This window comes from Lycium barbarum, chromosome 11 (assembly GCF_019175385.1).
Source record: "Lycium barbarum isolate Lr01 chromosome 11, ASM1917538v2, whole genome shotgun sequence".
Taxonomy (NCBI): Eukaryota; Viridiplantae; Streptophyta; class Magnoliopsida; order Solanales; family Solanaceae; genus Lycium; species Lycium barbarum.
The window spans coordinates 109,223,356-109,292,418 of record NC_083347.1 but is presented as its reverse complement, the minus strand read 5'-3'; the positions used below and the strand labels follow the sequence as shown (position 1 = coordinate 109,292,418).

Below are 69,063 nucleotides of genomic sequence, written 5' to 3'. Positions count from 1 at the left end.
CAAAGGAAAGAAAGATAGTGTGCCTATGGATAGAAAGACAGCAGTACTGACTAAGATTAGGGAGTACCTCGTAAGACGTAAAATTCCAAGCCGCCGGTTATATCAATTGTGAGAGTGTATGAGATAGAACCATATAAACATTCTCCATGATGAAATGGCTAACAGCATGGTGCAAGGACGACGATAAGGAGCCGAAGAAGAATGGAGGTTAGTTTAAGTCTCAATTAGACACCGGTATAAGAGAGCCAAGGACTTAAGGAGGGAAGCATACTCGTATTGGAAGGAAATTATGATTAAGTAGGATTTTATCTTAGTTCCCTGTTCATGAAATTATTTTGTAGTTATGTTAAAACTGAGGAGAGGAAATTGGAGGGAAAATTCAAATATGAATATGATGATATTGTAAGGAATTAAGAGGGGTCCGACCAAGGAATTAAAAGGATACGATATAGTATGTATATAAGGTCGGCCGGTACGAAAAGGGATAATCTAAAATAGCACCAGAGAAGTAAGCAAGGAAAGGTGCTATATCTAAACTAGAGAGCTTGTCTACTAGTAGAGAAATAAGGACCAAGGCAAAACAGTACGACAATCAAGAGCTCATAGGTCGGCAGGGAGCCGTAGCAATCATGAGTTAAGACCATTTTAATGGCAACAGGTCACAGGACGGTAGCTAGATAGCAGTTGATCACTGGTTACATACATAAGGACATGAGGATATGGAACTAATGAACGAGTTCGACAAAGAGTTAGGGGAATATGAAAGAAGACTGATGAGCCCATAGTATAAGAGTATGGAGATCAGGAACTAAAGGAGGACAGCCACTTCAAAAAATAAACGATAGCGTCGTAAGCTAGCAAGTTACAACATTCGAGGACGAATGTTTCTAAAGGGGGGAAGGATGTTACACTCCGTACTTTCGGAGAACCACTTGTTAAATTTTAATGTAAGTATGTCGAGCTATGGCTAGGTAAAACAACTTCGGATTGTGAGGAATGAAGCATTATTAAGTATATTGTTGAAGTAAAGGATGAATTATGATCTTGTAAGTCGTAATCGGGAAGGACAACCTTGGAATCAAAGGATATGACCATTATCAAGTATGATTAATGATAAATATCAACGTATGGAGAGTTTCGGAAGATTCTGGGATCAAGCAAATCGAACAAAAATAAGTTTGACGAAAATTTGGAAAAAGTTGGCAGGATTTTGGACAGAATTTTGTGTCAATTTTGGAGGGGTATATCTCCTAGTATAGTAGGAGTTTTAAGGTGTTTCAAAAGCCTAAATTGAATTTCGTTGAGTCTAGTTTCCAAAGCAACAAATCGCTCGTCGATACGACATCGGAATAGAGAATTATAGACGTTACAAGTCAGGCTGACAGAGCAGAAACGCATGCTACAGTAACCGACGTGCTACAGTATCCGCGCTGCTACAAAGGTTGCTACAGTAACTGCTACAATACCCACCAACTTTAGCCCACTATTTAAGGGCTAAAACCCCTCTTTTTTCAGCCCAAAAATACTCCAAATATTTCCCAAATTCTCCCAACTTCCGTCCACTAGATTTTAACGCAAATTAAGTATCATCCCTGAATTTAAGTTCGGACAACGCGTAGTTGTGATTATAATATCGTTTTGCGAGGAATCTTGGCATGGATTAAGGGTGATAATTGGAGATATTGCGGCTCTAGCGGGTGAAAGGTATGAATCTTCCCTTGTTTATCTTGGTTTAGGTTTATTTACGGAGGAAAAGTTATTAAATGATCGTATAATGAATTTGTTGGTTTCAAAATTGGAGAAACATCGTGTGGGATGTTTTATGGAATATATTGGTATTGATAGTGTTGTCGTTGATGTTGGTATTGTTGTTATTGTTTTTGGTTGCTGGATTATGATTTCGGGTTAGGCATATAAACAGGGGAGATGCTGCCCGATTTTCGGCAGGATATAGCATAGTTTAATTGGAACAATGAACACAAGTATCCGACGATGAGTCTAACGATAGTGTGAATCCTCTTGAATGTAGACTTACAAGCTCGAGCGGATAAGCGTAGGTAGTAGGAGACCGAACAGGTATGTTAAGGTTGTTCCTTCTTTTCTTGGCATGTTTCCATATATGGTAAAAGCGTGATAAACCTTATGACTCGAGATTTGTCAAAGTAGAGCTTTCATAGTGTTGTCTAGTCCCGGGTGTTATGTTATTCTTTCCGAGGGGCCACATCCCCTCCCTATGCCCTTGAGTTATAGAGAGACAGAAGAGACATGTTACAGTATCAGTGTTTTCAGCATATGCATGATATACATATATATTTATCTTTAGCCTGGCCACTTGGTCAGTGAGACATTTTTATTTTGCCTGGCCTACGGGTCAGTGAGACATATATGTCTGGCCTATGGGTCAGTGAGACAGAATGCCTGGCCTAGAGGTCAGTGAGACAGAATCCCTGGCCTACGGGTCAGTAAGACAGAATGCTTGGCCGACGGATCAGTGAGACAGATTGCCTGGCCGACCGGTCAGTGAGAATTTTCAGTTGCCTGGACACTTGGTCAGTGAGATATATAATAGTATTAAATTGCATTTCATATGAGACAGGTCAGGTGAGATTTTCAGGGCATTCTTTGGCCTCCAGATTATATTATTTTCAATTCCGTTTCAGTTTTTCTACTGCCGTACATACTCAGTACATTGTTTCGTACTGACGTCCCTTTTGCTTGGGGGCGCTGCGTTCATGCCCATAGGTTCAGGTAGCCAGACAGACGATCCAACTCAGTAGGTTTTCCACTCAGCTGCAGTCAGAGCACTCCACTTGGTTCGGAGCTGCAGTCCCTCTTGGTATGCTATTTTGACACATATATATGGGTATGACGGGGCCTTGTCCTATCCTTTCTACAACTCGTGTTCCCTAGAGGTCTGTAGATAGTTGTATGTAGTTGGGATGTTATGTAGCCTTGTCGGCTCCCATTTTTGTTGTACAACATGCATAGCAGCCTCGTTGTCTTGCTCAGTTGTGTATATATATTTTGGGTGTGTGTGTACCCAGTTCAGACGAGATAGTTAGCATATATATATATATATATATATATATATATATATATATATATATATACACACATACCCAAATTACGGCCTTGCCGGCTTTTTAGTATTGTCTATGTGCATTTAGGCCTTATCAGAGTTTCAGACTTAGAGTGGTTCGCTCGGGCCTAGTTTGGCACCGAGTGCCGGTCACGCCGCTCCACATTTGGGGCATGACATTTATGGTTGTTGTGATTGGTCGTGTGAGTCCATGGTGTTGTATACTTTAGTATGTGGCCCTGTGAGGCATTATTTTGGGTTGCTGTGTACAGGATGGATTGGTATATCTACAGGGGAAACTCTGGCGAAATTTTTACAGAATCCTTGAAAGATTAACATTCGGGGACGAATGTTCTTAAGGGGGGGAGAATGTTACACCTTGGAATTCCGTGTCGCTCGTATTGTGAACATGCCAATGTAAACCTAAAGTGGGAATGAAGCCCTTGTAAGTTGAAGAAGGATGTTTAATGGTTCTAATTAAGATTCCAAAGGCATTTGAGGCTAAAGAAGTAAGTTCGTCGGAGAAAGTTAAGGTTGAGCCATGTTTTGGGAAATTTCGTATCATTTGAGCTATGCATTTCCTAGGATCACCTTGAGGAAGAGATATGAGGTCCCTTAGATGGTTAATGAGGTATTATATAAGTTTCAATAAGGTTCCATAAGGATTGGAGGTTGAACGAATCGACGAGAGAAAGTTTCGGGAAAATTTGGGTTATACGGCCACTTATACGAACCGTATAAGTTATACAACCCGTATCCATTCCAGAGAAGGGTAATTCCATGTTGGGATTATACGGACCGTATAATGGTCCGTATAATTGGGTCGGGCCAATTTTCATATTTTTTTATATATGAACGACCCTTGTTCATTTATTTCATTTCCAACATTTCCCAAAGTCCTAAAAGCTCTAGAACCTTCTCTCAATCATATCCACACAACCCAAGAGAGATCATAGATTAAATAGCAAGAATCAAAGGATCCAATTCTTGGAAGGATCACTAGGGTTTGTAGAACTCAAGGTTTTCTTTGGTGTTGAAGTTGGGGTTTCACTCAAGATAATGATTTGATTCAAAGCTTTCTCTTGTATGATTAAGGTGAGTTTTTATACTTGTTTCCATGTTATTAAGAATGTCTAGTTTTTGAATAACTTGATTGAGGGGAAGAAAGCAAAAGAGGAAGTTCAAATGTGGATTTAATGATATTTTTGAGTAGTAAATTAACTTGAGTCATGATTCTTAGTATGCTATGAGTATAATCTTGATGAGGGGGTTACTAATGATGTTGAGGAAGTATTGTATGTAAGTGAATATGGTGTTGTGTTGTAGCTATTGTTATGAATGACCTTAAAAAAGGAGTCTTGAGGATTGGACAATGCTTAACTTGAAAGAAGCCTCTTGATTATGCTATTATGGATGTTGCTGTTGATGTTTGGAGAGTTGTTTATTATATGGAGAAAGTCAATGAAACAAAGGAAATGCTGGCCAAATTACGTTAGCCCTTAGTTTCTTTAGTTTAAACTTAATCATGCTTTCAATTCATTCGTAATTTTGTCATGATCCTATGTTATGAGCCAACAAGCGATTAAATGAGCTTCTATATTACTCTACTCTTAGAAGCACTAGGAGTATTTCAGTCTTTGATGTCCCTATACCTCGTATGATTGTTTCTTCTATTCATGGGTCTTGAGATTACTTATGTCGATGATGTTAGCTCAAAAGCTGTCCATCGGAGGTAGTATGACCTTATGTTACTCCGAGAGTTCTATGTATACATTTCAGTTATGCATCGCATTCATATATATATGCATATTGACCCATGACCAGAAGGCGTTATATACGCGTATATTATATATACACGGGGTTTGGGAAAATGGGTAGGCGTTATATACGCATTACCACCTGATCAGCTGGTGCACCTTGATGATGATATATGGATCGGGCCGTACGTTCCTCGGCATTATTATTATATGATGTATGGATCAGGCCGTACGTTCCTCGGCATTATTATATGATATATGGATCGGGCTGTACATTCTTCGGCACTATTATATGGGATATGGATCGGGCTGAACGTTCCTCAGCACTATGACCTATATTTATATACATGAGCATGATTATCTTTGAGAGCATGCAGATTATGCGCCCACAGAGGCATTGTCAGTTATACAGATACTTGTTCATGCAAATCTATACAGACAGTCAGTTTAGCTTTGAGCTCCAGATTTCGTTCATGATTCTTATGCTTATACTTATGTTACTCTTATGCCTTACATACTCATTACATTATCCGTACTGACTCCCCTATTACTTGGGGGACTGCGTTCATGCCCGCAAGTATAGGTAGACAGACAGGCGGTCCCGCTCAGTAGGACCTTTATTCAGCAGTAGTTGGTGCGCTCCATTTGATCCGGAGCTGCAGTCTATTTTGGTATGCCATTCTTTTGGTGATGTATGTGCATATCGGTATGACTGGGCCCTGTCCCATCTTTTCTACAGTTTTCTATTCCACTAGAGGTCTGTAGACAGGTGTATGTATATGTTAGATGATGTAGCCTTGTTGGCTCATATTCTTTTGTGTACAGTATATGTAGCAGCCTAGTTGGCTTGCACTGTTCTTTCGGCTTGTATGTATGTAAATGTACAGAGTTCATGATGTCAACCCCCTTCATGAGGTAGTATGAGATCGGTTTAAGTCACTTATGGGCCCTTGATGTTCAGTATGGTTCAGATAAGAGTGTAGGGGTGTTTGGTCACTAGAGGTCAGACACTCGTCACGATTCATTGGTTTGGGTCGTGACATATTAAAAGCAATAAAAATATCAATAAATAAAGTAGCTATATCGTACAATGATTGATTGGAGTAAAATATAAGTTGTCTTGAATTCTTCACCTAAAAGATTCTTCTTTAATGCTAAAATCCAAGAGAAAAGTCTGAGTAAGGAATATTCAGTATGTGCACGAAAATCTAGACATGGAATTTATAGAGGGAGGACAAAAGGTACAGAAAATAGCCTAAATGACACTATGCGACGATTAGGATGCAGTTGCAACAGGGACATGCGACCACAATCTGGCCACATTCTCACGTCTTAACTATTTCGACTTTCAATCCCCGTCGATTATGCGGCCAATTTGCGGTCGCATTCCTTCACTTGGCCTTTTTCACTTGATTTGATTGTACCTCACATATGCGGCCACATATAGAGTATGCGGTGCCGCATCTTCGTCGCATTTCACCTCAATTTATCAAGCTCACTGGTTGCAAAGGGCGAGAGTATGCAGTCGCATTTGGCTTTTACGGTGCCGCATACTCTTCGCATACAAGTGATTTTTGGCAACCTCTCTATTCAACACATGAGCTCAACTTGCAGCTGCATCCTAACCTTGCGGTGTTGCATTCTTCTTCACAACTGGTATTTTTTATCTTTTTCTGCTACTTTGCTCCCTTTTTGTCCTTGAACTCCCAGCACTATAAAAACAGATAATAATACTTAAAAGACTCCTAAAAAGTATAAGGAGTGGATATAACTAGTCCACAAATCCACGACTTACCAATACCCATTGAGGATCTCATTCTAAGACGGTACGTAATTTCATTTCCTTGTTCTCATCAATTGTTCATGCTCTTGGAGTTCTTGCAAATGAGGGTGCAAATTATAATGAGAAATCAATGACAATAGTCAAGTGGAAGACATTAGATCTTATGAGTTTATCTATATGATGCATTTGATGTTGAAAATTTTGGTGATTACATATGATTTGAATATGACTTTGCAACGAAAAGATCAAGATATTGTTAGTGCTATGAAGCTTGTTGATTTCACAAAAAGACAATTGCAATTGATGAGGGAATCTAAATGGAATACTTTGGTAGAAGACGTCTCCTTATTTTTGAAAAAATGGTACTGTGATCGTTGAAATGGACGACAAGTATGGTCTTGGAAAGTCTAACGTAAGAGCTCAAGTGTTATTCTCATCATTTGCATGTGAAAGTTTTATGCTGTTATTGATTTGCAACTTTCAGAGCTTAAAAGTCATTTTAATGAAGTGAATACTGATCTACTTCTTGGTATGGCTAGTTTGAGTCCCGAGAATTCTTTTGCAAATTATGATAAAAACAAGATCAGGAAGTTTGCTACTTATTATCTAAATGAGTTAAGTGCTTCTAAACTTGAAGATCTTAGTTACGATCTTGACAATTATATTTACTATGTGAGAGAAGTGGACAATGCTTTCTCAAAGTTGAAAGGACTTGGAGATCTTTCGATAGCATTGGTTAAAACAAATATGCCCAAGACATGATGGCTTGTTTATTTTCTTGTGAAGTTAAGCTTGATATTACCCGTGGCTTATTACAACAATGGAAAGAGCTTTTTCCTCAATGAAGTATATTAATAATGACTTACGAAGCAGAATTGGTGATGACTTTTTGAATGATTGTTTAGTTTGTTAAATAGAGGATGAAGTATTTGAAAGTGTACCTAATGATGCGATCATTGATCGTTTTGAAAAGATGAGAACTCGTCGAGTGCAATTGTAATGATATTGCTTATGTTTATATAGTGTTTAAGTAGTTCGTCGCTTTTTTAATATTTAAAATACTGATTTCTTATGTTGATTTCTTGGCTGCTGCTAGTTGATTTCTCCCATCCTCCTATTAAAAGGTAAAGTATATCTATTCAAAGGAAGAGGTAAAAGAACAATAGGGTTTACCATTTTATTTTTAAGTTAAAGAACAACAGGTTAAAGTGTTAACTTAAAGAAAATTACGTACCAATGATGAAAGGGACAGAGGAACTGGAGAGCCTACTCATTAATGAACAAGCTGGAACAAGCTATTATCAATCCCCAAAAAGAGGGACATAATAAGATGGCAAGTGACAGTAGAAAACCATCCTTGGTCAATTAAGGGTATGGTTTGTTGGTGAGAAGGTAATTTATCAAAAAATGGACATGGAAATTGCTTTGGAGAATGCAGATCCCAATAAAAGTTCTGCCGTTGGTTATAAATTGTGTAGTTCTTTGGTTATACATAATCAACAAGTAGCTCATTTTACAAGTAGAAAAATAGCTCGTTAATTAGGCTCATGCCGAAAAAAATCGAACTTGAAAAATCGAATCTAACTAAAAAAATTCGAACACATTCGAATAGCTGAAAATCGAAGAACCGAACTGAAGTTTGAATAAATTGAACCGAAGAACCGAATGGCCATCCGTACCTGTTCGTTAATTTAGTGGTTCTTAAACATTAGCTTGAGGTTGTTGTCCTGTCTTAGAATTTCGAACCCACAAACGTCAAATCATGGCTCCGCCTCTGAAGGGCATATTAAGAAAATTGACCGTGGGCCTAACTGAGCCTCAAAAGCTAGCTGAAAATGATGAGCATTGTCTAAGCCATATAAAAAGACCACACATCCCCTTCACACCTCCCTCCCTCCCCCTACTCCACCGTCCAACGCCCAGGGCTGAATATGTAGAGCGTGGACAATTTAATATGGGGCCTAACATCGGAAAATGAGTATTGGGATGGGTCCTGCTATAATATCATGTTGAAATATTTTGTCATCCTATCTAAATGTTTAAGTTGTTAGATAGAACACACTTTTATTTACTTAGTTATTTTCTCAACACTCTCCCTCATGTCAGTCATGACTCTTTTTTTTTTTTTCTTTCTTTGGCCAAGGACGTACAATTCTTATTGATAGTAGTGGTGGTGACATTTAATAACCTCTACCTGCTCTGATACTGTGTTAAAGAAATGAATCATGAGCGCCTAACTCAATCCCAGGAGCTAGCTCAAAATGTGAGGTTTGCTCAAGCCATATAGAAAAATCGTCCATCCCCATATCACCACATATGTGGAACTTCTTCACAGGGGCACTACGGGTGAGGCAAGGCAAGATATGTGAGTGTGCAGTGGCGGATTCTGGATTTTAAGCTCGTGGGTGATCACTTTTTTAATAAATATAAAATTGCTACAAATCACATTGTATAAGTGCACAACTATTTAAATGTAGTAATAATAAACAAGTAATGAGAAAATTACGATTAATAGTATTGATATAGGCAAAAAAAACTTTTCAACTTAAAAAAAAAATGAATTAGCTCGAAGAATTTCTTAGCCAAATCGCCAAGATTTCTCAGGAAAAACAAAAAATGTGCTTGGTAGTTTATTCTTTTTCTCTTTTTGTCACAAAAAAAAAAATACATAAACGCAAAAGCAAATTTAAAACGAGACATAAAAGTAAACAAAGTAAGAAGAAGAAGAAGAAGAAGGAGGAGGAGGAGGAGGAAGACTCTGTAGTCTGTATTGGAAAAAAAGGACTTGTCAACGAAAATAAGTTTAAAAAAAATAAGAATCACTAAGTTGAAACCAAGCAAAAAGAAAGGCCATTAAATAAAATATAAAAATAAGGAAAAAGAATCTGCAAATGAGAAAAAAGAGTAAAACATTTACTTCAAGCAGTAAAAGTTAATGAGTTTATTAAAAAGGTTAATAATGAGTTTATTAAAAAGCATTTGCTTACCTTGGGTATCGAACCCTGCACCTGACATAAAAATCAGATTTTTAATCTAACCTCCCAACCAAAGCACCCACCAAGCTTTTAGTTCAGCTGGTGCTGCTGATTTAATATAAACATATTTTCAAAGTTTCTATAGAGATATCAATAGTTTACGTCGGGGTTAATGGGTGCTCGAGCACCGATAAATTATATGTGGATCCGCCCCTGAGTATGAGTATAAATGACAAAATGACTTAACCTGAAATAGGGCACAACAGTACGAGGCAATACAAAACAACATGTTGACAAATGCGGGGCGTATACGACAATTTTATCCAAATCCAATATTTTTAACGTGAAACACACACACACACATTATATATATATATATATATATATATATATATATATATATATATATATATATATATATATCAACTAATCTTAAATATGAATTCATAATTTTAAAAGCATAACAAAATTTAATATTAAATATAAATTTTAAATTTTTTGTACCTGATTATAAGGAAAAGAGTTTCAAATTTGAATTTTAAACTTTAGGGAGCGCTTCCCTCAATATGAATTCATATTTTTAAAAGCATAATAAATTCAATATTAAAAGTAAAATCTATTAAATTTAAATTTTGAATTTTTCGTACATGATAATAAAGAAAGAGTTTCAAAATTAAATTTTAACTTTAGGTAGCGCTTTCTTCTTAAATGAGTCTTACGCTGCGCGAATCATGATAAGTTAGGACCCCAATATTAATACCGGACATCAAATGAGAAATAATAGAAAAAGAAAAGAGTTTATTCACCGAGCCGTGACTCATTGGCTATTTAATATTAATATTAATAGGCTACTTAAAAGAAATGAGAATCCCACTCATCAATCAGCTTGGTCAAAAAGGGGCAAAACAAGACGAGACACAACTTTAGACTATATTATTGATCAACTTTTTATCTCTTTCGAGCTGGTGTTTGCCCTCATGGATCTAAATCATCTATGCCACTTTTTCATGTTTCTCTGTCTCCATCACCACTATCCTTAGGTTTCAATTTTCATAATTACCAACTCATATATGCTTGCCACTACGTAGTGTACTAGTAGAATACAATATTAATTTAAAGGGTTTTTAACACATTTCATTGCTCGGCTCAAAACAATTATAATGGTTCGTCAATATACAAAAATTAAACACTAAATATGTATATTATCATTAATACACAAAATTATATATATATTTGTCAGCTAGTATTTTGGTGGATGACTATACTAAAATATAAGTAGTTGGTCCTTTTAGGTAACTATATATCCTCAATAATAGACAAGATTACAAATTTAACTTAATACATGGGTAGGGTCGGAGTTATCTTATAAGTTCTGGGTTTACATGAATGTAGTAATTTTTAGTTAGCCTTTGTATATATATATATATGGCTAAATACCTAGATAGCCCCTTAAACTTGGCAAGTTTTGTAAGATGGACACTCAAACTTAGCAAGTGACCAGATAGACACTCGAACTTGGCAAAAGAGTGTCTTTTGGACATCCGTGTACATATGCCCAAGTGCGTGAAATACAATTGCTTCAAATGTGTTAAGTGGACCAATTGTTAAATGACACATGTAATTTAAAAAAAAAAAAAAAAAAAAGATAAATGTAACTAAAAATATTAGAAAAAAACTAAAAAAAAATGTAAAGAAAATGCGATAAAGGCAAAATGAAATACCCATTTCTTGAGGGATGTTTGATTTTTACAATATGCAACTTGAATAAATTCTAAGATTTATCTGTATTAATTATGTTTTATTGAGTTTTCTTCCCTAACATTCGATAGTCTACTTGAATTTTATGCTTTTTGGGTGATATAGTATTAACCTAATGATGAAAAAGAAGTTGGTATGAAAAAGAAGTTGATCTTTGTAAAAATAAAAAACATGAAGCTAATGATCGAAGGAGAAGAATGACAATATAATACACTCTGTCTCAATTTATGTGATATATTTTTCTTTTTAGTATGTCAAAAAAATACATTTTCTTATTTGACAATAATTTAACTTTTAAACTCTACCTTTTATGCTTAATGATTCAAAAGTTTTTCTTTATTTCTTAAATTTCATGCCTAGTTAAATTATATCACATAAATTGAGACGGAAGGAGTTGCAAAGAAGAAGTAACCGAAAATTGTAGGATCCACATTAAGTAATATATTGAAATGTAAAAGATCAACTACATTAATACACTTAAGAAATTATGTGGAAAAGAAGAAAGAAGAAATCACAACTAAAGTTGCTCAATCGCTCATATGCGCGTGCAGAAGATACCATTTGCCACGTCAGCATAAAATGTTTAAGAGACACACTTTTGCCAAGTTCGAGTGTCTATCTGGTCACTTGCTAAGTTTGAGTGTCCATCTTACAAAACTTGCCAACTTTAAGGGTTTATCTAGGTATTTAGCCTATATATATTTAAGAAATCTACTAAATATCTATAAATATTTGATTTTCAGAAACTCATAAACTTCAAATCATGAATCCGCCTTTAACATGAATAATTAAATGATGCTATGATTAATAATTTGTGAAGATTCACAAGTTTAGTTAGATTTTAGGATTAAGATATAAATTAAATTAGTTGAGGATTAAAAGAGCAAATTTACCTTTATCTTTTATTGGTTTTGTTTTCAGTTTTACCTTTCTTATATGGTCCGTGGAGAAACCAGGGTTTCATTGTCCAGTCATGTCGTTGTTTATCGTTTACCATTTACTTTGTTGTCTTAATTTATGTAACACTCTATTTTTTTAATTTATCTAAAAAAGAATGAGATATTTTTATATTTAATAATAATATCTTTAAATTTCTATTTTTTCTTTTAGTGAGATAAATTTATAGTCATAGAAATATTCACGACTTATTTTAGATTAAATTTTTTAAAAGCCTTCCTTTTATTTTTAAATTTCATGTCCAATCAAACACTTTCGACTTCTAGAGTGATATACGACTAAATAACAATCTAGTCACTATATTCTAGTGGTTGAAAATGACTACGTAACAATCTCATCACTATTTATAGTAGCAACTAGGGGTGTACATGGACCGGGTTGGTTCGGATTTTTTAAACACCAAACCAAACCAATTGTGTTGGGTTTTAAAATTTATACACCAACCCAAACCAATAAAATTCGGGTTTTTCAACCTCGGGTTTTCTCGGGTTGTTCGGGTTGTTTGGTTTTCTCGGATTTTTCGAAATTTTTTTCGGAATAGTCTTGATACAAAACATATAACTTTTACTTTAAATATTTATTTAGTCCTAGTAAGATACAATTATATAATTAAGGTGTTTTTTAAGAAAATAACACAAAATGCGAGAAGAGTGATGACATTGTATTAAAATATTCAACAAAAGCTAATATAATCGGTTAAAATAAATATTGCTAATTAACAAGCCATAAAAGAAAATGACCATAATCTAAAAATACTAAGTCATGCTAAAATAAGTATTAATTATACGACAAAGAAAAAAAACTTAAGCTATGTATTTTTACTAACTCTCTAAATCAATTATGCAAAACTAAAGAATAGATATCCAACATTATTGTCATTTCTAGTGGTAAATTGAATTTCTTTTGTTAGGATTAGTGTTGAGTTGGTTTTGGTTTGGACTTTATTTGAGTTACTAACATCCATAGGATACAAAACTTATTGACATTCAAAACTCTAAGTTCAAGCTTGAATAATATGATAATAGATAAAAAATTTAAGAAATATTTATAAATTACTTTAGAAATAGATATTTTTATGTATAAAATATTTTCAAAATTGAATACATGTAATGTCAAGTTGGTTTGGTTCGGTTTGACTTTTTTTAGTTAAAACCAAACCAAACCAATTATGGTCGGGTTTTTTTTTCCAACACCAAACCACTAGTCGGGTTTTTTTCTCGGTTTGACTCGGTTTGTCGGTTTGTCGGTTTACTTTGTACACCCCTAGTAGCAACAACCACAAATATAAATCTTTGTCATTCTCACTTTTATTTTAATTATATATATTTGAATTAATATCAATAAAAAAACATCAGTATAAAATAATCTGGAAATTTATTCATCAGTATTTGAATTTATGTACTAATTGGAAAAATCTTTGATAGGGATTGCTTCTCCAGAAATGAATCTTACGCAGCGCGAATCCAAATATAGTCGGACTCCAAGATGCCAGACATCTGGTGGGAAGAAAAAAAGTATTTACAATATTTACATACAAGTTACCTAAAAGTTAATTATGAATAAGTGTCTATATAATTCACAGTTTATTGCCCCCAAAAAAAACAATTTAGTGTCTATGGAGTTGATAATTGACTGATAGGATGGCTGGCAGCATATTAGAATTAGACAAATTATGTAGAAAAATTTACACCATATCTGTGGACAAATCATAATTCATGACTTAAAGCTGTCGTTTTAAATTGTGAAAGAAAATCCAAAACGGAATGAAAAGTTAAAAGATAATAGAAACGACATTGGTTTCCTTTGCTAGAAGCCTGTGTGAGCTTTAAATTATTAAGAGAGTGCGATTCTTTTCTTTGAAATCACGAAACTTTTCATCTAAAATATCGCTCTATCTCATGTTATGTGTTTTAATTTCTGTATAGAAAATTTATGAAATAAGAAAGATTTTTAAATCTTCTTATCTGAAAATAAAAATATATATAATGTATCGAAATTCATTCGAATCTTATAATCTTAGACATATGATGTAAAATGTTAATATATAAAAGTTAATAAATATTAAAAGTATGATATTTTTTAACAAAGTTAAAGAAAATAAACAAAGTTAAAGAAAAAAAGATACATAAATTATCGATATAGAGAAAGAAAGACATTCTCTTTTTTTCTACCCGATGTCTAGTCATCCGACTTTGCGCTTGAAATTTCACATTGGGGAATATTAAAACGCTCCCTAACATAAGTGATTTTATACTCAAATTTAAATTCGAGACTTCTGGTCAAAGATAAAAGAAAAAACACATTCTCAGATATTGTAGAAAGTGATATGTTTTCCGGCATTTTCTTTTATTTAGTACTTGGAGTTTTGACAAGGTAAAGCAAATGCTATTCCTTTCCCTTTGAAGAAGCCATACTTTTTGTTGTTTGAACGATCAAGCCATTCCTCTTTTTAGTTATTATTGTAAAACGAAATGTGATTAAAATCTATCACAATTTGAATAGCAAAAGTTTATAAATCAACTTACCATCACTAAAAGTAAATAAAGGATTGAAGAAATTTATAAAAGTTCCGTATTGCCCTAGACCATACGTCATATCAACTTTTGTAATTTGAGACCTCCTTTTGAGAAAGGTGGGTAATTTGAGACCAACATAACTAATGTTACAATTTTTTTTTATTGTTGTTCTTTTATATTTATGATGATAATGATGTTTGATCTTAAATATATTCTTATTATCGCATTAGCTACTCATGTTTTAAGCCGTACAAATACCAATAAGTATGTCCACTAAAGTTTGAACATAAGAAAATACCTGTGTTTTTGTTCTAAATGAAACAGGAACTCTGGGTTCTTATAATATTCATTAGTCATTACTAAAGGATTTTTTTTTTTGAAAAAGAACTTGTGATTATAAACAGGCACAACATGTTTGTGATTATAAGACTTTTAAAATTTATGGTATTAAACGTTTCATAACATTTCTGCGGCTATAAAACTTTTTATTAAGTATAAATTTAAAAAATTAAATTAAATTAATTCTAAATTTAAAACATTATCATTCTCTTTTTATTGGTCTAATAAGAAAATGGAAAGTGTTTCAAATTTAATAAGTTATCTTCCCTTTTTGATCTAATTAGAAAGAAAATATTGTCATATTAAATGGCGGGACTATTATATTTTTTTAAATCTAAATACTCATAAGTTCAAATTTATTTAAATCTCCAAAAAAAAAAAAAAGAGATTCAAATAAATTGAAACGTAAGAGCAGTTTAATCATTTTCTTTAATATACAGCAACTTCAGCTTGGTATAATAACACAATACGATTCATCGCAATTCACAGCTAGGCCCATGTTATGTGAAATCGAGTAAAACAAATTTTATATTTGTCGTTTGAAAAAATATACTGCAAAATAGAAATTCTCCAAATACTCGCTTAGTTCGCTTAAAAAAACATCTTTTTTACTTTTTTTATAATTATTTAATTTCAACTTTTCATGCAGATCACAAAATTAAAAGATATTTTAACATATTCTATAGTGTTTTTACTTTCTTAACTTCGCCAAAATCAAATAAACAAATTGAAAAGGAGGAACTAACACAAATCAAATAGGATTCAAAACATTTTTGATTTATTCTCTAATTATCATTTATCACCACTGTTTAGCACTAATACAATATTCCAAATTTTAATTATTCAGGTATACTCACAAGCATAGGTCTCCAAACTCTCCTAAGCAACCGTTGCCGGAAAGTCGCTGACAACGGCCTAACTGAACGAATACTCACAATACTACCGGCTGCACGATCACTTTCCGGTGAAAATTCCGGTCTCGAATTTTCCGAAACGAATAAATCCTTAAGCTTGTGACTTCTTCCTACCAGTTCATTTTCTTTATTATCCGGCGAATCTCGAGATTCGCTGGATATCCGATCCGGAGACGTATTGTCTCCGGACGGATGACCGCCTCTGCTGCCGCGCTCGCCCCCTCGGCTGAGGAGCATGCGGAGAGTTTTGCGGCGGCGGAGGTGAATAATCGGGCTGGTTGTTGGGCTTCGAGTTGGACTTGCTGCTACTGCACATTGGGTCGCTAATAGCTTAAATTTTTGCAGAGTCGCCATTTGTTTCGATGTAGAGAGATTCTATAATTTGGAAGTGAAATGGAGATAAATAAATCTAGAACTCCAGAGTATATCTTTCCACGGATCGAAAGAAGAAAGACAGTTCGATCAAATATTTTATTTTTTATTCTTTTATCTCTTCATCTCTCACTACTCAAAGCTTCATATTTGATGCGAGTTTTCAAGAAATTGCTCGAGGTTTAGCAAAAGCGGCTCTTGGGAGTAGTACCGATTGGTTGAAAGGCTTGGAAGAGAACGTTGTGAAATTCAATATATATCTTTCCACGGATCAAAGGAAAAAAGGCAGCTCGATCGAATATTTATTTTTTTATACCCTTATTCTTTCATCTCTCAATACTCAATTAAAGTTTCATATTGAGTTTTAGCAAAAGTGGCTAAAACGTTGTGAAATTCAACAATGGGAAGTGAAATGGGCGTGGAGAAAAATGGGTTGGGTGTTAAGGAAAGAAGAAGTAAAGGAGGAAATATGGAGATAGAAAGTGAGATCTGAACTTTATTGGGCAGGGGGCGGCCATGGATTGAGATTCTGTCTAAAAATTTAGTACCACTACGTAGCTATGAACAGTGTAATATATGAGGGGTCAAAGGTTGAATAGTCCGCTGTTTAGACGTTGGAGGGGCCGGAGTACAATTAAATATATTTTCAATATGTATAAATATTCCCTATTAATTTGTTTTTCTTATTTCCGACTTGACACGGAGTTTAAGTAGGCGGTTTGACCATGAAAATCAAATGTTTTTCATTTTATTTGAAATTTTGAAATTGGAGTTGAAGATTGAATTGTGTTTGGTTATAGTTTTTGCAAAGAGCATTTAGTTATTTAAATGTATTGAAAGTGAACATAAGGTTTTAGGTATTTTTCAAATTTCAAATATAACTTCAAGTTGTATTTGAAATTTTCATGGCCAAAGTTGATTTCCAAATAAAGTGAAATAATTTTCCCGAAAAAAGAGAAATTCTCATGGCCAAACGGATCCTAAGAAACTAAAGAAGACTTTTGAATCTTGTGGTAAGAAATTAAAAATATGTGGAATGTACCAAAATATTCATTAATCTTGTGGTTTTAAACATGTCAGGTGGAAAGTTGAAATTAAAGAGTTGTCAATAAAAGAAAGAGACATTCGTTTAAAACAGATTAAAAAGGAAAGTAAGAAAAACAAATTGAAACTTAGGGAGTACCAGTACTACAATGTAGTTCTGGTGAGTATTTTCAAATATTTGAATCTTATATGAAATATTAAAATAATGTCATTTTTTGGTACATTGGTACCGTTTATAAGTTACATGGCTTAAACTTGTTTGGAGAAGAAACTACATATCCTTGAGCGTGTCTTCCCAGATTAGTAAATTTGTTGCACGTTTGTGGCCTTCCGTTCCTCAAAAAATCTGCACGTCTATTTACCTTCCCTCGGATGTAGGTCATAGTGGAGTTGTTTACTTCTATCAAATATCGATAATCTTTATTAGATAATGGTCCTAAGAGGATGATATTATATATCCTCCTCTTGGATGAGTTTGACAACAAATAAGCAGTCCGTCCCGATTTCTAGTTGTTGATTACCCCTTTCTTTTGCTAATTTGAGACTCCATAGTTCTATAATGAGACTTGACATAGACTTCAACTTACTAGAATATCCCAACACTCACTTTCCTTAGTCATCTCTGAAGGTTCCTTCATAAGCAGCATCTCTAGTTTGAGTCTCACGCTACCAATAATATTGAGTTTCATCCTTCCTGCACAAGGAAGCAACCACGCTATTAGTTTAGCATGTTTAGATACAGAGATCAAAGAAGAAAATAAGTCACCAATCAAGCAACACATACTATGACTGATGTATCAATGTTGTAACTATCAACATTTATATGGTATACTAGTGGTTCATCACCAAACCGCCAATCAAGTAAAACATTTAATAATCTATCATGACCCAAAATTCATTTCGCCCCCTCAAGCAAAATATGCTTAGCCTTTATAATACTTTTCCAGAAAAAAGATAATTTTTTTTTTTTAACTAGTATCATCACTACAAGCTATCATTGTATTTTGTTGCTCCCCCTGTCTGATTCCTAACAAAGAATGGTGTTAACTCTCATGGATAAACAAAAGCAATATGAATCTCTCTTTGCTTCACATCTTAAATTACAAGTGAGTATGTGATAGAAACTAAGCGTTCACCAAACAGTATAGAGAATCAGGTTCTCTAACTGTTCCATCAAATAAACAAATAAAAGTAAATAAGACAAGATATTTACGTGGAAAAATCCTTGCTCAAGGAATTAAAAATCACGACCCACCGGAGTAGGATTTCAACTTCACGAAACTGAGCAACTTAAAAATTACAACCTCTTGCAACCTAGGAATTAACCTTTTAATTCCTCACCTCTTACAATAACTCTATTACAAACTACAACCCTTGACTAACTCTAGCCAAGCAACCAAACTAACATTGACTAACTCTAGCTAAGCACCCAAACACACCTTAACTAACTATAGCCAAGAAACCATAATAACAAAGGTTTAAACCTTCCTACAATGACACTTCTTGAAAGTAGAGTAGGATTACAAATGAAGAACAAAATGACAAAGACTTAACAAACCTAGGATTTAAGGCAACTTCAGTTGTTGGGATCTGGTCCTTGAGTTTGATGAAGCTTTGTTATTGGGAGCACTAAAGGTGTTATATCCCGTATTTTTGCGTATTCGGAAAATTTGAAATAATTGTGACAAGTTAAAGACAAGGCTGCGTTTTGATCTTGTTTGATACATAAATTGTTTATGAAAATTTTGGATGTGGAAATATGAGAAAAGGTTAGGGGTAAAAAAAAAAAAAAGGAAATTCACAAAGTGGCTCAAGGAAATATTGTGAAAGGCCAAGGGAAAAATTGGAATTGGCGAATTATTTGTTCATGAAAAAAAAAAAAAGGAAATGAAAAACTAAGGGGCATGTGCCATGCACATGGGTGTGGGCCATGTCCCATGTCATCTTTTAATATATGGCACATGGATGAAAATTCATCACATGGCCATTTGGAACATTCAAGAAAGTGGGAGAAAGAAAGAAAGAGAAAGAAGATGAAGAACAAAAAAAAACAAGCATATTTCGGCCAAGGTAGGGGGATTTTCCCCCCATGAAATCATGCCCCCAAAATTATTTTCTTGTTGTATTTCTACTAATTCAAGGGCCCTCTACAACGTGGTGTAGTTATTTCGAAAGATAAGACGTTCGTTTCATCAATTTAACAACCTTAGCCAAGAGGGAAGTTGAAGGAAAAAGGTAAGAATTTAACCTTCCTTTCTATGTTATGGATGCTTGGGAATGTTGTGGTGTGTAGAAATACATGATAATCATGAAAGATAATGTGTGTTAGGTGTATATGGCCGTGTGTATGGGTGATTTGCAAGAACAATGATTGAATTGTTTATTTAGTGTTTTAGTTGTTGTTGGTGTGGGTTCTATGTTGATAATGAAAGTGTGATGGTTTTAGTTGAAGTTACAAGTGTTGGAGAGTAGTCATGGAAGCCTATGTGACTAGAGTATTATTGCTTGTATGCATATAGAAAATAATGTTGTTAAGGTATGAATTGTTAGCATAATTCATGAACTTGGAGAAAGAAAATATGTTGTTGTTGTTGTGATTCCATTTGGAAGAATTCGGGTGGCATAGCATATGGGATGGAATTTTTGAATATTGAATGGATTGCTTGAAATGTTCTTGGCCTATGTTTGAATAATCTTAAATTAGTGTATGAATGCAAAAATGTTGATATCGATTTGAAAGTGTGAAGTCGGATTGGAAGTTGATATGTTATGTAGAAAAGAAGACAACATATGTTAGAATGTGTTTCAATTCGATCGTTGATGTTATTGGTATTGTTGTTGGGTTGTTGTTGTTGATATTTTGGGCCGAGATGATTCTCGGGGACGTTGAATTTACAGGGGAAATGCTGCCGAAATTTCGGTAGACAATATGAATTTAAGCTTGAAACTTACATTTGGCAACTATGACCAATTGTAGATTTTGGACGAAACGGGGATTGAGTTCGGACGAGCGTAAGGCGCAAGTGAGGTATGTAAAGCTCACCATTTCCTTCTTTTGGCATGTCCTATGTATACTAGTTCAAGACTTGAGCCTCGGGAACAATTCTGTCCATCGAAACCCGAGTTTGATTTTGAATACTATTCATTCAATGTAATTGAACTATAATTCTTATGTTTTGTTGGAAAGGTGTCTAAACATCCATAACTTCCACAAGCGTATTCGTATTGCTTTGAAACTTTCTTGGATGACTCCATAGAGTCCAATGTTTGTAATTTATATCCGCCACCTCGACTTGACCCGAGGTGGGCCCACAAGTTCCGAAACTTCCTTCGTTTGTCTCACTTGAGCTATCCTTGTATGATATGAAAGTAAGACTTTCGTCTATGAATCTAAGACTCCGTTTGATTCGTTCCATAAGTCATTGGAAAGCTCCTTAATGTGAATATCCTGATAATACATTCGATTCTTTTACCGGGTTTTGATTTATGTGCACCTAATTTCTTACTACTCCGCTCGTATATATGCTATGATCCCTTTCACCGAGTTCCGGGCCGGTATGTATCGTGCGTATGGTTCGCCGAGTACCTTGTCTAGGAGTCGGGTTCCATGTATGTAATTTTCGAACTATGATGTATCCGGCTCTGGGGTACTGTGGTATATGTCCGTCCCCAGTTACTGTGTATATGGATTATGATGTGACTGGTTCCCGGGTTCTCGTGTTATATGTTCGGTTCCCGAGATACCGTGTACATGTTATGGAATCTTCTGGAGTATGGTGTGTTATGGCGCCAGAGACGGGAGTGACGACCATGTTCCTGTGCCCTTTGCATGACTTTGATATGTATCCTTTGTGATTGAAAAGTAAGTGTTCTGATGTTCTGGATAAGCTACTTACCTTCTGTATTTTTCTGATATACGATTTTGGCATACATGAATCTAATCACCGAGTCCCTCACCGAGGGCCGGGGCACGTTGTATGTATGTGTAATGCCTGATTCTGACATATGTGATTTATGTTTGGAAAGTAATAAATTTGGTTATTGACCGCTGGATTCTTGACCGCGGTGTGTGCGACATTGACTGCTGGATTCTTGACCGCGGTATGCCGCATTTGTGATGTTGACCGCTGGATTCTTGACCGCGGTGTGTGCGACATTGGCCGCTGGATTCTTGACCGCGGTATGCCGCATTTGTGATGTTGACCGCTGGATTCTTGACCGCGGTGTGTGCGACATTGACCGCTGGACTCCTGACCGCGGTATGCCGCACTATGTGACAGTGATCGCTGGACTTTTGGTCGCAGTAATTGTGTGTCTGGTTTTCTGCGTGTATGAGACGGAAATGTTTTTCAAAGGAAAGCAAGCATTTTGGCATTTTGATTGCCGTATTTGTCTTCCGGAACCTCCTATGTATGATTTGTACGTCAAATGCAACACTTTGGTATTCTGGTTATTGTGCTCACCTTCTGTACATTTTACTTCGGTTATGACTTCGTTTTCTGTACTTCATGATTTGCATACTCAGTACATATTTCGTACTGACCCCCTTTCTTCGGGGGCTGCGTTTCATGGCGCGCAGGTACTCCCAGGTGAGTTGAAGACAGTATAGAAGATGTTCCAGTGCAGATGGCAAGCTCCATTTGTTCCCGGAGTGCTGCCGAGTTAGAGTTTGTATGTTATGCTTTCTGGATTACGTTAGAGACTTTGCAGACAGCGTCGTGGGTATTGGTTGTCAGTCTGTAAGCTGCTCCGTCAGCCGAAATGTCGGTCTGCGTTATGTACTGAATTTTGTATGATTATAGATTTGTTATGCTTGGAAGCTACGTGGAAGAATATTTCTGGAAAAAAATATTGACGATGTATTTCATCTCATTTGATTTGAAAAGTTTGACGTGATTTTATGTGCAGCAAGAGTCTAAGGGTTCGCTCGGCCCTAGGTAAGGGTCGGGTGCCCATCACACCCTAGCGGAATTAGGGTGTGACAAAAGGAGCAGTGGCGGTCACACTTGAGAGAATATGATTTTCTGATTTTTCAAGTGACATGTTAAGAATTGTAACATGTTGTATATATATTGGGGAGCATGTGAGAGTCACGTGACCATGGATAGGGACGTTTCATCTTTTAGTTTGGCCTCTAGCAAGCTGTAGCTTTGCTGTTGCAGTTCTGCCAGTCAGAACAGTACCATGGCTTGATAGCTGTAGCATTGACTGTATGACGCCCAGGGGACCTGATTGAGTGCCTGGTTCCTCGAATGTTTGTCAAATCATCAAAACACAAAATTGCATAACTTATCAATTTTCCCATTTTTTATGATGACAAACCCATATTTGATATTCCCCCTGTGGACTAGATTCCCGCACTTGTTCCTCCTGTGGATCAGAATTAAACAACATGTTAGCATCAACATACTCATTCATTTCATTTTTACTCCTTGAATTTTCAGCATATCAATTTACCCCCTTGAACTTCCCCCTTTTGGCATCATTGAAAAGAGTTAAAAAAGCGACACAAGCATAAAGAAGTTCAGTGACATTAACTCATGGCCACTCAAGAAACACAGCATGAGCAAAAACAGGAATAACATTGCATAAAAACAGAGCAAACATTGCACAAACAGAGTAGTTGCCCAGAAAAAAGAGTAAATTAAGCACATCCAAAAACATATAGTAGTCTAAATAGTACAAAACATGATAATTAAACTGCCACAAGAGCCAAATGTCATTAAAAAGTTAGGAGTAAAACAATAGGACTTTAAAAGGGAAGGGATGGGCTGAAGGGGCATAGGAATTGAGGACAAAATGGGAAGAAACTATGGGGCGAAAGCCTTGAGGACCCTATCAACTCTCTCACTGGCAGCCTTCTGATCCCGGACTATTTGGTCACGGAGCTCATCAATCTTCTTCCTCAAATTTTCATTGTCAGCCCTTAACTCAGCATTAGCAGTCGCCATCTCACCACTTGGACTAGGTTCCTGTGCCTTTTCAAATAACTTAGCTTTCAGGAGAGCGTTTTTAGCGCAGATCCTTTCAATTTCTTCAGTTGTCTTCTCCTGCGCCTCGATCATACTAGAAATGATGGAATTAATGCCAATGCCACCCTTCTTTGGCAGACACTCACATTCCTCTAAGGTACCTATGGTGACCATCTGCTTTTGAGTACTCATAGTATCCTTTCCAGTCTTGACTCTAAAGTGCTCAAATATCCTCCTCAAGAAAAACCCATATGGAAGACCATGCTTGCCTTCCTTGGAATTAACAACTTTGATCATGTGCTCAATCATCAGAGCGGGCAGACTGATGTAATGAAAACCTGCTAGAGCTTCAAGAAGGACCAGATCCACCATAGAAGCAATGCATCTCCTTTCAGCCCTTGGAAGCAAGCTCAAACAAGAGATGATACTCACACTTAAGCTACTTCTTATAGAGCCTTGCACCAATCACATTCACTTCCTTTTTGACAATCAGACTTTTGAAATCTTCTAAGGCCTCCCCTTCAATAGTTTTCAGTCCGTCAGTTGGGACACCAAGAATGTCACCCAACTTTGCTTCATCCATCTCAAACTCTACTTTATTTACTGACAAGACCAAGGTGGAGTCATCAGTGTAAATTAAGTTGGCATAGAACTTTGCCACTTCATCCTCAAAGACACTGTGGGTAGAAGAGACAAACAGGTGGTCCCGCTTTTGAAATTCAACAATATCTAACAGCTCCTTCATCCCATGCTTGTCCGCAATTTCAGAGTCAAACACTCTACCCAGTAGCACCTTTTGATCTCTAAAGTTTTTCTGCCTCTCCAATTCTAAATCCTTAACCTTTTTCCTTTTCTTGGAGGAACCAGGTTCCTCACTCACACTACTTTTTCTTTTCTTAGGAGTTCGAGACGAACTCCTTTCCTTTTCAACTTACTCACAGTCATCAACTGCAACATCATCCTCAACAACAGTCTTTCCTTTTACTTCCCTTTTCTTCTTGAAATTTTTCCTCACTAGTGAAGATTGTTCCACTTTCTCTTCCTCATCAGGAACTATCACCACATCCCTCTTCATCTCTTAATTAACCTTTTTCTTATCTTCCCAACACTTTTATCCTTATTTTCCTTTAGAGAAAACTTACGTTGAGCCTTGCTCTTATGTCTGGTAGTGGGTGCCCTATAAGCAATGTGCTTTCTTATATTGACACCACTCTTTTTTTCAGGACCACCTTTTGTCTCTTTTAAATACATTTCTTATAATGAGATCAACATCACAGTCAACCTCTTGAGAAGAACTGGGGGAACCATGTTCCTTCTCAGGATAGGGTTTTCGCAAGGGTACAACAATGGTAGCCATAGTTCTAGGGTTAAAAATATTCAGATTTTCCTTTGAGGGACCAGTTCCCTCTTTCAATCCCCTGTTTCTAACACACTAACCTTTTCCCCTTGAATCCCTGCACTACCTTCCTTAGCATGTAAAGCATCAACAAAACCATTCATAATATCCACTTCACTCTCCAAAATATTAGACATACCCAATCCCTTTTCAAACAAGTTCTCATCAAAGTCTACAATAGAGTCCTGTACCTTTTTTATCACTATCCAGAGGGTTGGAATTAACTGATTTTAGAGGATTTTCCTTAGAATCTCTTTTATCATTGACATTTTCTTGTTCCTTTGCACCATCAACACTGGCAGACTCGTGTATGACAACAAAACTCGATTTTTTTGTAACCCTGCTTTGACCCTCGGTACCCATAACCTCAGTGACCACAGTTTGGCTAGAAACCTCGACTCCATCATCTTTCTCATTAAGTTTCTCAGTGTTTTAAAGAAATTTTGAGACAGACATGGTTTGACCACTTTTTTTTAGTCGGGCTTTTCATTTGGAGCAAGGGTTATGGAAGAAGACATGAATTTCATTGGGTTTTGACTTTTGCGAATCTTAGAGGGACCAGAAACCATTGGATTGGTGGTGTGACAGATGGGTTTTGGTTAGTGGAGAGTGAGCTTTTTGGAGGTGATTCTTGCCATTTTGGGTCTGATGGAGTTGGGTTTTTGGAAGGTGAAAGAGTGGGGTTCATTTCTGGTATGATAGGAGAGGAGGAATCATTGAGAGACATAGTTAATTTTTAGGAAAAACGACACAAGAGAGAAGAATAGAGAGGGTTGAGAACGTTACATAAGGAGAGAGAGAGAGAGAGAGAGAGAGAGAAGGTGAAGGAGTTTTAAGTGAGGAGAGAGAAAAAATCTTTGGTTTAAATAGGGATGCAAGGAACGATTCTGATTGGTTAAAGAAAAACTTTTCTTACATGCCGACTTGGTTCAGAAAAGATGTATCTTTTGGGCTCTACATTTGAATTGGAGGCGGGAGAAATTTAATGACATGACACCTTTTAGACAATTTAAAAACATATAAGTACTGAAGAGACTACTAACTGAGTCACAGGAACTAGGTTCCTTGACATTCTTTTAAGATACAAGCAAAAACTCTAAGAGATGCAATGTCACCAATAATTATGTTGTCCTGAAAAATCCATGTGTGTACCTATAGCAGTTGAGTGAGTTAGAAGTCACCAAAAAACACTTATTAGCATTGTGTCTTTCCTCTTAACATAGCCAAACATTAGGGGATTTTTAAGGAGAAGCAACTAGTTGATCTTAATCAAGCCCAACTCCAAATGATTTTTTTCAAAATGCTCCCTGCTCAGTGCCTTGGTGAAGATGTTTGCTACCTGATCCTCTGTCTTACAGAACTTCTTATAGAATAAGCCCTTTTCAACATTATCACTTAGAAAATGGTGCCTCACATCATTGTTCTTGGTCCTTTTGTGTTGCACTAGATTCTTCGCCATATTAAGTGCACTTGTATTATCACACAATAAGGGCCCATAATCAGTATGCACACCAAAATCCTCAAGTTGTTGTTTGATCTATAATAATTGAGCATAACAAGAAGCAACAGCCACATACTCGGCTTCAACAGTAGAAAGAGCCATAGAATTCTATTTCTTTGTACCCCATGAGATCAAGCATGACCCCAGAAAACATGCCATTCCAGATGTGCTCTTCCTATCCACCAAGTATCCAGCATAATCAACATCAGCACATCTCCTAAAGGATAGAAGAGAACCAGGTGCTAGGTCACTTTTAGATACCTCAGGATTCTTTTTGTAGCTTTCAAATGAGATTCCTTTGGACTTGATTGGAACCTTGTACACAACCCAACACTAAAGACAATGTCAGGTCTGTTGGCAGTTAAGTACAGTAGTGACCCAATGATACCCCTATACATGGTTTCATTTACAGGAGAACTAGGTTTGTCCCTGTCTAACTGAGTAGCAGTGGCTATAGGTGCATCAATGGGCTTAGAATTCTCCATCTCAAATCTTTTAAGCAGCTCTTTAATGTATTTTTGTTGACTGATCATGCTGCCTTTTGGGGTTTGCTTTACTTGCAGCCCCAGGAAGAAATTTAGCTCACCCATCAAGCTCAGCTCAAATTCACTTCCCATGAGCTTGGAAAATTCTTCACAAAGGGAATCACTAGTGGCACCAAAAATGATATCATCATCACAAAATTGCACAATCAACAGATTCCTTCCTCCTTTCTTTAGAAATAAGATATTGTCAATTTTTCCTTTTGTAAAGCCATTTTCAAGAAGAAACTTTAAAAATCTCTCATACCATGCTCGAGGAGCTTGTTTTAAACCTTTATAAGCCTTATCAAGCTTGAACACATGCTCAGGATGTTCATGACTTTCAAAACCAGGAGGTTTGTTGACAAAGACTTCCTTTTTCAGGTACCCATTAAGGAAAGCACTTTTGACATCCATTTGAAAAAATTTGAATTCCATATGAGATGCAAAAACAATAAGAATCCTAATAACTTTCATTCTTGCAACAATAGCAAAGGCCTCATCATAGTTAATACCTTCTTCTTGATTGTAGCCTTGAACTACCAGCCTTTCCTTGTTCCTTGTGGTGTTTCCAAATTCATTAAGCATGTTGCGAAACACCCACCTAGTCCCAATTACTGTTCTGTCTGAAGGTCTAGGGGCCAAGTGACACACTTTGTTTCTCTCAAATTGATGGAGAACTTCTTGCATAGCAACTATCTAGTCAGCATCTTTCAATGCCTCCTTGATATTTTTGGGTTCAATTTGAGATAAGAAAGTTCAAAAGGCAAACATATTTCTCTCCCTAAACCTAGTTTGAATACCAGAGTCTAAAGGAGTAATCACATTGTGGAGTGGATGAGAACCTTTGTGCTTCCTATTGAATATCTGGACTTCAGGACTCGAGGGACCAGGGTCCTCCATGTTTGATCTGTCATTGACATCTACAGATGCATGACTTCTGCTTCTTTGTTCATCCTCAGGAGTGCCTGAAATAACATTAGCTACCCGATGTTCATCTTCAAGTGGGGTAATTGAGGAACCAGGTTCATCTATGCCTTTTGGATACTCTACTGCATCTTCTCGGCTTGGCTTATCATTTCAGTTTTTCCATTTGAGATTTCTATGGCCTCATCAGGATTTTTTGAAAATTCCCCATTTTCAGCTTTATCACTGTGTATCCCTTTATCACCTAAATCATTTGATTCATCAAAGATCACATGCACACTTTCCTCTACACACTAAGTTCTTTTGTTGAAGACTTTGTATGCCTTACTATGAGAAGTGTACCCTAGGAAGATTCCTTCATCACTCTTAGCATTAATTTTCCCAAAGCCTTCTTACCATTGTTGAGAATAAACCATTTGCATTCAAAGGCTCTCAAGTAACTTAGCATGGGCTTTCTCCCATTTAGCAATTCATAGGGAGTTTTCTCAAGCAAGGACCTGATCATGCACCTATTGATCAAATGACAAGCAGTGTTAACAGCATCAGCCCAAAAACTTTTAGACACACCACTTGCCATCAGCATTGTCCTGGCCATATCTTTAAGTGACCGGTTTTTCCTCTCCACAACACCATTTTGCTGAGGTGTTCTAGGAGCAGAAAAATTGTGGCTTACACCATTTTCAGCATAGAATTCTTCAAACTTAGCATTGTAAAACTCAGTATCATGATCAGATCTAATGCTCTTAACTTGATTTTCCAGCTTCACTTGAATCTATTCCACAAAGGCCACAAACACAGGGAATGTTTCATCCTTGGTTCTTATAAACAGAGTCCAAGTGAATCTGGAGTATTCATCAACAATCACAAAGATATACTTCGACGGAATGAAAAAGACATAGATGGTAGAATCGTAACCATAAAATACTGGAGTAGTCATCAACAATCACAAAGATATACTTCTTTCCTCCTCTGCTTTGAACCCTCATTGGCCCACATAGATCCATGTGAAGAAGATCTAATGACCTTGATGTGCTCACTTCCTTCTTTGGTTTGAAGGAGGATCTGACCTGCTTTCCTTCTATGCAAGCATTACACGCCTTGTGATCTTTGAACTTGACATTTGGTAACCCACGGACGAGGTCCTTCTCAACAAGGTTGTTCAGTAGAGAGAAGATTGCATGTCCCAGTCACCTATGCCACAGCTCAGCATTATCATCTATATCACTGAGGCATTTCAAATCACCACCATTCAATGAATCAAAATCTGTAACATAGATGTTCTTGAACCTTTTTGCTATCAGCACCACTTCACCAGTTTTGAGATTAGTGACAGTGCAAGAACAAGACAAAAACTTCACTTTATTTCACTTATCACAGATTTGGGACACACTTAACAGACTGTGCTTCAAGCCATTTACATAATAAACATTTTCAATCGCATGGGAGAGTGTCTTGACAATTTTGTCAATATCAAGAATATGTCCTTTCTTGCCATTTCCAAAAGACACACTCATACCTTGGAAGGCCTTGAATGAGAGAAAATCATCCATTCTTCCAGTCATATGCTTCAAGCGGTCACTATTCATATACCATTTTTGACTGCGTCCTCTCACTCCAGCCTGCAAACAGAGTCACTTGTAATGGCCAGTTTGACCACAATGAGTGCATAACCAATTATCAGTCACAGTAACATACTTGCAATAGGGATTATAGGGGGCTTTGGCCTTTTAAAAACCAATACCTTTCCTTTCACCATTACTCCTGTACATATCAGCAACAACATCAGAGGACCTGGTCCAATGAAGTGACTTGTCAAGATCAATTTTAACCCTTTTCAGATCCATTTGAAGTTGCCTATTCCTCTTTAGCTCAGCAGTGAGACTTATTTTGGTTTTCTTAAGCTTATTTTCAAGCTCAAGGTGAGTCTCACTGGCCACTTGTTTTCCTTTAGATGGAGTGTTCATCCATTTTTTCATTTGGCTTTGTAACAGAGAATTTTCTCTAGTTACTTCCTCAACTTGCTCTTTTAGATCTACAACAGTGACCACCAAATCATCCCTTACTTGTTCTAAAGCATTAATTTCTTCATTTAGAGCATTTTATCATTAATAAGGCTATGATAGGCATCAATCAACACATTTGCTAAAGATATCAATTTTTTCTAAGAGTAACTTTTCAGATTTTTCTGAACATAAAAAATATTTACCTCATCTTTCTCATTGTCATCATCAACGTTAGATCTGGCCATGAGTGCAAAGATTGACTCATATTCAGAAGGTTCATTGTCGATAGCCAACATAGATGTATCTCCTAGATCATCTCTATCTTCAGATTCATTGGAAGAATCTCCCCAAGCAACCAGAGCCTGCTTTACCAAGTTGTAAGCAATATATTTTCTGTTGAACTTCTTGCCAAGGACCTGGTTCCTCTTAGCTGTCTTATCAGCATTTTTATAATAATCCTGCTTGTGAAGAGGACATTCTTTGATGAAGTGTCCAGGCTTCCCACATTCGTGACATCAATCATTTCCTTTTAAGTTCCTGTTAGAGCTTCCTATCTTTGGGACCCTGCCATTTCTTCGAATTATTTTATGAAACCTTCGTGTGAGGTACGCCATCTCGGATTTATCAGAGCTTGCGTCATTTTTAGTAGCTTTAAGAACCAGGCTTTTCTCCATCTTTGGCTCTCTTCTTTCAAGATCCTTCTTTCTCTTCATCTCATACGTCTTACGGTTATCAATAAGCTCGTCAATAGTCAGTGTCTGCAGGTCCTTGGCTTCAGTGATGGCATTCACTTTACTTTCCCAAGAACTTGGTAGAACACAGAGTATTTTCCGGACTAGCCTGTTGGTTGGAATTATTTCTCCAAGAGAATGAAGCTCATTGATTATGGAGCTGAAATGAGTGTGCATATCATGAATGGACTCATCTTCTTTCATTTTAAACATCTCATGATCAGTGGTAAGCAGATCTATTTTGGACTGCTTTACCTAAGTAGTTCCTTCATGGGCTGTTAGAAGAGCTTCCCATATTTCCTTAGCAGATCCACAAGATGAAACACGATTGTATTCATCTGGCCTAATACCACAAATCAAGATCTTCTTTTCCTTGTAGTTCTTCTCCATATATTTCATGTCAGTTTCAGAGTATTCTTTTCTTGTTTTTGAAACTGACTTTGAGTTTTCCGAATCAGTCTTCATAGGGATAAAAGGACCATCACAGATGATGTTCCAAAGCTCTGAGTCCTCAACCATTATATAATCATGCATCTTTTTCTTCCACCACCCATAATACTTTCCATTAAACCTTGGAGGTCTTGTAGTTGATTGTCCTTTCTCGAGGTTTGGTGGAGCAGCCATGATGAAGATACTTTCTAGGTGTTAACCTTTTAGAAAGAACCTACTCTAATACCAATTGACAGAAGCTAAGCGTCCAGAAAACAGTATAGAGAGTCAGGTTCTCTATCTATTCCCTCAAGTAAACAAACAGAAAGTAAATAAGACAAGATATTTTCGTGGAAAACTCTTTGCTCAAGGGATTAAAAATCACGACCCATCGGAGTAGGATTTCAACTTCACAAAAGTGAGTAACTTAAAGATTACAACCTCTTGCAACCTAGGAATTAACAGCTTAATTCCTCACCCCTTACAATAACTCTATTGCAAGCTACAACCATTGACTAACTCTAGCCAAACAACCAAACTAACCTTGACTAGCTCTAGCCAAGCACCCAAACATACCTTGACTAACTATAGCCAAGAAACCATAATAACAAAGGTTGAAACCTTCCTACAATGACACCTCTCGAAAGTAAAGTAGGATTACAAATGAAGAACAAAATGAGAAAGACTTAACAAACCTAAGACTTAAGACATCTTCAATTGTTGGGATCTGGTCCTTGAGTTTGATGAAGCTTTGTTCTTGGGAGCACTAAAGGAGCAGTGGCGGCTACACTTGAGAGAATTTTATGATTTTGCAAGTGATAGGTTAAGCATTGTAACTTGTTATATATATATATATATATATATTGGGGAGCATGTGAGAGTCATGTGACCATGGATAGGGACATTTCATCTTTTAGTTTGGCCTCTAGCAAGCTGTAGCTTTGTTGTTGTTGTTCTGCCAGTCAGAACAATACCACAACTTTATAGTTGTAGCATTGACTGTACAACGCCCAGGGGACTTGATCGAGTGCCTAGTTCCTCGAATGTTTGTCAAATCATCAAAACACAAAATGGCATAATTTATCAATATGCTTGTCCAATAGAGAGTAAGCAAGAGGACAGTAAAATATTGCTCCGATTTTTATGGAGTCATTTAGTCCCATTAAAAACTGTAGCAGTCTTCATCTTGATAAGCCATAAGGTTCTTTACCTTAGCTTCATAGTCACATTCACAAACACAATAAGAAAATATGGTTAGGGTGGAAAATATATTTAGGGTATCTAGTTCATCCCATAAACTGTTCATTTTAAAATAGTTTGATATACTAGAGTTGCATTTTACCACAACACTCAATTATTTATGTTTTTGAAACAACTTTTCCCCATTTGTTTGACCAACCGTATCCTCCAAGTCATTCTAGAGATCTTTTACAATGTGAATACAATTCACTTTTAGGTAGATGTTTTTAACAAGGAGTTAAGAAGCCATGAGAAGACTATATCATTACAACAAGCCTGAGCTTTCAAATTCTGCATAAGAAACAACTTTTCTTCTCTGTGTATTGAATGATTTCATTTTGCACAACTTTGTATGAATAGAATAAAAAGGAATCTAAGTGTAACTAAATTTTACCTGTGCCCTTACAAACTAATGGATAAAATGTAAAAGAAAAACCGAAACATATAGGCCAAACACATGTACGAGCCCGTTAAATTTGCCCGAAAATTTCATTTAGACACTTAACTTAGTCTTGTTTTAATTGAACAAAATACTATGTACATATTCGTCTCTATCAGATGCAACTAGCTCAACAATTGATCAGCCTTGTCCCAATTGAAGTGCATGTTATTACGCACATCTGACGTGGAAAATAGTCTAACTAAAATATGCCGCATGTTTACAATAATCCACGTCAAATTTTAAATGGGTCACCTATTAAAATTTGATTTGTTCCCGTTCATATGCACAACCCAATACGCACTTCAATCGGAACAAGACTAATCGATTTTTGAGCTAGTTGTGTCTGATGGGGACAAATACGTACATAGTATTGTGTTCAATTGGAACAAGGTCAAATTCAAGTATCTAAATAGGATTTCTGAACCAGTTTAACGGGCCGTACATATGTTTGGCCAAACATTTGTCTACATAAAAAAAGGCAGACTACATAAATGACAAACATTTGGGCTTTAGTCAAGCCACATAGCATATTTTTCAATATTTATATTTTGTAGCAACATGCCCAGCTTCCAGCGCGTGTATTTGTTTTTTTCACTGTATTCATTTTTTATTTTCGCTATATTCATGAATACAATGAATTTTTTCCCCATGTTTTTTCACTGTATTCATGAAAATGACTATCTGTATTCATAAATTCGATTAATGTATTCATATATACAACGAGTAAAACTGACTACATAAAAACATATATACACAAAAAATTAACAAACACCATATTTTTCGGTATGTATACAACAAATACAGGCGTATACAACACAGATACACCAAAATATTAACAAATACAGGCGAAAAATAGTGTATATAACAAATACAGGCGAGAAACACTGTATACACTCAAATACTGAATACAAGAAATAAAATTGACTGTATTCATTTGTATACACTTCAAATTCGTTGTATTCAGTTGTATACAAAAAGATCTTCTTCGAAAAACACGAAAAATATTGTATAAAGTGTATGTATACACTGTATGTATACACAGATCTGGGAAAAAAAACTTTCAAAAAATATTGTATACAGTGTAGGTATACACCGTATGTATACACAGATCTGGGAAAAAAAAAACTTTCGGTCAGATCTGAAAAATTCCGATCAGATCTGTGTACACCTTGTTCTCCTTCATCTTCTTCTCCGTCATCATCACTGTCCGCTTCAGATCTGAAAAATTTCGATCAGATTTGTGTACACCTTCTTCTCCTCGACCTTCTTCTCCATCGGTATTTTCGCTGGACACGTGGCGCCGGAGAAAGACGACGAAGTTGGTAGTAGTTTCGCCGGAGAAAGACGACGGAGGGAGGACGGAGGGAGAACGACGGCGATGGTGTTTTTCGCCGGAGCTCTGGCGAGTGTGGAGGAGGAAAAGAGGTTAGAGAGAGAGAGAGTGTGTAGGAGAGTGTTGTAGATGTTAGAGAGTGTTGTAGATGTTAGAGAGAGGATGAGGAGAAGAAGCTATGTATTTTACTTTATTAGTTACTAAATGATATTAATATACAAATGTTTGTTACGGAAAGTAATTAAGTTAAACTATAGCTACTAAATGTCATTACCCACTAGAAGTTTGTCAAGCCATGTAATTTGCCCTACAAAAAAATCAGCAAAAAATAACCTCAGCAAACTACTCTATTTTAGGCCCAAGTGTAGAAATGTTTGAACCACCAAGTTGAGGCCCAAAACCTAAAAGAGGCTATGTATATATGTTCAGCCTCTTTCAGACCAAGTTCATAAATTATCCATCACTATTGTTCTTCTTCAGAGATTGACCATGTCTGACATGTTTTTTACCAACATCATGATCACACACTACTAAAAAATGATGTTTTTTTTTCACCACATTCGGTGAGAAATTTATGCTATAAAACATGATTTTCCCGCCTCATTCTCATCGAACCAGCTCATTAGGAGAACGCATAGTGGGAAACAGATTCCTAGTAAAACAATAGGAAACTTCATACGTTTATTTTTTTGTGTAAAAGTACTATTATTTAAGTTTTTTTCACCGATATTTAATGGAAAATAACCACTAAATATTTTTTAACGGGAAACCAATGAGAAAATAGAGATTTTTTAGCGGTGGTATATATATACGTTTGTGCCAAATGACATGACATGAAAAATTTCAACAAAGTCATTGTTTGGGACTTCCCGTCCAGAAAAAGACATGAACCAACCAAAAAAAGAGAAGACAAGAAAAAGGAGTCAATTTGCACTTTTGACTATTTTCCATACATGTAATTCCATAAAAGAGAAAAAGGATAAAAAACAACATTTTATTCATGTGATGTCACAAAAAATACTACATAAAACTTGACAACAAAGCAAATAAAACCAAAAACTCATGCATAAAGATCCGAATTGGACTCATCAAGAGAAGGCAACTTCATTAACAATATCTTGGAGTTTTCTTTCTAATACTTCTGAACATATCTGTCCCATCATGTTGTAAAATGACTTTAGATCAGATAACTGTTCCACCGACATTTTCCCCATTACCTTCCTGGCTAACCCTTCTCTCTCTTCATTCATCTTCAATTTTTCTAAGTAGGAAGATACATTTCTCACTGTGGCTCCCATCTGAATTAACTTTGCTTCTTGTAGGATACTCAATGCTGTATTTGACTGTAATATTACATAATCAACAACAATTAATGATGAATCCAAGTTATATGTATCATAAAATTTAAAAAATTTATACTATTAAATCGTTCAAAATATATTTACAAGTGAGCCTCTTCAAAATGTGAGATTTGTAATCTTGAAAATAAAATAGAATACCTCCTATAACATACAAATGTAATCTAACGGTATAAAATTTCATACCGTATATACAACTTAAATTCGTTACTAATGATTTGACTGCAATATTACATAATCAAGCACAATTAATAATAACTGCACGCAGTAGCGGAAAGCAAGTTTTTTATCAAAAAATTCATAATTTTATTTTTTCATAACGGCAAAAGGAAGTTCTGATGAATTTCCTTTATCCCTCTAGCTCCACACATGCGTGTGAGTTTTTGATATTAAAGAGTGATTGCATTATATCAATTGTGGTAGCAAGTTAACTTCATGTGTGACCATTGAACTTTATCAACTATACAATAATAAGATTATAAAACTATTTTATAAAAATAAATGTATTTTTTCCATTATGACAGTAAAATCACAAAATTATTTTTTGATACGTTAAAGTACCTAAATTAGGTCTTAATTGATCATGAAATACAAATGACCAGAGACCAAATTAAAGACTCAGATGTTGCAAATGACAAAAGATTAAAAAAAAAATGATTAACCATATTTTAGAAACTAAAGACAATTTTAAATGAAACAAAAAATAAAATAAAATAAAGAAACGATTACCCCACACCAAACATTTTGACCTTTCGTTCATTTGTATTTACCAAGCAACTATACACATAGTTTAATTATTTTAATATGACAAATTATTTAAGAATTTATTATTAGAGCAGATAAATTTCAATTACTTTAGCGTGACAAAATAATTTTGTGTTTTTATGCAGGATAGTATACCTCTAGGAACTCTGCTCCAGCATCTAAGTCAGATTCTTTAGATGGATGCATCTGGCTGCTTCCTTCATAAATATTCCTAGCAAGAGAGAAGCTTTCTATTATAATTTTCCTCTTTTTCTCCATTTCTTGATTTAGCTTTATGTGTTTTTGGACACTCGTTGAGCTATTCAACTTCTTGTTATAAGCAACTACAGCCTTCACAAACTCCTGCAAATCACAATCAACTTAAATATGGGATAGCAGCAAACAAACAAAAAGAGACTCCTACCACAATCATCCACGATTTTACTATAAATAGTTTTCTTCACAATAAGTGAATTTAACTAAAAGGTAGCCTGTCATATTTTTAAGTTATTAATCCCATTTTCAACTAGTATACTAATTGTGTGAGATTTTTCGATATTATAATATATTTTAATATGTTGTAGCAGGTAATCTGTCTTTAAATTTCAAGTCAACATTAATTCCATTCTTTTTTTTATTTTTTATATATAGAAATGCAACTATTTAAATGACCAATAGCATAACTTTCTTTTACCCTTTCCGCATGTAGAAGCTAAACATATTAGGATTCTAAGTTATATACTTTGCTCTATCCCAATTTAGGCGAAGAGGTTCGGAGTATAAGAGTTAAAACAGTTAACTATGACAAAGTATAGATTTTTCAAATTTGTTAAAACTAAGATTTACATATTTAAAAACTACACGAGAAATACTAGAAGTCAACATATATAGCTAATAATTTAAATTATTTAAAAAAAAATGAAAAATTACAGACAAACAAAAAACTGTTTTGACTCCCAAAACAGTAACACCTTCACGTAAAACGGGACTAGGGAGTAATAATATAAAGAATTATTATACTATCATTGCATTTAACATGTTCGACCAGGTAACCTGCCTTATTTTCCAGTTGTTAATCAAAATCTTTTGTTCGGTGATCAACATTTTTCTTTTATGCAGAGGCGGGATCTGGATTTTGAATTTATAAGATTTGAATTTCTAGAAAAAGGCTACTTATTAATTTATGGCTGAATTATTTATTAAGGTAAATTTTTAAATATGAATACAGAATCTGGAATGAAGTTACTGAATTACGTCGAACCCGTAAGTAAAATTATAGCTCCACTCCGCTTTTATGTGAGACCTTATAACGTAATAAAATTATCACAAAACACATAGGAGTGAGAAGTGTAGAGGAACCTGATAAGCAAATGTGCATCCAGGATAATCAAACTCATCTGTATCAGGTTGCCTCATTCTCTCTGGATGAAATTGAAGTCCCATAATAAATTTACCTTCCTCAGGATTATAAGCATCAGGATCATAGAATCCTTCAATTAAACCACCAGGTGAAAATGCCATAGGAACAAACCTTGGGGCCAACTTCTTGACTCCTTGATGGTGATAACTATTGACATTAATTTCCATTTTATCATCTTCTAATGAATCCTTGAACCAATAGTGCAATGGAGTATTTTCAATAATCTTGACTACATGTCTATGATTATCATAGTTATCATAATCAATGTGGACTACCCTTTTATCTAGAGGGAGGTTTCTTGAGAGTTCTTTTTCAATGTCTCGATAAAGAGTTCCTCCACATGCTACATTAAGTACCTGAAAAGGTAGACAAAAGTGGATTCAAAATTTAAACTTTAACGCATTTAATTTTTCATGTTTTTAACATTAAATTTGTTGTAATTGAAATAATGGGTTCTAAATTTAATATTAATCGAAATATTAATAATTTTTCATGTATGTCAAAAGTGCTAGAGTTACTTCAACATTGGGTCCGCCTCAAGAGACGGATTGAAGGATTTAGGGTGTGTTTTGTATGAAGGAAAATATTTATTAAAATGCTTACTCAAAAAATAAGTAATTTTTTTATTTATTTTCTTGTGTTTGCTATGTAAGTAAAATATATTGTTCCAAAAATATTGGTATATAGTCCACAAACAATATGGGAGGGGGAGGGGATTAGGAGTGTGGGGGTGCTTGGTGTGTATGGGGACTATGAGGGTGAGAGTGGGGATGAGATGTGTTGGTGGGTGGAAAAGAAATAATAAATGTGGAATGACATTTGTAAAACGTCTTTTTCCTATTTTCATTAGCGAGGTCATTTTTCTCATTTTTAAGGAAGTTATTTGCATAGATAAAATATTTTAATCTACCAAACAAGGAAACAAATACAAATTTTTTCCTCTATACCAAAGACACCCTTAATCTTTATTGGAGTAGTTTGAAGTTATAAATAACAAATAGAATGCTTTTTCTAATTTCCATGATTTATACACACACATACAGATATTGAACTTATCCTAAAAACCATACATTTGCCACCAAGTACAGTTAGACTTTTCTACAATAACCATCATTTATAATCAAATTCCATTATAATAGCCATGTTTTGTGAGGAATCAATCTTTCATGTTATATTATATTATATATTCTCTATAACAACATTTCACTATAACAGTAAAATTATCGTGACACATAATGCCATTATAAAGAGGTTCGACTATACCTGTGAGCCTCGGCATATTCCCAAGTAAGGTATGTTCCTTTCAAGACAGAGCTTTGCCAATCTCAGCTCAATGTTGTCTTTTTCTTTGTCAATGGCTGTATCACTTGCATGTTGTCTCCGAATGTCTTCGATTTCTTCTGGAGAGAGATCATTCGATTCATCGTCATATAGAGAAGGGTCTAAATCCTCTCCTTCACATAGAAGAACTCCATGAATTGGCTCAAAGCTTTCTAATAACATATGGACACCTGAAACTCGAGGAACAATAACTGGGACAGCTCCATAGCTTACTATAAGATCAAGATGATATTCTCCTGAAAATATATGGCAGACAAATGATCCTTAATTAGTGATTGATCTGATAATGTGGAAGAATAAAGAACTCTAATAAGAGGATTCAAAAAACAAAGCAAGAATGCTAGAAATCCGTGATTCAAACCTTTGCTTATAACTCTACAAGAATAAGAAAGCTCATTTTACATTCATCTTTATACATATATAAAATACACGTTTATCCTATCTATACAATATAATTTTCCGACCAAAAGAATTCTATTAAGCCTCTTAATTCCACCTAGCTTTCCTAATTTTTCTACTAGTAAGATTTAACAAAGCCCTTTGAGAATAAATCGCAAAAAAAATAATCATTAACTTGTGATTGATAACATGGCAGTACCAGGAATTCTAACAAGAAGAGAATGCAAACATCCAAAATTCTAACTAAGGGATTAAAGAAGTTGCAAAAATGCTACAATTGAAATTTGAACACATGATCATAACACTGGAATCTTTTCTTGAATCAATAGGATTCAAGTTCAACAAATTATATATATAAGTCTGCAAAAAAAATTTGTGGTAGTACTACAATTTTTCCGACTAAGGTGATTCTATTAAGTCCTCCCCTGATTTTTCTGCTAGTAAAAACTAACGAAGTCCTTTAAAATTTTAATTAAACATAGAAATTGACGTTAAGAAATGAGGACAAAAAATTAAAGGCGTACCAACAAAATCAACAAACTTGTTCTTGCGGACGGTTCTTCTAGAGACGATGAGGACACGAGGTAGTACTACAGAGAGCTCGGCGGCGGCCATGGCAAGACGACTTATTAATAAAAACTATATGCTATAATGGTTAATTGTTAATGAGCGGTTAGTACCGGTCAGTTGTACATACAGAAATAATAAAGAAAATATTTATAAGTGAAAAAGAGAGGAAGAAAAGATGGGAGATGAAATTCCAATTACATGAAGATTCTATTTATATAGAGAGCTTAGTTGGTGGTTGAGTAGAAAAAAGTGGAAAGTTCAGGGCTTTAGAACGACCCGCCGCGTAAGTGCTCACGTAGGGTGAGGATCTATTAAGGGTGGATCTAGTGGCACGTAACAATTACTATAGTTTATAGTCATATACTCCCTCTTTTTCAATTTATTTGAACTTATTTTCTTATTAGTTTATGCCAAAAAGAATGACCTCTTTCTACAATTGAAAACAATTTACCTTTATGAAATGATTTATAGCCACACAAACCATACGTGCCTCATTTAACATCACAAGTTTAAAAGTCTTCTCCTCTTTCTTATACTCCGTGCCCAGTCAAATGAGTTCACATAAATTGAAACGGAAGGAGTACTTATTAATTTCAAACCAGTGCATTAGAATATAATTAAGTAAATAAAAGTGTACTTTCACTAACAGCTTAAATTTTTAAATGAGATGGTCACACACAACTCAACAACTGTGTAGGAATCTATAGATTTTAAATTCTAAATCTGCCTATGTTCATCGAAAACATTAGCTTTCGTGCTGACAACATATATGTATTAAAATATTACTCTTCTGTTCCAATTTATGTGACATTCTTTCCTCTTTGGTCAGTCCAAAAAAAAAAAAAACACCTTCCTATATTTTATAGTAACAAATTTAAGTTTAAACTTCTCATTTTACCCTTAATGAGATGATTTATATCTATAAAAATATTTATGTTTTTTTTAGACCAAAAATTTCAAAAATCTACATTTCATTGTTAAATTTTACGCCCAATCAAATACCTTCTATATAAATTAAAATGAAAAGAATAACTACATTTCAATATTTAACTATAAACTATAGTAATTGTTACTGTAAGAACCGACAAACTTTCAATACAAGAATCACCTCTGAGATCTAGGTAATGGGAGAATTTTTTGAGAACATTAGGGACTGGGGGAGGGGTTAATAAGCTGTTTGTTCTTTTCAAAGTATTGCATAGTAAGTTGACAAAATGCATATCTGATGTAGGCTCTTTCTGTAACGGTTCAAAAGCATAGGAGATGCCTATCTGGCACTATCCATATTCGGATAACCTTTGTTTTTTTTTTTGTTTTTATTTGGTTTTCCACCATGCATGTTCTGTATCAATTTTGAGGGGTCGAATTAATTTAAATTTTGTTAAGAAATTCTAACGGTTTCATGATAAGTTTTGGTGATACCTTTGGTTTGCATCAACGACATGGTCCTAAAAATGTTCAACTTATTAATTTTTTTTTCCAGGTCGTTTAAAAAATACCTATAAGCAAATATTTATATCATTAGTGTAATTTTATAGGTGGAATGGTGGGTACATAGCCTTATTCTTATTTTGTGAAGGTTAAAAGGTTGTTTCCAATAAACCAAAGCTTAATAAAATCATGTGATCACATAATGAAGAAGAAACAGTAGCAATAACAAAATATATTAATACGATAATCGAAGAAAATGAAATATTAAGTAATAATAAAACCGAAGAATAAGATGTATATAGTAGGAGAGTAATAATTATAACAATACTAATAAGGGAAACTAGATAGTGCTCGACTGCCTACTAAACTTCTTCCATAATCCTCAACCTCCATATCCATATCTAGGGTAATGTCCTCGATAAGCTGCAAGTGTGTCATGTCTTGTCTAGTCACCTCTCCCCTGTACTTTTTCAGCCTACCTCTACCTGTTCTCATAGATGTCGACCTCTTACACCTCCTAATTAGGACATCTATGCATCTCTTTTCATATGCCCGAATTTCACCTCCCCCATCTTGTCCATCACGAGGCCATTCACACCTTTTCCTAAATGTCTTCGTTCCTAATCTTATCTCTCCTAGTATTCCCACACATCCATCTCAACATCCTCATTTCCGCTAATTCATCATTTGGACGTGCGAGTTCTTGACTGGTCAACACTCCGCTCCGCACAACATAGCTAATCTGTCAGCCACTTTATAAAACTAACCTTTATGTCTTGGTGACACATTCTTATCACATAAGATACCGGATGGAACCTTTTCATCAATGTCACTCCAATGCGATGTGTAACATCATCATCAATCTCCCTATTTTCTTGGATTATTGACCCAAGATACTTAAAACTTCCTCTCTTAGAGAGGACTTGTGTATCAATTCTCAATTACACATCTGCCTCGTGAGTTACGTCATTGAACTTGCACTCCATATTCTCTGTTTTAATCCCGTTCAACCTGGACCCTTAGACTTTAGAGTCTATCTACAACCTCTAGCCTACCATTAACTCCGTCGTGAGTCTCGTCAATCAATACTAGGTTATCTGCAAATAGCACACACCAGTGACACCTCCCCTTGGATATGCTTCGTCGGTTCATTCGTCACCAAGGCAAATAGAAGCTAAGAGCTGATCCTTGGTGCAACCCCATCACGAGTGGGAAGTTCTCGGAGTCTCCTCCAACTACTTAACTCTAATTTTGACCCCATCGTACATGTCCTTAATCGACCTAATGTAAGCTACTTTATCATTAGTGTAAAAAAATAAACTATCAAGTCATTCAAAAGAAATTAAAACATAACGCTCCATAAAAAAAGTGTAGATAGGTTATCTGCAACAATAACCTTCAAATTTATTATTTGAAAATATCTGACTAAAAACTTCTCCTATTATTCTTAATGTGAAGCATTCATAGTAAAGTTTTTAAAAGAATGACAAATTTATATGCTTGAAAATATCTAACTAAAAACTTTACATTTTTTCCTTAATGAGAAGTATTCTTAGTCACATAAAGGTTATAACATTTTTAAGACCACAAATTTCGATTTAGAGCAGATATACTGCTCGTTACAAAAGTGGTATATATATAAACCAGCTGCTACAAAATGGTACAAATATACTCCTGCAGCTGACGTGGTTTTTTTAAAAAAAATCATTTAGATTATTTTTTAATTAAAAAAATGGCACATGACTTTAAAAAAAGGTCTACCCATTTTTTTTTTGAGTAGACATACTTTTCTAAAGCCACATAATAAAAAAAATTCTTCTGATGGGTCGGTCTGGATCATTTAAAAAAATGAGTAGACTTATTTTTTTAAAAGTAACGGAGATATGTTTTTAAACGAACCACACCAAAAAAAAGATTACCATGGCTTTAGAAAAATATTTCTACTAAAAAAAAATAGGTAGACTTTTTTTAAAGTAACGTGACATTTTTTTAATTAATAAATAACCTAAATGATTTTTTTTTAAAACTTCCGTCAGCGAAAAGAGTATATTTGTACCATTTTATAACGACAGGGGTATATTTGCACCATTTTGTAACGGCAAAGGTATATATACACCACTTTATAACGAGGGATATATTTGTTCTAAATCACAAAATTGAGGGGTATATTTGCACCTTTGCCCTTATATAAATATCATGACCTGTTTAAACAACAAAGCTTAAAAGTTTATCCTCTTACTTAAGCATTGCGCCAAGACAAGTGTGTCAGTACAGGTATTAATTATGTTCTTGTTTATAATAAGCCAGATTATTAATTTAAAAATACAAAAATTAATGTTGCAATAGTAGCTTAAATATATAGTGTAAAACTTATCTTACACCATTGATATATATAAGTTAAATCTCGAAAAGTTTACAGAAAAATCTAGAATTTTTTTGGAAAGCAAACGTCACAATTGTATCAGCTTTTATATATTAATCAGTTTTCTTAGCTTACAACCAATTATAGTAAACATTCGAACAATTGCAGATTGATTACCTGCGGAAAATGACAGATGCAATGTCACAAGTGTTAAATTTATACTGCTCGCATAGAAAATATTTCAATTTTTTGTTAATGTTATAAATTAAATTAATAATAGAAATGACTTACTATCATTTTCTTCCAAATTTTAGGGGTAAAGGAGGCGTCCACGGCTCTCTACATAGTCTCATTAATCATTGGATATAACTATCCGGCAGGTCCTTTCGAGTTTTTGATTCTTTTTCCCAAAATGACTCTCATCGTAGCTTTAGATTGGTATTTTTCAGTTGCGGGATAAGTGACACGAATTTTGAGGCAATCAGGTAAGTATGGGAAAAAAATTAAGTCAAGGATATGAGAAAGTTTGGCCAAAGTCAATACGGAAGTTAACAGAGGCGAATCGGAGTTTCGTCGATTGCATGAGGTCAACCTAACTGGAGAGCCTAAACGACATTGAGGCGTAATCCCGTGCTTTACCAACGCATTCTGCATGAACTCCAATCTTATCTATGTCACAGGTTTGATGATCGCTAACGCACACAAAAGCAATCTCATAACTTGTTTTGCAGATCATTCCATTTCTTGATTCCCTCGATTGGCCGTAACATGATTTATGATGTAGTCGAGTGATTAGTACGAATTCCAAAGGGCTCGGGAGTGATTTGGACCTTCATATGAGAACTAGTCATGTTTACGGATTAGAGTTGACCACATTCAACATCGGGTTAAGATGACTAATTTTGGTGTTTTGAGTGCGCAAGCCGGTTCGTACATGTTCTATAGCTGAAATGCATATTTGATTTGTGCCTGGAGGTTCCTGATGAGTTTCAGGTATCAAAACGAAGATTCGAATTTAGCTGGTTTTTCTGGTTAGGTGGTGCAGGGGTCCTCCTTCGCGAACACGAGAAGAGGATTGCGATCGCATAAGGTTGGGGGGCTGGCCTTCGCGATCGCCAGGGTTCAGTTGTGAACACGAAGAAGGGAAGTTTGGGCTGGGTCAGGAGTGCTTCATGATTGCGGACAGGTCCCGCGAAGAAGGCACTGTAGCTGAACGATGATTTTTTTCCAAACTTGGAACTTCTTTTCCCATTTTTATATTTTGAGTTCTAGAGCTTGGTTTAAGGTTATTTCAAAGGCTAGAATCACGATTTGCCTCGGAAGTAAGTTTCTACTCTCTATTGTATGGATTCCTTTTGAATTCTTCCATTAAATTAGTGTTTAATTCATGATTTGGGTTGGTAAACATTGAGGTTTTAGCCCTAAGTTAAGATTATGTATTTCTTGATTTGAGATCCAATTAGTGGATGAATTTGGCTAATTTTATGGATTTTGACTATTAAAGTTATTGGTAAGCCGGTTGTTCAATAAAATTCCAATTTTGCCCTTGGAGGCTCGGGTTTGACTTTTGGGTTAATTTTCTGAGCCCGAGATATAAGTATAGCAATATGGGTGTCTACGGATTCCGAGACTCTTCCGAAAGGAAAGGTGCTTTTTTGATTTTGTTACTCGCCTTTGATGTATGTTTAGACTTCTGGACTTCATTTGTGGGACGTTTTCGATAAAGATAATAAATAAGCTTAATACTAAGGGGTAAAGGTGATGGAGAGGGCCTCGTACCTGTGATGTGACGATCATTGGTACAAGTACTAGTGCCATGTTATGGGTAATAATATTGTGATTGTGTAGTTATGGGGCTTGATCTAAGAATGCCAAAGCATGCGGGCATTAGCTGTTATGTGCTTCTTTCTTAACTCGACTGTTTGATTGTATTCGTCACTCTAAGGAATCACATACTTGTGATATTCAAGTTGAGATATTCATACTCTTATATGATTTGTCATGCATATGCATACTGAGATATTCATACTCTTATACTATGATTTATCATGCATATGCATTTGATTTGGTTCAAGTGATCTGGGAGATCGGAATTTCCAGGAAAGTAATGGTGATTTGGCCTAAATGGCCTGTTGATGGATATTTTGGCCACTAGGTTACATGACATTTCAGCCTAAAAAGATTGGGTGTCCGATGTAGAGTAATATGGAAGCTCGTTACACGTTTGTTCGCTCATATCATAAGATCATGCCAAAATGAAAGAAATGATAGCCTTAACATACCTTGGAATCTACCTAATGTCCAATGCTTACTTCCCGAGCTTGTAACACTACAACCAAGATAACATGAATTACAATTAGGCCATATACATCCCTTGCTACCCATTTCAAGTACATATGAAACTTAACGAAATTCGGACAGCATTTCCCCTATAATTCTTACTCCAATCCAACTCCCAAACGGTTCACAACATACAAAACATCATCATCAACAACAGTAAAAATATATAGCAACATAAACAAGAAGAAATCTCTCCAAAATTCCAATCGAAACAGCCTTCAAGGCAGCCATATCAACAAACTAGTTTAGGTCCTTCATATAATGTTTTCCTTCACTTTAAACTAAGGAATTCCTTCACAAACAACTTATGTCAATAATTGCATATCAAAATATAATCAAATTCATGCCAAAACATCTCCCAAAACAGCCCCTAATCTTAGTTTAACTCAATTAACTCACTGCTTCCATAACTATATTTCATTCACTTTAAACCAATAAAACTCTTGGTAATCAACTTAATACCAAAGATAATATTAGTATACATACCTTAAAGGGGCTGGAATTCCAAGAACCAAACTCTAAATCCAACTCCTAAGCTCAACAACTTCAATAAAACCCTAGTAAACAACTTTTCCTTCACTAGCTCAGGTTTTCGGGGCTCGGATCTTACTTGGAGAATAAAGAAAAGTTGGGAGACGATTGAGGAGTATTAGGGAGAGTTTAGGGTCTGTGGATATGAGGTTAAATGAGAAAAATCATGAAATAGATGAATATATATTACACCTACACCGACTGAAAATCGACGGGCCATCGATGTGCATTGATGAAACAGTCGACACTTCAACGGTCCATATCTTCCATCGTCGATATGAAAATGAAATTCTACCAGTTGCATTTGAAAGTAGATTCGCTGAACTTATGAACACATAGGTTATAGGTTCCGTAACTCCTCATATTCTAAGAGATATGCCCCTCTAAAGTTGACCTAAAATTTCTGTCTGGAAGTCTTCCAAATTTTCCCAAAGTTTCAACAAACTTAATTTCTTCAATTCGCTTAATATTCAACCTTCCCGATACTTACTAAGCATGATACCAAGCTCTCATGTATGAAGAATTAGTATGTATAATTCCTTATGACCTTGACAACAACCTCGCCTTTTACGTCTTTATCAACTAACTCCCGATGAAACTTTATGTATAAAAGTACGGGGTGTAACATCCTCCCCCCCCCCCCTTTAGGAACATTCGTCCTCGAATGTTCAACTAGTCTAGCATTCTCAATACTTTCTCAAGTGTTCTCTTATTGAAATCATGCCCTGCACATACCTTCCTCTCAACAGGTCATGTCTAATCGTACCATCGTTCTCCTTAACTTGACATATCTTCATTGCCTCTTTTCTCGTTTTCCTTTCACACATACTCTTATCATTTCCTCGACTTATTTTTACTCACACCGTGCATTTAACTTGTTAATATCACATACTTTCTTATCCTTTTATGGAGCTGCAAACGAGACACCAAACGGCCCTTATTTTTTCCTTTTACCGTCATGGCTGAATCTTTTAATACCTGGAAGCCATAAGTCGAAGAATGTACTTTTGAGTATTTAAAATTCCATTTTACCATTCTTTCTTTATCCTTATCACAAGCCTTGAAACTCTTTTCTTTTATATTTCCGAGTTACCATAGCCTTCACCTCGCGCTACGTCTCTAGAATTTTCCTCTTGGTTTGTCCTTCGCGTAATATTACCCGTAGGTTTGAATGCTTTACTGGAGATACCACATTATCCCATTGTTTACTAAATCATCATTTGATGCCAGTAGCCTTTCTCAAATTTTTATACTTTGTCAACTTAGAGTTATCACTTTTGTGCTCGATATGCTTCCACATTCTTCTCACTTCTATCTTTACAGTGATTGGATCGTTCTATCTCCTTTACTTGACATTATCGCTTCCATCTTTGTAGTTTATCTCTCTTGTCTTTCTTTAACTGTCTACCTCATTCCATTCTTTCTTCGCTTATTTCTTAAGTTAAATATCATTCTTGTGCCCTGCAATTCCGCTAAAAATGTTCCTTCTATTGTCAATCGATTCCTTTGAACTGGCTAATGGTTACATCAGGTTCTTCAGATGGCAGTTCCTTGCCTGCTTGCGTTCTAGTGTAATAGTATATTTATCTTTCGTAGCATCGATTCCATACTGCTATTTGTACTTCCTTTTGTGGTATCCCACTCTTACCATCCATCACTTACCTTCGAGCATTGACCATCTCTTATTAACCGACATTCTATAATTTCCTTTAATCATATTCTGACAACAATATACTTAGGGAAAATCTAATCTCTTTATTGCAACTTGAACTCAACTTTTGGATTAACACGCTTGAATGGTAACTAATTATAGGCATATCTAATAGTCCTAGATTCGATGTACTTGCAAACTCTAAGATGCATAGCTCATATAGGGGAGCAATAAGGATATGTCGTGCCATATTGGTGAATCTCGGAATAGCCTCATAGGTTTCGCTCTAGGTTCTACTTCTTCTTTCAATTCTTTCTTAACATTCTGAGTTCTCCGTCGTCAATATAGGAAATGAATCAACATTTATTCAATTATCTTCCTTCTTTTGGGTATCATAATTTATATAACTCACCACCTATCTCTTCTAGTACTGTCGTTGTTCTCCCAACCATCTACTAAGTTACTCACGAATGTTTCTTATCGTATACCCCCTAGCTTCACTCTTTGTTGTCTCACCTTTGTCTTAATATTTACCTGAAGATTCCACTTCTCGTTGTCGTTTTCCTAACATGGAATTCCATTTTTCATTCATTTCTTATTAAGGTTTCAAATCTTGTTTGTCTCATAACCTTAATTTCTTTCTAAACGTAATTTACCTTATCCAAAATAACTCAGGATCATCCTTCCCTTTTTATCGATTGTGACTCATAAACATTCGATCTTAATCTTGGCTAATGCACTCAAATTTATTCTTCCCCCCTTAATAGCTTCATCTTATCATGATAGAACATCATAAACAACTTACTTATATCCTTTATCCCTGACGTTTATTCATAATAACCTCTTGAATCCTCAAAATAATCCAACAACATAGAAACGATGCTTCATCCTTTTTGTGCCTTGTCTCCTCTTCTTTTTCTTTAGATGGAAAACAAAACACACTAGGTTAACCTTGGGCATTACCAAAAACGTCTTAAACTTCACCTTTGGCAACAACTTTAATTTGAATTCTATTGCACCCCTTTTCGAATTTCCCTAAATTAGTCTGTAATGCCATAATGGGTAATCCTTTGTTACTCTGAGAGATCAATGGTATGGTGTGATTTATAAGTGCACTTAGGAGGGGCGAGAAATCCATTCTTAACTGATATTTGGAGAACTAAAGTATTCACTAATTATAACGCCTCGTTTTTCAATTAAAAAAAATAATCACATAACGCATATCTTGGGCGGCTTGTCTTACTCTCAGTCGTCTTAAAGTGATAATTTCCCTCCTAGTACAGAAGAACCTGTGGGGAACATATCTTCCTCATACTATCCTTAATGTAGACATTATAGTGGGTAGGCGTTTAATTATCTGCCTCCTTCCTAGACCTTTCTTTTCAGTTGTTTTAATCCTAAATACTTCGTAATGTCACTGCTCACTCTCCACTCATCCTTTAACTTGCTGTCCTTAGCCATCTTGCTCTTAGTTATCGTATCATCATCTTTAGCGACTCAGTATCCTATTCTTTCCTTACTCATCATTCCTTTCATGTTATTTACAATGACCTCTTCTTCATATAATCATTCCCTTAGCTTATCCTCAATCCCATATAACATTTTTCCTTATTCATTACCTTATGCCGTCATTATGAGCCCATAGGATTTGGTCTATCAAACATATAAAATTTAGTCGCCAACAATGAATCTTTCTCTAATGTGCTAACCTGTACTCATACTATACATATATATGCATACCAATTCCACCTTGTATCTTAACAAAACATAGGGGTCAATATATAACATCTCAAAAGCTCAACCACTGCCTTACTTCGACGGTGTATATCGACGGACCGTCATTATTCGATGGCATTGTCCTGTTGCACCGTTGTTGTGCAACCTTGGTCAAAGACTAAGGTAGCTCGACAGTGGTGATTCGACGAGCCGTTATTCTGCTCGACGGTCCGTCTTTCTACCCATTGAGTTGCACAACCCCGCAACCTCAAATCATTCCAATTCATTTAACCTCTAACCTTTTCGTAACTTAATAGTTATGAGCTCATACCTTGGTACACATGAAATAACATACTCAACACCTTGAAAGCTCAGAGATAAATCTTAGTACTTGAGACCAATACGACTCATATGTATAGATTAGAAAACTACCTTCGAAATGACTTGTCTCTCTTGACCATCCTTAAACATTTGGGTCCTCTTTTAATTTCTACTTGCAGGGAACATGTTAATTCTTTCTAGTACTTCTATATCCGCTTCCTCACGTATAGTACCATCTTACTATTTCTCCCTCCTCACATAGGGTCACTGCTATTCCTCTTTCAATCATCCATTACTCAACTTCTTTGATCTATAATGACATCTTACCCTTGTAACACACATATACTCAAATAGCTTAAATTTTGAAAATTTTTGGCAGAGTTTTCTCTATAATTCTTACTATCCCAAACCTGCACACAACCCAGAAAATATATCCAATGTTGCACAGGGCTACCCATAAAAATACATATGATACACAACTCAACTACACAGGGCTATTGGTATGAAAGGGGATGTAAGACAATAAAGCTCGCTTCATATGCCATATCTGGGCATCCTTCTTGTAAAACCACAAATTTATTTTCTAAACCCTTCGCTAATCAATCCTCTTAAATAAAAGTCCATATACTCATAAGACATTTTTTTTGCATACGTTCCTTTACTCCCTTCTGTAATTAATCAATCAAATTTGCATTTCATTATCACTATTAACTCAATGCTATAGGGAAATATTACCCTGATCCTATTCTGGAACTTTGATCTAGCACAAATCGATCGAACGGTAGATAAGGAGGTTCCTCCTCCTGTTGCCTATCCGTAAGTTGCTCAGCAACACTTGAATTCTTTCTAAACATACCATTTATACAAATCCTGTCAGCTTGACCATAATTATCATTAGATCCCTATTCTGCGGATACCATTAAACCTTGGTTACTTGGTTTTCCGGTCTGTAACCTTTTCGGCCTCACAGAAGGCCCTACCTCATTAAATAACCTATCATAACATGGGGCCTGAAGATTGGCTCCCATTATGTCCTGGTTCCTCACCTGTTCTGCTAACTCTTCCTAAATTTCTGACGGATTAGTCTCTATAAATGATATATCTTTAGATGGATCGGTCTCATAAGAATAACTTATTTCTGGAGCCCTTGAACCACACATCACTTTTCCTGTAGAAATTATCTTTTAGCCGCAAAACAATCGGAGTTAGAGTTAGGAAATTAATATCCTACGACTTGGCTTTATAGCACGATCTAGAATGAGAAAGAATGGAAACTATCCTAAATGCCCTGCAGCCTCCTGTTTATAAGTGTGACGCGCTTCGCACCCATAAACAAGACTCTACTGGACACGGCATGTAGACAACCCTTAGACAGAACTGCTCTGATACCATTTCTGTCACGACCCAAACTAGAGGGCCATGACGGGCACTTAACCGTACTAGTCAAGTACCACATGACATACATCTGACATGAATATGAACATAGGTGGGCCGATAGGGCCATCATGTGACTCACAATAACTCATAGGGAACATGCATATATCAACTGCTCTGAAAGACTTATTTGTATGAAAATACTAAACATGCTATATGAGCTGGTAAGGCTATCATAACCGACCGTGATGACAAATGCAATTTCAAGTATGGACACTATCTGACTGTACATAACTGTCTACAAGCCTCTACTGAAAACATAACATAATGTGGCCGGGACGGGGCCCCGCCATACCCATAAACATATGCGTATACATATCTCTATATACATTAGACCATGCTGACTCCTGGCATCTCCGAAACAGATGCAATGCCTCGACTTCAGCCGTTGAGCTGATATCCTAATAGATGGATCACCAACCTCTACGTGCAGACCTGCGGGCATGAAACGCAGCCCACCGGAGCAATAGGGGAGTCAGTACGGATAATGTACCGTGTATGTAAGGCATAAGAACAACAACTACAAAAATCATAAAAGACATCTAGAACAGGAAAGCTAATATCAATGTCTGATGCATCTGTGGCTAAACATCTGGGAGTATCTACATAGCTCTGTATAACTGGAAGTGCCTCTGAAGGCGTATGATATGCATAGGTCATAATATAACTGTTAGTGTTGTGGAACGTACAACCCGATCCATATATCATATGTTAGCGCCGAGGAATGCACAACCCGATCCATATATCATATGCTAGTGACGAGAAACGTACGGCCCAATCCATATATCATATGCTAGTGCCGAGAAACATATGGCCTAATCCATATATCATTTACTAGTGCCGAGGAACGTAAGGCCCAATCCATATATCATCATCATTATTATTGTGCACTAGCTGATCTGGTGGTAATGCGTATATAACACCCATCCCTTTCCCCATACCCCATATACATATAATATACGCGTATATAATGCCTTCTAGTCAAGTGTCAATATGCATATGTATAATGAATGCAATGCATAAGTATAACGAGTAACTAGAACTCTCGGAGTGACATAAGGTTGCACTACCTCTGATAGACATCTTTTGAGCTAACATCATCAATATATGAAATCTCAAGACCCAAGAACAGAAGGAACAATCATAACAAAGAGTATAGGATCATCAAAGACGGAGCTACTCGTAATGCTTCTAAGAGTAGAGTAATATGGACGCTCGTTTACACGTTTGTTCACTCATATTACAAGATCATGCCAAAATGAAAGAAAGGATAGCCTTAAAATACCTTGGAGTCTACCTAATGTCCAATGCTTACTTCTGGAGCTTGTAACACCACAACCAAGATAATATGGATTACAATTAGGCCATATACATCCCTTGCTACCCATTTCAAGTACATATGAAACTTAACGAAATTCGGACAGCATTTCCCCTATAATTCTTACTCCAATCCAACTTCCAAATGGTGCACAACATACAAAACATCATCAACAACAACAGTAACAATATACAACAACATAAACAAGTGGAAATCTCTCCAAAATTTCAATCGAAACAGCCTTCAAGGCAGCCACATCAACAAACTAGTTTAGGTCCTTCAGATCAGGTTTTCCTTCACTTTAAAGTAAGAAATTCCTTCACAAACAACTTATGTAAATACTTGCATATCAAAATATAATCAAATACATGCCAAAACATCTCCCAAAATAGCCCCTAACTTAGTTTAACTCAATTAACTCACCGCTTTCATAACTATATTTCCTTCACTTTAAACCACTAAAACTCTTGGCAATCAACTTAATAGCAAAGATAAGAATAGTATACATACCTTAAAGGGGATGGAATTCTAATAACCAAACTCCAAATCCAACTCTAATCTCAACAACTTCAATAAAACCCTAAGAACAACTTTTCCTTCACTAGCTCGGGTTTTCGGTTCTCGAATCTTACTTGAATAATAAAGAATGGTTGGGAGAGGATTGAGGAGTATTAGGAGAGTTTACGAAGGTTGGTAGAGGATTAAGGAGTATTAGGAGAGTTTAGGGTCTGTGGGTATGAGTTGAAATGAGAAAAATCATGAAATAGATGAATATATATAACACCTGCACCGACTGAAAATCGATGGGCCGTCGATGTGCATCGACGAAATCGTCGACACTTCGACGGTCCATATCTTCCACTGTTTATATGAAAATACAATTCTGGCAGTTCCATTGAAAAGTAGACTCGCTGAACCTATGAATGCATAGGTTATGGGTTCCGTAACTCCTCATATTCTAGGAGATATGCCCCTCTAAAGCTGACCTCAAAATTTCTATCGGGAATTCTTCCAAATTTTCTCAAAAAGTTTCAACAAACTTAATTTCATCGATTCGCATAACATCCAACCTTCCCCATACTTACTAAGCATGATACCAAGATCTCATGTATGAATAATGAGTATGTAAAATTCCTTATGACCTTGACGACAACCTCGCATTTTAAGTCTTTGTCAACCAACTCCCAACGAAACTTTACATGTAAAAGTACGGGGTGCAACATAAATAAAGGACCGCAAGCCATTAATTGGTATGTGCCTCTTGCATGCGAACCGTTTTCAATCATGAAAAAGGTGCTTAGTTTAATTGCTAAGGTAATGCTTTCAATAACAAGAGGGGTAGTATATGATGCATGATAGTATTTTATATGGTTCCTTATTTTTGTTTGTGCATGAGAATATGGTTTTAAAATTAAATGATTTTTCAATTATAATTTGTCTTTCATATATGGCGTGCAGATTTGGCACAGTAACAATATTTTGAGGTTCAAGTTAAGTATCTCAATTTGTTAAAAATAGGGATAGGTCGTTAAGGATTATTCGTAAATTACGAACTTGATCACTAGTAAATTTATTGCGGAGCTGGAAAATTTGATTAATTGTTTTGAGAACTCTCTACTCTCTTGGTGTATCAATAAGTTGGTGATTCAAACAGAAGTTTTGGTGCATAAATTATTATTTCTATTCATTCACACTAATTGAATATGAAGAGTCAAATACTAGTAAGGCAAAGTGATATACATATCTGGTGCAGGTACTACCATATATTGTTTCTATCTATAAATATGCAATTATACTTGGTTTTAGATTTTATAATCTTCGCTATTTAGAGTTCTTTTTGGACATATTGTTAGAAGGTTTGCAAAGTGTTCTTGGAAGATGTGCTAAGTTTTTTTTTTCCACCGTGATTGATTTCATTGTCAAGATATGTTAAATAAATAATTTTAGGTTGGCCTATTATGCCATAGATTGAGGTAAGACGGTGGATTCAAGTCCCATTGCACCAAGAGGATAAGACACCGGGTTAGAAGTCTCGAAGCACCATGATGATAAAATGTTAGGTTCGAGTCCCATCGATTATGGCCTAACACGTCTTTGTATGGATAAGACATTGATTTAAGTCCCAATGCACTATATTTTTTAAATAATGATGTGAAAAAGTAATGCTAATCATCATTGTGGTAATATAAGAGGAAGAACATTATGGGTTTTCAAAATGGTTCTTCTAAAGGCAAAAGTAATTTTTGTCATCAATATTGTATGAAAGGTTATTGGGCACGCAGTTATCGTGCAACCTAATTTGATAAAATCTTATAAATCCTCCATCAAAAGAAAGGAATACAATTCAAGGTGATGTTGAGGTGGGTCACATAATTTTGAAAAATGTCAAGGCATGCATGACAATGGGCTTATAAGAAAATTTATGAAGCGTGTATATATATGACTATAGTTCCTTCCTTGAAGAGAATGTGACTTGTGATAAGTATTATGAATGCTTACCCATTTTTTTTTATAGTGAAATTTGTAAAATGATGGATAAGGACTTGCTCATGTATGGTTGGATAATTACCACAACTCACCTCTACAGGAGGTTTGAGACAAAATAAAGAAATTTTATTTTGGAACAAAATGTCGTTGGTCACGTATTTTTAGTATGTCACAAATATTGTGGTATGTCTTATGATAAATTACCAAAGGGAAAAGTAAGAAATAAGTCTTGCTTATAAAGGTTTTGACCATGAAATAAGTCTTGCTTATAAAGGTTTTGACCATGACCATAATGGCAATTACTCCCTAAAAGGAGATATTTCATATGGATGGTGTTATGAAATATGCAGTAGTACATAATTAATTGAAAGCTCTGAAAAATCTAATTTGTTACTACCTGGACGAATGGAATTGGTGTTATTGTAAGTTTCAAAGGACACTTATTGAGTTTCAAAGTCATTGGCAAAAAAATGAATTATATTGAGACTATAAATTATGGGAAGGTTTAATATCTTCATATTACTACAACTATAGCGGGTAAACAAAACGTATGTGAAATGTTGCCTCTTTTTCCTCCGAATTTGTACCACATAAATGTAAGCATGATGGAATCACATGCTGTGGAGGTTGGCATGACTGGTTGGCCATCCCGGTTCAAAGATGATGCGACAATAATTGAGAATTCATGTGGTTATATATTGAAGAAATAGAAAATTCTTCACGAATTCTCTTTTGCCGCTTGTTCTCATGCAAAATTAGTAATTGTAACAGTCAAGGTTGGGATTGTATCCCCTAGCTTTTGAAACGTAGAAAAGGTGATATATATGTTATATCCCGTATTTTTGTACATTCGGATATTTCAAGGTAATCGCGATAAGTTAGGGGCAAGGCTATATTTTGATCTTGTTTAATACACAAGTTGTTTATGAATATTATTGATGTGGAAATATTAAGAAAGGCTAAGGGTAAAAAGGGAAATTCACAAGAAGGTTCATGGTAATATTGTGGAAGGCTAGGGGCAAAATGGAAATTTCACAAAATATTCAAGAAGGTTCTTGAAGGGGGCCATGTTGGCCGTGTGGCATATGCCCACATTTTTATTTAATGGGGCTAATTATAAATATATATGGACCAAAGCTTACATAACAAGACAAATATTCATCTTTGTTCATTTTGAGAAAGTTCAAGAAAAAGGGAGAAGGGGACATGTGTCCACTTTGTATTGGTGGAAGCTATATATATATATATATATATATATATATATATATATATATATATATATATATATAATTGATGACAAAATAAGACATATTCATCTTTTAAATCAAGAAGCTTGGAGAAGAAAAAGAAAGAAGAAGAGAAGAGGGGCCATTCGGCCATAGTTCCAAAATTTAGCCCATGGAAATTGATCAAGAAAAATTATTTTCTTCTAGAATTCCAACCAATTGGAACGTCCTCTTTAACATGGAGTGGTTGTTGGAGCAATAAAACCATTCATTTGTGCAAATATACACCCCTAGCCGAGTGAAGAGATGTGTGGAGAAAGGTATGTGTTCAATCTTCTTTTACTTGTGTTAGGGGTGATTTATGCATGTTGTTGGGTGTAGAAATGGATGAAATTCTTGAAACTAGGTGTGTTGATGTTGTAGCCGTGAGTGGGTTGTTTTGTGTAGAAGGAATGAATTAAATTTACTTAGTATCTTGGTTGTTGTGTTGTGGATTCTATGATGTTAAATGAAGATTTAATGGTTTGAAATGAAGTGGAAATCGTTTGTGGAGTATTAAAGGAGTTAATGTGATATTAGCATGATTCCTTATATTTGTATGAATAAATTTGTTAATGTGTGGGTTGTGGATATAACTCATGAATATGGAAGCAAGAGATGTGTTTGGAAGATTGTAAGTTGGGTTGTTGTGATTGTATTGAATATAAGAAAAATGTCGTTGGATTATGTAAAAGAAGTTACTAACGTTAGAATGTATTTTGGATTAATTGATGAAGTTGTTAGTGTGTAGATTGTTGGTGTAGTTCATGAACTTGGAAGAGAAGAAATGTGTTGTTATTGTTCTTGTTGAATTTGGAAGGTTTCGGGTGAAGTGGTATGTTGGTTGGGTTGTTTGAACATTATATGAATTGTTTGAAAGTTCTTGAACCATGTTAGAATATATTTTGGATTGATTGTTGGAGTTGTTAGTATGATTGTTGGTATTGCTGTTGATAATTTGGCCGAGTTGAATTCTCGGATTGTTGTTGATAAATTGGCCGAGTTAGATTCTCGGGAATGGTGTATTTATAGGGGAAATGCTGCCGAAATTTCGGCAGATTATAAATGAATTCATTTGAAGGACTCAAGTATATGATGATGAATTTAATGATTGTGTCAATCTTCTTGAATGTAGACTAGCGAGCTTGGACAAATAAGCGTAGCTAATAGGAGGTGGAACAGGTATGTTAAGGCTCGTCCCTTTCTTTCAAATGCATGATTCCGATGTTATGACTTCATAAATGTTTTCATATCTTCCTTGTTTTCAAAAGTTAGATGCTTATGATTCCAAGGCATGATTCTCTTCCCGATAACTCGTAAATGTTTTTCCAAAGTGTCCGTATTCTCCCAAAACAGAGGTTTATGATTTTGTAAGCTCTTATGACAACAACGATGGATATGTTTTACAATGACAATGATGATGTCAAGGATGAGAATATTTCTATGATGACTATGATGAGAATGATTTCATGTTTAAAGGTTCCAAGTTTACGATTTGAAAGACGGTATAAGAATGTTGAGCTATCTCTTGATTTCCCAATTTTATTCATGGATGACGACTATTTTTAAAGATTCTAAAGTATATGATTTGACGCCTTATGAGTTTTTTGATCTTATTTTACGTTTTCTTAAAGTTATCCTTCGTTGATAGTCTCACCTTATAATAATTGTTTCTTCAAGGTGAGACAAGGCCACGATGACTATTCCATAATATATACTCGGAGGTTACCGACCTTACGTCACTCCGATAGATACATGACTTTCTTTGGGCTCTCCTGCATGCTGCTATATGATATATGTATATGTATATGTATACGGGGAAGATGGGAAAAAGGGCCAGAGCGCTATAGACGATGGGATATGTACATGATACATGTATCTGTATACGACATGATATCATCCCGGACGCGGGATATATGGATCGGAGCTGACGCCTCGGCAATATGGTATGTTCTATTTTTTATATATATGAAAAAGAAATGTTTTTCAAAGAAGTTATTACTATGGATATATGTATATATGTGGATCGGGCTGCACGTTCCGCAGCACTCAGCATGCATGGTACCACCAAAAGGCATTCATTGTACAGGTTACTCTTTTATCTTACGGTATGCCCTATATGTTCATTCTGTTATTATTCATACTTTACATCCCTTACTATGTTACTATTCATGCCTTACATACTCAGTACATTGCTCGTGATGACGTCCCTTCTTGTGGACGCTGCGTTTCATGCCATGCGGGTGTATACAGATGCGTAGAGGACATTGCTAGGAGCTGTTTCGGCTGGGTTAGCGAGCTCCATTTCCTTCTGGAGTGTTGCCGAGTCAGAGTATCTATGTTACCGTATATTGATTTATGTTAGAGACTTTGCAGACAAAGTCACGTATATAGTATGTCATCCTTGCAAGCGGCTCTGCTAGCCGATGTGTCATTATGCATTATGTTACAAACGTCATATGATTACAGATTTTACTTGAGTTGAGAAAGACGAAAGGAATGTTTTTGAAAGGCTTTCATTCTGCATTTCATTTTATAATTTAAGAGTCCAGTGAGATTATGAACATAACGAGAACTAACGGGGTTCGCTCGGCTCTGAGAATGGGGTCGGGTGCCCATCACACCCTAGCGAGATTAGGCTGTGACAAAGTGGTATCAGAGCAGGTTGTCCTAGGGGTTGTCTGCAAAGTCGTGTCCAGTAGAGTCCTGTTTATGGGTGTGAAGCCGGCCACATCTATAAACAGGAGGCTGCAGGGCATTTAGGAATCATTGACCTTCTTTTTGTCTTAGATCATGCGATAGAGCCAAGTCATAGGAAATGAGATCCCTTATACTGAATTTTGATCTCAGCAGAGGTACAGTATCGACGCGAGAAGGTGAGTGATGATATGGGAAGTCACAGAAGTAAGTTTTGATATTTTTGCTCTTTTACCTGAAATTGGGGGCCCAGGGTGGCTGGAATATGTCGTATATATATATATATATATATATATGCCCTCTGAGGCATTGCTGGTAATTGCTGCATGCAGGTTTTGGATAGTAAGAATTGTAAAGGAGATTCTGCCATAATTTTTCAAAATCAGGTCATTTAGTTAGGTACACCTAACAGGAAGAAGCGTGGAAAGGAAATATCGTAAATAGACAATAAGTGAGATGTGTTGTTTTAGAGGAGTTATGGACTTGGCATGGCGTGAAGAATGATTGTGAGAAAGACGATTAGCAGTCCGAAGGATTAAAATGGATAACATTCGGGGCTTAGTAGGAGCAAGGTCTAACGGATGATTTTGGGAAAGTCGACAATCGGTTTTGGTGTAGATTATGATGTAAGAATGGTGAGTGGGAATCCGAACAGACTGATACCTGAGCATTTATAAGTAATGGCGACGAAGGTGTGTTCCCTACCATCGGGAATCTGGGAATCTAGGACGAAAAGTGGTTATACACATAAGTGAAAGGTGAATATTGAGGATTGAAAAGGGCAAAATAGTAATTGTAAAGGGAAGGACCTGTTACGAAAATGTTTCTGAATCTGTAAGACTTCGATTTGCTCCAGATCATGTAATAAAGGTCATGCGAGGAAGTGGACGCGATTATATCAGCATTAAGGCACCGGATTCCATCAAAGTTACGAGGTTAAGCGTGCTAAGGTAGGAGAAATCTTAGGATGGGTGACCCCCTGGGAAGTGCGCAAGGAATTCTATAGATGTAGACTTAAGAGACAAATGAGAAGGTAGAGTAGCCTAAGAGAAACCAGAGTATACGGGATGGTTGGAGACCATAAGAGGTCGCGTAGGACGAGGCAGACCAGACTGGGGGAGAGACAGAAAGTGCATCACAGCTCTGGAATTAGGATAGCTTGAATAGTGTTTGGAAGTATTTTGCGGGCTAGTTGATAGTAATTATATATATATATATATATATATATATATGAATGCGTACGATATCCCACATGTGATTGTATCGGCGGGCATGTGATGTGTACCCCAGCAACCGGCGCTACGGTATAGAAGGCATTAATCAAGTAAGGGTACCGAAGTTCAAGTGACAACAAGGATGAACGACACAAATGTTATAAGGTAAGCTAATGTCATTTTCACTACAGGTTAAGACTGGAAAGTTCTAATGCAATGATATTTGGAAAAGAAAGAGTGTGAGTAAATGGAAGGCAGAGAGATCAAAATGTCGGAAAAAGGTGAAAGGTAAGAAACCTCAGTGGGGGAAGCCCCGAGAGGAACTACCGGCAAAACATGAGATTACTTGGGTAAAGATTCAAAGATAGGCACGTGAAAAGGGTAAAGTGCGGTAATACGGAACAGAAGAGGAATGTGTGAGGTTCGAGAACCAATTTCAATAAGTGGGACTGAAGGAATAGTGACTGCGACAAGGAATGCAAGGTAAGAGAAAAGAATGATTAAGCCTTGTGACGATGTTAGAAGATTCCGGCCCTTGAAAGGAATATAAAGGAATAAAATGTGCAGCTATATTAATGTGGTTGCCTCGGACATGGAAATGCTTTCCTGAAAGGATGACTTGGGAATAAGACGGATTTGCACGTTTAAGGTAAAATTTCACAAACTTCAGAGCCGATGCCACAAATGGCAAAAAAAAAAAAAAGTGTTCGAGGAGAAAGGAACCTAAGGAAGGTTAAGGATGAAAGTAGGAAAAGTATACAAATGGGTTGGTCGAAGGAAGAGGAGAGCATATTATATTAGACTTAAAAGGGAATCGCAACAATTTCAGACTCCAGAGGAGGAAAATTTATTAGCTCGGGACCAGAGTTTGAAACATGTCGGCACATCAAAAGGATACATGAAAGAAGTAGAAACAAATTGACAATGAGTGTACCGTGAGGCCGACATAAAGGGAAAGGATGGAAGACACCTTAAGAGAATGCTTCATGCCAACATGAATTATGATATGTTTAGAACATGATTTGAATCCCTCATATCGGGCAAATTTGTGTCGTACCTAAGTACGCAGCAACATGTTTTAAAGAGTAATAAAAAGAGCAAGAAAGGGCTACAAGCTAAGTTCACAAAGGATAATGGAGAGAATGATAAGACTCAAGGGATATTTCGGACAACAACGACTATTAAATAAAAGTATCAACAATTGGTAGTCTGGGAATTTTTGAAAGAAAGAAAGAACGCAACACCTATGAATGAAATAAAAGAGTCCACCGGATACTAGAAAATAGTTTAGGGACAATTAATTATACGGAACTTGACAATATACGCTATGAAATTATATGAATCATCGACGTGAAGCGATGCTCGATCATGTTTGTAAGGAATCCACACCAGAGAGCCGACAAGGAATAACGATGGACAAAACGAGTGCCAATACAAAGAAATCAAAAACAAGTATACTTGTGTCGAGGAATATGAGGGCAAGGAACAGCCTGTGGCCATAGGTGAGACAACGCCACGGTGACTATTCCATAATATATACTCGGAGGTTACCGACCTTACGTCACTCCGATAGATACATGACTTTCTTTGGGCTCTCCTGCATGCTGCTATATGATATATGTATATGTATATGTATACGGGGAAGATGGGAAAAAGGGCCAGAGCGCTATAGACGATGGGATATGTACATGATACATGTATCTTTATACGACATGATATCATCCCGGACGCGGGATATATGGATCGGAGCCGACGCCTCGGCAATATGATATGTTCTATTTTTTATATATATGAAAAAGAAATGTTTTTCAAAGAAGTTATTACTATGGATATGTGTATATATGTGGATCGGGCTGCACGTTCCGCAGCACTCAGCATGCATGGTACCGCCAAAAGGCATTCATTGTACAGGTTACTCTTTTATCTTACGGTATGCCCTATATGTTCATTCTGTTATTATTCATACTTTATATCCCTTACTATGTTACTATTCATGCCTTACATACTCAGTACATTGCTCGTACTGACGTCCCTTCTTGTGGACGCTGCGTTTCATGCTACGCGGGTGTATACAGATGCGTAGAGGACATTGCTAGGAGCTGTTCCGGCTGGGTTAGCGAGCTCCATTTCCTTCTGGAGTGTTGCCGAGTCAGAGTATCTATGTTACCGTATATTGATTTATGTTAGAGACTTTGCAGACAAAGTCACGTATATAGTATGTCATCCTTGCAAGCGGCTCTGCTAGCCGATGTGTCATTATGCATCATGTTACAAACGTCATATGATTACAGATTTTACTTGAGTTGAGAAAGACGAAAGGAATGTTTTTGAAATGCTTTCATTCTGCATTTCATTTTATGATTTAAGAGTCCAGTGAGATTATGAACATAACGAGAACTAACGGGGTTCGCTCGGCTCTGAGAATGGGGTCGGGTGCCCATCACACCCTTGCGAGATTAGGGTGTGACAATATATAGGTCCAGTCACCTGCCATGTGAACCGGTTTAATATTCTATGGTTTTAATACATGCATCTCTTATATGGTCACATGTGAATTTGGTATCAACTTTCAATTTGGTTTTCCAAGATTGTTGCTCAAATTTTTAAATTAAGAGCACGATTCCAAATTATGAAATGATGTTGATAATACTAGTTTAAATCAAAGTTGGTTTAAGAGAAAATATATGCCTCCAATTATAGTTAAACAATTGGTTCTGAGAACAAACTCACAAAACGAAGTTTGGGATGGGATATGTTATTTAATATGTAGCAGTACTTGCACGCATCAAGCCAACAAGTTATAATAAGTGCCCCTATCATAATTGATTCCGGGTTAGGAACCAAATAATTGTCATCTAAAAGTTTGAATGTAATGTATATGATTTAATTGCTCCACCACAATGCATAAAGATGGGTCCCCAAATAATGTTGAGAGGTAAGTGTTAGATTTCCTAACATTAGGGGGAGGGATGATATGCATTCGGCTGGAAAATAAGGTATATGTAATGAATTATCATTGGTATGATCCTCGTTAAAAGCATAATTCAAGTTAACTTCCAGATGCATTTGCTAACCCAAAAGTGAATATTATATTCTGGCCGCAAATGCTCCAGTTAGAACTAAATTCCTTGAAGGACATGGTCTATAGTGATAGACAAATCGGTTCCAAAGATAAAACTCCTTGAAGAAAGAGAGGAGCAAATGATCAAGATGGTCATACTAATGAGGCAAGTGCTTTAAAAGAGCATCACGACCAGGGGCGGATGTACCTTAGGTCGAGGGGTGTCACGTGATACTGCTTCGTCGGAAAATTTTACTAAATACGTACATATAATTAAAAGACAAAAGTAAATATGAGGTTATATTATTTAAAGTGACATGCCTTTTTACAAACGACCATGTAGAGCAATTGGCCAGGTGCTTCAACTTTGTAGGTGAGGACGCGAGTTCGAAACCTCACAACAACACTTGTTTTAGTCAAAGTGATAGATCAGTCAAATTGATTGATTATCTAACTATCATTTTTAATTACTTACTTCGACACTAATTTTATTAGATACAAAGATATTGATAGATCAGTCAAATTGATTGATTATCTAACTATCATTTTTAATTACTTACTTCGACACTAATTTTATTAGATACAAAGATATTGCTGCTTTCCTTGTTGGTTGTTGTGCGATTCCTTTTTATGTTTTTTTCTTTCACTTTCTTTCTCGCCAGTGAAATTGATTAAGAACAATTTATGAAATGAAATGAATAATAAATTGTTTAGTGAGCATTTGGTGCCCTATATAAAAATGTTTTTAGTATTATTTATTTCAAAATAAGAAAACTCACCGTGAAAGTTAGCATATTTTTTTTAGAGAAGTTATAGTAATGTACGTGGATTCTAATTTAGTTATATTTTGTGTCCCCCTTTTTTTTTTTTTTTTTTTTTTTAATACGGTGATACATTGCTTTATATATTATTTCTCCTTTAAAGTGTGACACTGCTGATGAAAAATTCTGCGTACGCCACTGATCACGACATAACACTTCATAAGACTTTAGGAAAGGTATAGGTACCTGAAAATGATAAAAAATGAAGAGATCTCGATAACTTATGTCGCTTTGGAACCGATATCATATGCCCATCGACAGTATCTTTGATATAATGTAGCGCTCAACATTATAAATGGTGATGAAGATCTTGAATTCAAATATGTCAAAGAACATTGATAGCTATAATGATTGGCCAAATAAAATGCGCAGTTCAAGTATATTTTGTTTCACCTGAAAAAGTGTAGTTTGGACCTATAGTCCAAGGACCTCAACGAAAGAAAATCCGTAGGGATTTAAATTGGTTTGAAGTATTTAAGGTTTATGAAAATAAAGCTTTAACAAGTCTTTATATAGGTTAAAGCAATTTCATTGAGTGCCCCAATGGTTGTGATGTCGCTAAATATAAATAAACATCATTTTGACCTCATGATAATGAGGAGTATATTGTATTGTATATTGCAAGAGAAATTATTAATATAGATTTTTTTATCCTAACATATTATCAAGGTTTAGTTGGTTATGTAAAATGCAGGGCATTGTTTTTATTATTACATGAAGTTTATTCTTCAAGCGAGTTACCGATTTGCATGTAATGATACTGCCACATTATGACTTCTATATGGCAGTCAATTATTGATATTTATTCAAGTCATGCCAAGGTGATAGCTACTTACAAAGCACGTCAGGAATGCGTGTCTGGCTAAGATCAATAATTCAGCACATTTTGCAATAATATGATGTTTATTTGAAAATAAAGATTTCAACAATATTGTACGAAGCTTACATAGCTCAATTGAAAGAAGGATAAAACAAAGGAGACAAAATACAACACATTCGTCAAAGTTCTTTTCCAGACATGATCTCTAACAGAAATGTGAAATAGATTTTCAACAAATACACTCGACTGATAAGTTGACAGACATGTTCACTATAGCATTACTAACCTCGGCATTTGAGAAGCTGATATACAAGATTTGGATGCGTTGTCTCCAATAATTAAGTGATACTTTAATCGGGGGGAGTATAATACGCGTTGTACTCTTTTTTTCCTTAGCTGAGGTTTTGTCCCACCGAGTTTTCCTGACTAGGTTTTTAATGAGGCAGCTAGCAATGCATATTACGAGACATGTGTACTCTTTTTCCTTCACTAGGACTTTTTCCCACTAGGTTTTTCCTAGTAAGATTTTAACGAGACACTTTATCTATTAAGACATGGACATCCAAGGGGGAGTGTTATGAAATAATAAGTGTGGATGTCCACCACTCTAGAAATAAATCTCCATCTCCTCCATGATCTCAAAGGTTTAATGTAATGTCTCCCACTTCACCCATGATCTTCCCCACATTCTAATATGTTGAACGTCATATTTATGGCTACCCTTTTATATGCCTCTATGCACCACTATAAATAGAGGCATATGAATTCATATTGTACTCACTTGAACATAATTGGATATATAAGAAAGCTCTTATCTCTTGTCTCTCTTTATTGTTCTTACTTCATCTTTTGATATATTGTACTAACTCTTTTAGAATGATTTTACAACATATTTTAATTTGTCTAATTTCGTTATACTTGCTTCTTTGGGAATTAAGTGGTATCATTCATATTGTATGGTGTAAAGGAGATGAGAGATGTGAGATATATATTATAAGTACTTCCTCTATCCTCGAAAAAGAAAAGGACATCATTACTATTTGGAGCTAAATAATTTTTTTGTGATGGAATTCATTTTCTTATATATATCACTATATGAAAAATTTATGAACAAGGGAAAAACCTTGATTTTCTATATATTGAAAATGAAGGAGATCGTCCCCTTATAAGGTTACAAATAAACCTGTACATGGTAAATACAATTAAAGAAAGATTCTAGCCTAATTATATGTGATTTACCTCCTAATCAATTAACCATAATTAGAGCTATACATGGAAGGTATATATTGTAATTGATACTGATTAACCCCCCCCCCCCCCCCCCCCCCCCAATCAAACTGATGGTGGTCAACTGACAGCTTGCTAATAAAGAACTCATGCTGCTTCTTCATTTGAGACTTGGTGAAAAAGTCCGCCAGTTGATCTCTAGAGGCAACGTGAGGAAGAGAAATAAGACCGTCATCAAATTTTTCCGGAATGAAATGACAGTTAATCTCGATATGCTTGGTTCGTTCATGAAAAAAAGATTGGTGGCAATCTTGACAGCACTTTTATTATCGCAGTACATAGGTGTGGGAGAGGAAGAGTGGATGCCAAAATTAGCCAACAAACAACACAACTAAAAAAACCTCACTACATGTCACGATATTCTACTTTGGTCGATGATTTGGGCACAGTCTCTTGTTTCTTTGACTTCCAAGACAGCAAGGAGTTTCTAAGAAAAACACAATACCTAGTGGTCGAACGATGAGTGTTCAGGCAACCACCATAATCAGCAGTTGAAAAGGCACGTAAAAGAGTTAGTGAATCACGACTGTAATGAAGGCCCATGGTCACAATCGATCGAAGATAATAGAGAAGGAGATGGAACCGACATAAGATGAAGGCGTCGAGGGTCAGACACAAACTGACTAAGAATACGAACAACATGAGCAATGTCAGGTTGAGTGACAGTTAAATAGACCAAGCTTCCAACAAGACGTCGATAAAGGGTCGGGTCCGAGAGAGGTTTATCGTCAGTCTTAGAATAAAGAATGTTTTGCTCCATGGGTGTGTCAATAGTGGTCACATCAGTCAGGTTAGCCATGTCTAAAATTTCTTCGGTATAATTCCTTTTGTAGAGGAAGTAGCCACCATTATTGCAAGAGATTTCCAGGCCAAGAAAGTAAGATGCGTGCCCCAAGTCCTTCATTTGAAACGAAGATTGTAACATACTCTTAAGTTGCAAAATTCCTTCAATATCATCCTCGGTAATCAAGAAATCATCGACACAGATTAGCACAAAAACCGTCCCTAGCGTCGAGGGTGAAATAAATAGAGAATAATCATTGTGGCTCTGTCGATAAACACTTTGCAAAAGAACAGACTTCAACTTGGAGAACCAAGCACACTGAGCTTGCTTCAAGCCATAAAGGGCCTTTCACGGTTTGCATACTATGGATGCAGAGGTGGATAAGCCCAGAGGATGCTTCATATACACAGTCTCAGATACTTTATAGCCGCGACAGCCAGTAATGTATGAACATTAGTCATTTTAGCCACAGAAGCGAAAGTTTCCTCATAATAGATCTCATACTCTTACTTAAAACCTTGCGCCTGCAAGCGAGCTTTATATCGATCCAATATGCCGTCGAATTTTTGCTTCAGAGTGTAGACCCATTTGCACCCAACCACAGTTTGATCCGATGGGGCAAGAACCATATCCCACGTATGATTCTGAGCCATGGCATTAAGTTCAGTTTGCATAGCCAAGGTCCATTCTTTATTGGCAACTGCTAGTTTATAAGATCTAGGAATAGAAATGTGATCAAGTGAAGATAACAGAGATAATCGGGAAGGGGCCTTATTGACTCAACCAGATCGGGTAGTGACTACATTGTGTAGTGGTTCGGAAGAGGGTAAAGTATGAGAAGAAGAGGGGATACCTGGATTCGGAGATCGCGAAGTAGGAGCAGTAGCCAAGGGAATACTCGCATAAGGATCAGGCTCATCATCAAAGTAGGACGACATGGGATTCGAGCAATCAATAACATCTGTCGGTTTTATAGTCAAGCGAACGTAGAATGAGTCCTCAAGAAAAACAATGTTGCGTGATATCCTCATCCGTTTGATATCCCAGTCATAGCAATAATAACCTTTTTGAGTGTCAGAATATCCCAAAATAATGCATTTGACAGACTTGGCATCAATTATGGAATACTCTGATCCAACATGTATATCCAAACACATTGAGAGTGTCGTATGAAGGCTTAGTGCCAAGAAGTTTCTGTAAAGGAGACTGATTTTGGAAAACTGTAGTGGGCATCCAATAAATGAAGTAGACTGCCGTGTGTACACCGTCAGCATAAAATAACAGTGGCAAATTGGCATGGAGTCGAAGTTATACGAGCAGTTTCAATAATATGGCGATACTTTCTCTTGGCAACACCATTTTGCTCAGACTGGTGAGGACAGGTTTTCTGAAAAATAACACCTTCAGTAGCTAAGAAATGTTCAAAATCTTTGGAGGTGTATTCACCGCTCAAGTCTGCGCGGAGAATCTTGTTGTTTTTCTCAAATTGAGCTCGGACCATCGCATAAAAATACTTAAAGACCCTGAGCACCTCAGACTTATGTTGAAGAAAGTAGACCCATGTAAACCGAGATATATCATCCATAAATATAACATAATAAGAATTGCCAGAGAGCGACTTGGAGCTCGCAGGATCCCAAACATCATAGTGAATAAGTTTAAACGGAGAGGCGGTATGATGAATACTTTTATTAAATTTCAAA

At 35.9% G+C, this 69,063-nt stretch overlaps 3 protein-coding genes across 3 annotated transcripts; all 3 read right to left on the bottom strand.

Annotated features, from left to right (window-relative positions):
- Positions 1-15,920: 15,920 nt before the first annotated feature.
- LOC132617249 (uncharacterized) lies at positions 15,921-17,048 on the bottom strand. The gene has a single exon (XM_060332218.1). The coding sequence runs from the start codon at positions 16,430-16,432 to the stop codon at positions 16,004-16,006; it is 429 nt and encodes a 142-aa protein (XP_060188201.1). The 5' UTR covers positions 16,433-17,048; the 3' UTR covers positions 15,921-16,003.
- Positions 17,049-29,389: 12,341 nt separating this feature from the next.
- LOC132620098 (uncharacterized) lies at positions 29,390-30,749 on the bottom strand. Its single transcript, XM_060334809.1, has 4 exons — positions 30,378-30,749; positions 29,984-30,272; positions 29,553-29,894; positions 29,390-29,430 (listed from the first exon to the last, which is right to left on the bottom strand). The coding sequence occupies exons 1-4, from the start codon at positions 30,747-30,749 to the stop codon at positions 29,390-29,392; spliced, it is 1,044 nt and encodes a 347-aa protein (XP_060190792.1).
- A 4,217-nt stretch (positions 30,750-34,966) lies between these two features.
- LOC132618597 (putative glutamine amidotransferase GAT1_2.1) lies at positions 34,967-40,017 on the bottom strand. Its single transcript, XM_060333631.1, has 5 exons — positions 39,775-40,017; positions 38,774-39,087; positions 37,450-37,866; positions 36,247-36,453; positions 34,967-35,331 (listed from the first exon to the last, which is right to left on the bottom strand). The coding sequence occupies exons 1-5, from the start codon at positions 39,863-39,865 to the stop codon at positions 35,077-35,079; spliced, it is 1,284 nt and encodes a 427-aa protein (XP_060189614.1). The 5' UTR covers positions 39,866-40,017; the 3' UTR covers positions 34,967-35,076.
- Between the last annotated feature and the right edge of the window lie 29,046 nt (positions 40,018-69,063).

Coding starts and splice junctions, on each gene's coding strand:
- LOC132617249 (XM_060332218.1), bottom strand. CDS start 16,432: ATGGCGACTCTGCAAAAATTTAAGCTATTAGCGACCCAATGTGCAGTA.
- LOC132620098 (XM_060334809.1), bottom strand. CDS start 30,749: ATGAAAGAAGATGAGTCCATTCATGATATGCACACTCATTTCAGCTCC. Junction 30,273..30,377: donor TAATTCGAAGAAATGGCAGG/GTCCCAAAGATA, acceptor CTTCACAAGCAG/GATTATTATAAAAATGCTGA. Junction 29,895..29,983: donor TGTTCAGAAAAATCTGAAAA/GTTACTCTTAGA, acceptor CTCTAAATGAAG/AAATTAATGCTTTAGAACAA.
- LOC132618597 (XM_060333631.1), bottom strand. CDS start 39,865: ATGGCCGCCGCCGAGCTCTCTGTAGTACTACCTCGTGTCCTCATCGTC. Junction 39,088..39,774: donor CAAGTTTGTTGATTTTGTTG/GTACGCCTTTAA, acceptor ATATATTTTCAG/GAGAATATCATCTTGATCTT. Junction 35,332..36,246: donor CTGGAGCAGAGTTCCTAGAG/GTATACTATCCT, acceptor GTAATATTACAG/TCAAATACAGCATTGAGTAT.